Source organism: Pseudorasbora parva, chromosome 6 (genome assembly GCF_024679245.1).
Source record: "Pseudorasbora parva isolate DD20220531a chromosome 6, ASM2467924v1, whole genome shotgun sequence".
In the NCBI taxonomy this organism is placed as follows: Eukaryota; Metazoa; Chordata; class Actinopteri; order Cypriniformes; family Gobionidae; genus Pseudorasbora; species Pseudorasbora parva.
In genome coordinates, this window is record NC_090177.1 from 29,335,161 (window position 1) to 29,396,389 (window position 61,229).

A 61,229-nucleotide genomic window follows, 5' to 3' on the forward strand; every position below is an offset into this window, starting at 1 on the left:
CAGCAGGCGTCACTAGAATTTACATCACTCGCAAAGCAATTAGTTCAATGATTCAAAGTTTCAAAAAGCTAGTTTCTCTTATCCCCATCTCAACTATTTTACCCTCCATTTTCCTCATGTTCAAGGACACCGAAATAGCTATTTATTTTCTTAGTGAACAAATTAACAATTAATAGCCAATAGCTTTTAGTTTAAGTCGCAGCCTGACAACACGACTCCTGACAGCTTGTATAGAGGTCCCTTATTTTGCAACCAGTTAATGGTTAGGAAAGGAAATGAAGGATGAATGTTAGCACAATGAAACTCAAACGAAGACACAAACTACAAATGCTATACCACTCTCTAAAAAACACTTGCATCGCACCTGGCATCGCATTTCGCTGGGTGTATGAATTGCCCCAGAATGTAGACAGCCACAGCTGGTTTAATAAATATTGGCCATCTCAGACAAAGCACATATTCTCCCATTTAAACGTGGGACTGTGTATTTTACCTGATCACTCTGTGCAGGACCTTACAAGATAAGCAGTATCACTCTCTTCTTACTTGACCTACATAAGCTCCAGTGGCCACCTGCAGCCAAGCTACTGATTTCCATCTAATCAGGATGAGCTTACAGAGCATCTGACTCAGCATCAGAGCCAGTGAAGAGCTTCACTGTGCTATTGACGCGTTTGTGCAGGAATTAGAATCATCTTTAGTTTTCTATCAACCCTGATACATTCAAAATAGTGAAAGGCCAGGGTTTAAGATGAGAGCAGAATCTCTAATGGTGGCCTTATCAGATATCATTGCTCATTGAGAATTTCTATTAACATTTTCTCATAACAGAGTGGAACTTTTGAACTTGTTGAGGTCAATGTCACTCCCTTGAGATTGGCAGAAAAAAAATACTTTTTAATTATTAAAATTAAGAAGAATAATTTAAAGTCTACAAGTATGTTTGTGGCAACAACCGAGTCCCAATCTTAATGTTAAAAAAAGACAAAATTAAAATCTAACAAACATTTTTTTTAGGAGTTCAAGCACATTATGCTGAAACTCTATTGTAATCGTTACATTTTCCAAGGACCAGCATTCAGACCAAACAGTCGCAGAGATATAGTACTCACACCACCTACAACATCACCAAAACTCGCCTCGATCGGCCTGATGGGGGCACTACAGCAGTCAAAATACAATATGGCTAATAACTCCTAAACCAGTTAATATCACTATTTACCCAAAAAATAATAATAATTTGGAATGTCGATTCACGGTTGCTAATGTGAGCCAAAATGTGGGCGGGGCCACTTCTGCTAAAATAGCTATAGCTTGCTAACGGAATCAAATATTTTCATCAAACTCAGGACACGTGAGAAAAATTGCGACGATTGGCCACTTGGTGGCGCTATACAAGGGGGAAAAAAAAACATGAAAATGGCTATAACCACCCAACCGCTAGTCCGCTTCACTTTAAATTTTTATCCAAAGTGCCATGATAGTCTATGAAGACATTGGTTTATCTCAAAAAACATGGCCACCATCAGGAAATTAATTTTGAGCACCTATTAGACAAGGTTTCCGGAGGCCAATCGTAACGGAACTTGGTGAGTATGTTCGACTTGTGACTCTAGAGGTCTGTAAGAATATGAATATATGAATATGAATATTCTTTCGGCTAAGTTTTATGTCTCTGTAATCACATGGTACTTCACTGTAAATGGTCTTTTCCTTCTATGATTTAAGTGGTTTCATGCTTGCTAAATAAAACGTAATATATTTTTACGCATATGTTCTTAAAGGCCTTAAATCGCTTGAACCCCAATAATTGTTGCTCACAACTATATACTTAAACTATTGTTTTAAAGGAGCAAATGCCACAGCACAACCAGGTTAAACTCAAAAGTTTGACTGAATGTGTGATACTTTAATTTTTAATTTTAATAAAAATGATCATAACACTTTATTTCAATGGTCCACTTTAGACATTTTACTAACTATAAGCAACTTTGCAACAACTACCTCTCATTAGAGTATTAGTAGACTGTCTGCTTAATATCTGCTAACACTATATTGTGACAGTCTGCCAACAGATATTATACTAACTATAAGTAACTTTGCAATATCATAATCCTACTAACCCACACCCAAACATCAAACCCTAACCTAACAGTCAACTACATTAAACTAATTCTCTTGAAAGAAAAAGTCTAACCATAATAAGTTATGTATAATTTCATGTTTTGAATCAATAAAGTAATGGTGTGATGGAAAATGGCTAATATTAAATAAATAGCATTAAAAATAAAACTCTGTGAAAAAGGCAGGCAAAGGGCCAGATATTAATTCTAAAATGTAAAAATGAACACAAACACAATAACTCACTAGATTGTTGTACTGTGGATTTAGTCTACGAATTTGTATGGGCAACACAGGTCGCAAAGTACATGTCATGAGTCTGTGTTTGTTTATGCTCAGCGGAGAATGAAATGGAATTTATTACTGCATTGCATCTCAGCTTAAAAGGAAAAACCCTCATATGACATTCAGAGCCACAGCTTTTCCCTTATGGTTTCTTTTTCCTTTTTCTTCTCTGCCTCCTGCACCGAATCACACTGTGAATGTTAATGCCAGTGTCATCCCATCGCGACAGGAAATCGCTTTTTTTTGAATGATGCAACTGTTTGGTCACATCCTGTATCTCTCTCCGCACTCACATTCAAATGTAAACTAGATTGTTTTCAAAAAAAGGAAAATCTTGGCAGACAGGAAAAAGTTCCCTGAAGAAAATCACAGATGTTCTCAAGTGAATATGACACCACAAACAGGCAAAAACACTGGAAGTATCTTGAGTTTGACTTCCATGACCCTTTTGGCAGTGGTGTATATGTGTGTGTGGGGGGGGGAGATACGGAATCCAGCTGGACCGAGACTCACAGTCCACAGCTGGACATGAACCGTTACAACCTACTCCAAAGAGAGAAGACATCAGTAATTTCCTCCACAAGCGGTGTATCACCATGAACATTTATGCACATTAAGAGAATGTGCTGAGATTAAAGAGTCAAAAAAACATCACAAAAAATTATCTTAAAGTAGAAAATGTTATAGAATTTGTAATGGCATCTGGTGCAATTAATCTGTTCTAGAAAACAACTGCTCAATGTTAATTATTTTCTTCATAACGTTCAGTTTCACATTTCAGATAACATATGAGCAGTTGCTGGGGTTTTTTCAGCTGATGTTAATTTGTTAACTGTGACAAGTATAAAATAATATTTGCGTCAACAACTGTAGTGGCCGCCCAAATGTAAAAAAGGGTCAAACAAGAAATTTTCAGCACTTTTATTTTCAAAATGTTTCTATTTACACAAAATCTTCTCATGTTTTTAATTCATGTGAGGAAAGGTACAGAATTCAAGCTCAAAGTTGGCAGAGACATTCAAAATTTCCTACACGAGGATAGAAAGAGTAAAAATTGTGTATTTATTTACAGTATATTTGATTTCAAGTTAAAACATTTAGAAATGTTCCTCATTGTCCATCTGATGTCAACTTTTTCATTCAAAAGAGATTTCAAATGGAAACCAAAAAATATACACGCATTCTCTTTATAATAATTTAGCAATTGATATTGACAACGATAAGCGACAAGGTGTGTTATATATTGCTAGGCATTACAACAGGGTGACTTGAATGGAAAGACCAATTAGAGAGCTGCTCCCATCAAAACAGCTCTGTTAAATCTAAAACCACCAACCACATGAACTTTTAAACTTCTCTCAGTGCTTTAAAAAGAATAGCTATAAAAGTGTCTAATTGGCATCATTTACATTCTTCTGCTAAATTTGGGGAAATTTCAAACCATCAGCGAGGTTTGATGTAAGACTTCAGCATTTGATAAATGGACTGTGGGAGCACTAAAACAAAAAGCTCCTAAACTAAGGTCATTCCCCCCCTTTGTTTTTTCTTTCAGAGATCATGCGACCAAACTCAGAAGCATGAATACCAAGACTAAACGGCTAAGGGACACTTGAAGGGACAGTACACCGTTTGTCTGATATGTACAAGTGAGCAAAGCAATTTAGGAAACATTCAGACAGGTTAAAATGGCTTATAAAGGAAGGACGGACTGATTACATTTGCAGATTTCACTCAAACTGTATTTTGGCTTCTGTAATCAATTACGCTATACATTATAGATTGAATTTGCACTTCGTTTAACTTTATGAATACAGACTTAGTATTTTTGTCTTTTCAAGAAACAGAGGGGTTCAGTAGCTAACAGCAATCTTCTGAAAACATCCATTATTTCATTGCCATCAGTAGATGGTTCCTCAAAAACCTACTTCTAGCAGATATCTTGTTGCTTTAAGTTAAAAAAGGCACTCTTGTGACCTTCAAAAAGAAACATGAATGGGTTAAATGTAATACAAGATACAGGTTTGAGTTAAGAGGTAGCTGTGGGACATAATGACAAGGCTGTGACAGGTAAAAAGGAGACACTTTCCTGAATATAATAGGCTGGGTTTCTTTCTTTTTTTCTTTCTTCTTACTTTTTTTGGCCAGACCCTGAAATGTTTCACTAATTTCTGATTTATAAAGAGAGCTGAATAAACAAATCCTTATGGCTCGAGAAATGCATACAAAAATGTTTCCTCTATTCTGTCATCAAAGCTAAGAAAAGCACCAGCAAAAAGTTTCTGAACTTCAGTTTCTGCAGCACCACTCCAACTGGAGATTGGAGAAAAACATTGCAAAGCATAATTGACTCTGATACAGGGAGGCACACACGCATATTACAGTAACTGCATAGCTACATGGACAAACGGTCAGATTATGGATTACATTTTGGGATTATCTGATAAAATCTCACTAATCTCAATCTCACTATCGCCAATTAATTAGCATTCAGTGTTACAGCCTTAAACATGTCTGTTTATTAATGTGATATCTGCATAATTAGTATTTTGAGGCTTTCAAATGTGTTCTGTAAAATAGGATTATGGATTTTATTCAGGGTAGACGACATTCAATTTGGCATGAGTGAACTTGTGAGGGATTGATGTACATTCTTACTCTGTCCTAAGTGAAACACTACGGTGTATAGCAGGGATGGGCAACGACGGTCCTGTAATGCCACTCAATCAAGTGCCTAATCAAACACCTGAACAAGTCAATCAGTTTCTTCAGGATTACTGAAGGCTTCGTGCAGGTGAGTTTTTTACTAGGGGTGGAGCTAAACTCTGCAGGTCAGCCACACTCTAGGACAGACGTTGCCCATCCCTGGTGTATAAGATATCCCATTTGTCATTTTAGGTTTCTGAAGGATGCTCACAAGCACGCCCTTTAGACCAATATACACCTTTTTGCAGACTACTACGCAACAGTTTATGCAACATTAGCTAATCAACCTTTTGAATCAGAGGAGTACGTAGCCCCGCATATGACGTGCAAGGAAATAAAAAGTTAATTGTGCACACAATTTACTAATTAATTCCCTCGATAGATATATCATGTACACAATTTACTATTTTCTTACCTCGATTTGCTAAATAATGTGGACGATTTACTACTTTGTTCCCTCGATTTGCTAAACCGTCCATACGATTTACTAATAACTACAATGCACAATCTATAAATAGAGGGAACGAATTAGTAAATTGTGCACACAATTTGGCCTACTATTTTTTTTCTGCATGTGCATTTCTCCGTAGAGGATACCAGTAATGATATTTAGAACAAGGTCTCAGTTCAGTAGATTTTCTAGTCACATCTAATTTTCACAACTCACTAACACCCAATAGTACAACCCATTAAACTGTCTATACTTTTATTTCTTATAGGCTCATGTTCATTCGCATCAAATTAAAATTGGCATCTACCCTAACTAAGATCCAATAGGTTTATTTCAGCACAATGATGGAGGATGGCGAGGTAGACAGTGAAAATAAAGAAGAGGATGGCAGAAGATACACCCAGCAACATGTCTTCTGTGGAAGCAGGGGACAATAATAAAAATGACCATTACACTTTAAAATTCAAGAGGACATCCTAGCCAAGGAATGGAGATTTACATGTTAGTACTCTGTTCAAACACTTATACAGTACAAAGTACCAAAGCAAACAAAACTGCTATCCTCCTACTCTACCACTACCAACGTGCTCTTCATAGATATCTTCAGACAGCATAATAAGAATATTAAATAAGGACAGATTCATAATTCAATATCATCAATCATATCATTCAGTCCTTTTTTAGAGAATTCCAGGGGAAGATTCTGAGTTTCATATTTTGGCTGGTTTAAAAATGGAAGATGGTCCCAAGAGTTTATACAGTGGTAGAAACAAGCTTTGTTGTTTGACGATTGTCTGTGGAGAACATGAACATGAAACCAAATTGAGACCATGTTGGTTTTAGGTGGCAACACTTTCCAAGAAGAAACTTTCTTCTTAACCATCAAATGCAAAAGTGGTCCATTGTAGACTTTCGAAAAAAGTAAGTTGTACATGAACTCCATCTAGAATCCATTAATGACTGGTTAAGGGACAATTTTACAGCTACTCCAAACAATGCTATTTGTGGGCAAGAGTAAGGGCCACTGGGCAGTTGTGAGGAGAAGTTTTACTCTTACTGAAGGCCATGTTGAGGTTCTTGGTTTGTGTAGTTCAGCTGCATGCTCTATGTTTCCTTTATATCCACATGAATTCATTAAGACCTGGTGTAAACTTGGGTTTGGATTACTCAGGTTCTCCCATGGGGATCGAAAGGCTGGCTAAGCTGTCTTGTTGGCTGGATAAAGAACAGAGGAATTGCTGAGTTGGAATGTGGAATGGTGGAATTCAAAGTCAGGACTGGCTGGTTTACACCGTAACGAAGGACTTACAATGTGAAATCTTGACAGTGGAATGGTGGACCTAAAGGGGAGGTGTACTCTCTCCCCTTCCTTGGCATTAAAGTGTGCTGGTTACACTGAGGTCTGGTTTGGAGACACTCCAGATGCAGAAATTCTCCTAGGTCCCACTTTTGTAACCCTGAAGTCTTTTTATTTAAGATATGATGTGTGTATGTGTTTGTTTAAGGGCATGTCTGTGTGTATTGGCATGTGGCAGTTGATTTGTGTGGCAGTTGGTTTGGTGTGTGTGTTGACAGTTTGTTGACAGATAATTTTAAGAAGCATCAGAAGAGGCCACCCTCATCCTCACTCATTACTGGCATCGAATCGCTCTTCAGTTCCTATTGATGAATCTTGCACTCGATGATTGCACTGGCCATGGGTATGTCGTGTGGTGGAGCGGGAGTGGCGGGCAAAACAGGAAGTGACGGTTTGTGAGTTGCAGTCACAAACTGACTCCTACAAAGAAGAAAAAAAAACTCAAAAGTTAAGATAATTAATTGATTCAGGGTTTATGCTTTGGATGAAGAGGGAGTTTGTCTAACACAATAAGTTGTTTATAATAACTCACCTCCAAAGTACTAGAGCTTGAACTTATTGCATCTTTTCCATTGGCTACCACCTCGTCTCTTTGCGTTTTCATAAACCTCTTATTAACGATCTTTGTGATATTGTCTGTACCGATCAAGGTTCCGGGTAGGCATTCAGGCTTTGGTTCATCCATTGTGCCTGCTGGTGCAGTCCTGCCACAAACATTGCGAAGAAACTCCTGGACCATGCCATACTTCTGAGCTCCTGCTTCTCCCAGACCGATACCTATACTAGGACAGGAGGGTTTCCCAGCGGCTTGTCTCCCTGGGCACGGGTCTGCTTTCCATAATGATTCAACACTTCCGGAGTGTTCCACCACACTGAAGAGACTGGTCAAGCCATCATTTAGGCCGCTAAGCACTGGACTGTCACGTGTGGTGGTGGAACGTGCCCAGGCAGAACCAACCTGAGTTCCACTACGGTTATGCAGATTCCAAACACTGCGATCCCTCGAGGATGTTGAGGAGGTCTCCAGTTTGGAAGAGGAGGTGGAGACCCTGCGGGTGAGCTTAGGTGAGCCATATTTTGGTGAGCAACAAGGTCTATCTATGCGACTGTGCACTTTCTCCAGAGATGAAGAGATCTGTCTGGAGCGTACAGATGCAAGTGAGGTGGATGGACGAGGAGACCATGCTTTCCCTTGAAGAACTCTAGTTGTTGAAATGGGGCCATCAGTTTGTAGGCCAATGCTGACAAACTGTGCTGTCTGTGTTCCTGTACTAGAAACACCAACTGTCTGGCTCCCAGTATCTTTGCTGCACTTCCTCTCCAGGGAACTGGAACGAATGGCCTGTCGTACACAGTTTGTCATCTCCTTCATGTCATCGCTAAGGTTGCCTGAAATCTCCAGTCCATGGAATGGTACAGAACCTCCTGTTCGTCCTTCAAGCAACTCTCTGTGCTGCTGTGAAAGTGAGCTCAACCACTGCTCATAAGAGGACGAGGAAGTAGTAGATAAGGGTGGAGATATAGCAGTCTGACCTGATAGCTCTATCATGGCTGCATCCCTAGATGATAGTCCTTGCTGGGAATCCTGGTGGGCCTTTTCTTTGACTGGCCTCCTCTCCATTCTCCGCACTGTTGGAGGGCTGTAATAGATGCGAATACCCGTCTTATCTGGAGCGGTGTAGCTTCTCTGGATGTAATCCTTGCTCAGCTCTAGTCCTGGGAAGCTGCTGTTAGAGTTGGTGCTTGGGCAGTCCCATGTCTTAAACTGGTCACCCTTCTCCAATATTGCTGAATCGCTGGTCAGGTACTTCCAATTCTTCTTGTTGAGATCACTTAAGTCGGTGCGAGCCAGAATGGAGGTGGGAGCAGTAGATTGGTGCTGTGCAACATTGCACTCTTTTACTCCACTGACCATGTGACCAGGAAGGAACAGACTGGTGTCCAGCAGACTCTTAAATTCAGAGAGGGCAGAAACTGATTTGGTCCTGTTAGGAGAGAATGGAGATATAGTAAAACAATCACGTCTGATTAAAACTGTGATGTAATTTAGACCTTATGGAAGTAATTTTACCTTTGTAGTGCTGAACTGCTCGTGGCTACATCTGTTTCCTTCTCAGATGTTTTATCATGAGGAGACTGAAAAGGAAATTATCTATTTTAGTAAATTTTTACAGCATGACATAGCCTTCCCCGCCACAGTACTCCCATTCATTCATGTGGTATTACTGAGTCAGCCGATATTCTCTTTAGGAAATGAAGTCATTCAAAACAGCTAGTTTCGTCTGTGGGGGTAAAGATAGTGGTGTGGTTCATCATGTCTATTTAAATGACCCAATTTCTGTCAATGAGGCATGTTATTAGACTTTTCTCATACAGGATCTTATATGCAACAAAGAAATTTGAGCACAGAGCTTGATTGCCACAAAGAGGCAGAGAGTGAAAGAAAGAAGGGGAAAAAACTATATATAATTTCTTTTCCCAGCCTTACTTGCAGTGTGGTTAGTGCAGACACTGACCACGCTGTTTCAGGCTTTTTTCCAATTGGCCAACACAAGCTGTGCACAGCCACATGGATTCCCTCCGTTCTCTCATAACAGGACCAGCTTTGTCTATTTTATTTATTTGTATACATATGTGTCTTAATCACAAATATCTTTATATTTCATTTTACTATCTGTGTACTGTTGTTGTCTCTGTGTACTGGGCGCTTCTTCTGTCACCAAAACAAATTCCTTGTGTGTGAAAACATACTTGGCAAATTAAGCGCTCTTTGATTCGGATATGCAAAACCGAAAACAAAAAACAAAAGGGAGAAATTCAGAAAAATCTGCTGCTCTTAGGATTTCTAATTTTGTGTTTAATTGAAGAATGTTCCACTCTTCAACTTTTATTGAACACTTTTTGGTGTTTTGTGCTCCCTAAAACTTATTCTTGTCATGAAACTGTCACATTTCTCCTTTTGTGTTCCAAGGAAGAAAGTGTGTTTGCAATGAAGTGAAGGTGAAAACACAATGACAGAATTTAATGTTTTTAAAACAAATCCTTTAAACCTCACTACATCTGACCTGTGCGCCTTTGCTCTGGGAATCGCGTATATGTTGTTCCCATTGGCTTCTTTCCTGGTTGAAGTGCTCCAAAAGCTCTAGCCTCTCTCGGCTCCAGTTTTTCTCACTGATCTGCAGTTGTTTGGTGAGGTCCATCACGGCAGCGTAAGAGTCCGCCAATAAGTGTTGATGCTCCTCTCGCTCCTTCTTTAGCGCCCCCTTGAGGTCTGGAGAATCCTTTTCACCCCCAGTCACAGATGCCTTCCCCATCTTACCACCCTCCAGCTGATGACAAATATAAAGTACAAAATGAGAGACTGAGATAAATAGAAAACGCTTTATGTTTTAGAAGCAGAAGAGTAACCATAGAAACAGCCCAGTAATACACACCAAGCAGTCAGACAGCAGCACCATTCAGACATCATGATATTTTATATATATTATTTGCCCAATAGTATTAAATATTCAGATTAATGTGCAGTTAAATGCGCTTAATTGAAAAAAAAAACAATAATTACATTTACTATAAAGAATAATTGAAATAAACTAACTTTCATTAGCTCCAGGATGATTACAGTTGAGTTGCATCAACTCTATATATTTTATTGGCAGTTTTACAACAGTTTCAAACATGACTCATCCAATTAGATTGATATTTGGTTATATTTTGTATAATGTTTCCAGCAATAGTGATTATAAAGCTGGCACCCACTTATCCTCTTTTGAATTGCCTTTGCTCTCTCAGTTGGAGCAAATCTTTTAGAATTCATAAATTGCATGCAAGTCAGATTATTAAAACACAGCCTGCTGGGAACTCATCAGACAATCAGTGTCTAGCTTCTCACTGCAATAATGCCTAATGAGTTTTGCTTTGAATGGCAATAAGAGGTTAATGGGTTGATGTGGTTTATTAAAGAGGACGAAATATATTTGTTCCAGATACCTCCACATAAACCCCAATGATTATGAGAAATAAAAACGATCAGACTGTTGATGTGGCTTTGGAGACTGCTATTTATTTTATACACCTTAGACGCACATAATACATAAATAATTGTGCAGCATCTTAATAATACACAAAGTATACATTAATAAAATACAATGCACAGCATCAATAAAAGACTTCATAGAATTATAATAACGGCATTACTGATATCAATAACCTTTCTTGTTAATACAGTAATAAATCATTTTCTGTGACAGGTTGTTATTGGTGCCACAGAGGTCAAAGCTAATACTAGAGTGTCAAGTCCCACCCTTTTCCATTCCTCCCTTTATCGCTTAGCTTATTCTCTAAACCACAGTCTTAGAAAAACAAAGAAGGAAATGGTAGGGAGGAAAGGAGCTTTGTAATATCAATCAGAGCAGTAATGGTGAAAGGGGCAGTATCATTAGGTTCTCTGGAAAGCATATAGCTTTAGGTGCAATTTAATGGTGTGTAGGTTGAGTAGTTGAAAATGCATGTGCCCCTGTATTGTGTGTACAATGACAATTTACTCTTGTTATATTGGTATTACCTGCTCTTTAAATATATGCATTGTTATCTGTATTTTAAAATTGAAAGATTCCACACCATCAGCTTAAAAGGCACAATATGTAGTATTTTTGGATTCAAATATCCAAAATTTAGATATTTTGTTGACTTGTGTACTTACACTATCCTTACTGTTTCCAAGAATGTTTAAATCCAGAGAAATAATCTATTTTAACCAGGACACGGACCGTGGCCTCATTCCACTCCAACGTCTTTCAGCCCCACCATGCTTTATACTACATTATATTAATAAATATTTAATACATTAGCTCATCCGTTAACATGATTTCTGCCCAAGTCCTGTCGGATTCTTTTCCATCAGCTGTAGAGGTAAAGACTACAACTCTACAATTCTGCGAAATCAAGGCATCACCACCTTTATTTTGATTGTGTAAGTACTCTGTGTTAAGTACTCTGTGTATCCTTAACACCGTCAAAAATCGTTTACACTTTTTCTTCTAATGTTACTTATTCCAGCATGCATGCTAAAATGAGTGTTATTTTGTCATGGTTGCTGCTAAAATTCACATTCCTGGGTCTATATATCACATAATTAAGGTCACTTCGACCCGCGGACATGGAAAACAACAACAACTCCTGGGAAAACCGCAGACATGGCAACACAGTGCAGTTGAGTTCTGTTGACATTTGACAACTAATGTTATGCGTCACATGCTGTTGCTCTGATTGGTTGTAGGTGTATCTAATTGAGGTCTTTTCTGGTTCGGTTGAAACACTCCCTATAGTTAAAGTCCAATGGAGCAGTATCAGAGTCATATTCTAACTAGAATTGAGTATGGCCACGTCAGGCTAGCTATATGTCACCATTTCAGTGGTTTCGGTTGTTCAAAAAGATTTTTAAAAAAAAAATGTATTTCTGGTGCATCCCTACTTTATTTATTTTTTGTTTGTCATCTTTAGCTTCTGTGTTTATCAGAATGATCCACTAACTTTGTCTAAGCTCTGTTACTCCCGAGCCCATTAATTAAACCATTAAGAAGACCGCAGTCATGAATGCGTCTCAGAGCAGATATTAAACTCATCTTTCTCCATCATGCCCATCTACACGCCTGTAAGCACACACTCCCTCTCACCCCCCATTGAAATGCCACATTGCTGATGACACACTGCAGATGGCTCAGACAGCTCTCTTCACAGACTACTGGTGCATGTCCCAACCAACAGAAGATCAAATAACAAAATTACAGGTCATATCCAGCATCCTTCAGCCTGTTTGACAACCAAATGATCGTAAGAAACATATCTGGCTTCAGTATTCAGAATGAATCTCCCAAGAGGAATTACTATAATCTGTGTATGTTAAATCAATGACTATGCTGAGTGCAAGAGTAAAATTACATCCCACTGAGATCAATGCTTAAGTAATTACACATATAGTGCAAATTGCCTATAAAATAATTCACCTCTGTAGACTCTTTTAGATTTTATTGTGTTACAAGCCACAATGTATTTAACAGTATTTTCCCACGTGACAAATTACTCTATAATTCAGACATTTTATTACATTAATAAAAAGATAAGTTGAATAAAATTTCTGCACGCATAATTATTAATTTCACTACCATAAATCTTGAAAAGAAACACATCTAAAAGACAATATTACTACTTTAGTATAATTTACAAATACTATATGTATTGGGGCCTGTCTGAAGTTTGCTAGAGAGCATTTGGATAATCCAGAAGAGGACTGGGAGAATGTCAGATGAAACCAAAATAAAACTTTTGGTAAAAACTCAACTGGTCATGTTTGGAGGAGAAAGAATGCAGAGTTGCATCCAAAGAACGCCATATCTACTGGGAAGCATGGGGGTGGAAATATCATGCTTTGGGGCTGTTTTTCTGCAAAGGGACCAGGACGACTGATCCGTGTAAAGGAAAGAAAGAATGGGGCCATGTATTGTAAGATTTTAAGTAAAAACTTCCTTCCATCAGCAAGGACAATGAAGATGAATCGTGGCTGGGTCTTTCAGCATGACAATGATCCCAAACACATCGCACAGGCAATGAAGGAGTGGCTTCGTAAGAACCATTTCAAGGTCCTGGTGTGGCGTAGCCAGTCTCCAGATCTAAACCCCATAGAAAATTGTTGAAAATCCATGTTGCCCAGCAACAGCCCCAAAACATCACTGCTCTAGTGGAGATCTGCATGGACGAATGAGCCAAACTACCAGCAACAGTGTGTAACCTTGTAGCAACTTACAGAAAACGTTTGACATTCCCAACAAAGAGTATATAACAGTGTTGAGTCTCAAGTATTGAGATGAACTTTTGTTATTGACCAAATACTTATTTTCCACCATAATTTGCAAATAAATTATTTAAAAGTCAGTCAATGTTTTTTCGGGATTTCTTTTCTCATTCTGTCTCTCATAGTTGAAGTTTACCTATGATGAAAATTAAAGGCCTCATCTCTTTAAGTGGGAGAACTTGCACAACTGGTGGTTATATACTTTTTTGCCCCACTGTGTGTCTGTACACACAACTAAAGGACTATTAGGAACACCATACTAATAATGTGTTTGACCCCATTTTGCCTTCAGAACTGCCTCAATTCTACGTGGCACTGGTTCAACAAGGTGCTGAAAGCATTCTTTAGAAATGTTGGCCCATATTGATAGGATAGCATCTTGCAGTTGATGGAGATTTGTGGGATGCACATCCAGGGCACGAAGCTCTCATTCCACCACATCCCAAAGATGCTCTATTGGGTTGAGATCTGGTTACTGTCATTTTAGTACAGTGAACTCATTGTCATGTTCAAGAAACCGATTTGAAATTATTTGAGCTTTGTGACATGGTGCATTATCCTGCTTAAAGTAGCCTTCAGAGGACGGGTACATGGTGGTCATAAAGGGATGGACATGGTCAGAAACAATGCTCAGGTAGGTCGTGGCATTTAAACGATGCCCAATTGGCACTAAGGGCTAAAGTGTGCCAAGAAAACATCCCCCACACCATTACGCCACCACCACCAGCCTGCACAGTGGTAACAAGGCCTGATGGACCCATGTTCTCATTCTGTTTACGCCAAATACTGACTCTACCATCTGAATGTCTCAACAGAAATCGAGACTCATCAGACCAGGCAAAAAAAAATTCAGTCTTCAACTGTTCAATTTTGGTGAGCTTGTGCAAATTGTAGCCTCTTTTTCCTATTTGTAGTGGAGTGGTATTTTCCTCTGCCAATTCTTCTCTGACCTCTAGCATCAACAAGGCATTTTCGCCCACAGGACTGCCGCATTCTGGATGTTTTCCCTTCTTCGTAAACCCTAGAAATGGTTGTGCGAAAAAATCCCAGCAACTAAGTAGATTGTGAAATACTCAGACCGGCCTGTCAGGCACAACAACCATGCCACGTTCAAAATTGCTTAAATCCCCTTTCTTTCCCATTCTGACATTCAGTTTGGAGTTCAGGAGATTGTCTTGACCAGGACCACACGCCTAAATGCATTGACGCAACTGCCATGTGATTGGTTGATTAGATAATTGCATTAAGGAGAAATCGATATATATATTAGTTAGTTCTTCATACCATACATTTTCAACTTTTAAATTGGTAAGGGAAACCTCTAGCTGGGATACTTTTTTAAAAAATTGTCCACTATCCTGCAGACATAGATCTACACATGCCATTTACTCTTGGCTACAGGAATATATTGATTTAAAAGTCACTATAAGCTTTTATTACAAATTGAATTGAAGTTTCAAGCCATAAGGCAGCGAACAAACTTTTTTCACCCTCAGCTAGGATACTGAGATCTTTAGAAACGGCACATGAATTCTGATATTAGTATACAAATTCAGTCAAGTGTATGTGAGGTCCAACATTTGCTTAGTTTTTATTTAAATTGTCTCAATTACGAATGTGGCCCCCTTCTATCTGGACCGCACAGCTTGGACACAGCAGCTCACCTGAGTGATAATGCTCTTGAGTTGCATCCGTTCCACTTCCCATGATGCTTTGGCACGGGCAAACTGCTGTGTTAACTCCTGTGAACCCTGACGCTCCTCGCGCAGCTCGGCGCTCAGATCCTGTAGCGCCACCTTCAGGTCCGACAGAGTACTGCCGAATCCGCTAGGCTGCTGAGGGCAACAGGAGATGGAAATTAATTAGCCATGAAGACTGGATTATAAGGACATCCAAATCTAAAGCATGTTAGTGTCTTGCAGAATTAAGGTGTTCAGTCAATCTATGCTTTAACCCACCTGTGCGCAGCTCTTCTCTGCCAGGCTGTGCTCTTTATGTGTAGGGCTGAGTGGTTGCTCCTCGGCAGCAGACATCTTGTTGTCTCCATAGTGGGAAGAAAGCCCATCTTCCTCAAGCAGGATGCGGAGATCTTTAACACTGTTTACCTGGAAAAACATTTCAGCGTTTACTGCAATAATATTTACAAAGTACACTATTATTCAAAATGTCAGGGTCTGTAATATTATAAATCTTAAATGTTACAAAATAAGTCTCTTATGCTCAGCAATGCTGCATTTGATTACAAATGTTATTGTCACATGATCCTTCAGAAATCATTCGAATATGCTACTCAAGAAACAATCCTTATTATTAACAATGTCATTATGAAAATAATGCTATACTGCTTAATAATTTTATGGATACATATTTTAAAGAAAAGAAAAAAAACAGCATTTATTTATCTTGTAACATCATGAATGTCTTTTCTATCACTTTTTATATTCCAGTTTAACCCTGTTCCAAATATGAATGTTGTCATGCTTATTGCGTTCAGACTTTCCAAGCATGTTTGGATCGTTTCCTGATTTTTATTAAATTCCTTCAGTAAATCAGGTGCTAAAGCTATGCAAACATTGTGTGCAAATAAATCTGTTTTTGGCACAATTCATTTATAGTGAATTCCCCCTCAACTTCATACCTCTAGGATATCCTTGCTCTCAGTGTCTAGTTTCTTGCCGAGTCTCCACTGTTTGAGGAGCCAGCGCAGCTTGAGGCTAATAAGGAGCAGGCTCTCTTTGAGCTGCTGTGACTCCTGCACCAGCAGGTTTCTCTCCTGACTCCACAGCTTCTGCTGCAGACGCGTCTGGAGGCTCAGACTCTGCAGCTGGAAGTCTCTGCGAAGGAGGTCCTTCTGATGGTCTTCTTGAAGCTAGGAGACATTAAAATGAGTGACTTGAGGAGATGTCTCTCAAGGTGCAGGTCTCCAACCAATCAGATTTTAGGGTTAGAGTCCTGATTTATTTGGATTTTCAGTGTTTGAGAATGCACATATTAACATGTTTGCACCTGAGAGAGTTTATGTGTGTCGTTGTGGCGTGCCTGTCTCTCCTGTGACAACGCTTCCTGCGCTCCCTGAGCCTTCTCTCTTGCCTCAGACAACAGAGCATGCAGCTCGCCAACCTGCTCTATCAGCTGGAGAATAACATAAAAACAGAGAAGAAGAGAGATATTGAAGGTAATCAGTAAATGCAATAGCTGCACAGTAGTTGTAATACAAAAAGACTGGAACAAAAGCCTTGTAAATGTCACTTTTTTTTGCCAAAATAATAACTAGTCTTTATGACTACATCAATTTAGACAATAATCTGTCTGACTTCAGTGTGCAGAGAGCTGTATTAATTGTCTTTTTTCCCCAAAAATGTATTAAAAGTCCCTAGACTAGACAACTAGAACTTTTCTTATTATCATATCTTTTTTTGTATTGTTTTAATATATGGATCAGTGCTTTTGATGACATGACTGCACTCCAGCATTTCATCAGATTTTCTGTCCAATCAAATGCTCTTGAGAATCTGAAACATCCCCCCTTACATTATAAAAAGATGCTGAAGCTGCAGCTAAAATCACACATTTTAGCTTAAAATCACTATTTTAGTAAACGGTTCACACATTTATTATTTTCTACATGGTGAGTGACACATAGCACACTATATAATCAATAGGGGAACGATTCAGATATTTTAAATATGTGTTCCATTGGTGCAAATTAATTCTGGTTTCACGTTAATGTCAGCATGCGCACACAGTCTGCTCCAGTCCAAAGACACAATAGCACAAAGCTGATCATATGCGCGAGTTTGTGCATACCAGAAAATGTATCGTACCCATTTGAATTCTGCACAGAATGCTAAATTTTAAACCGATATGGAGGTGATTAGGGATAGAAACGGTTAGAGATTAGGAGGAAGCGGCTTTACCAAGCTAAACCGCCAATCTTTCTGTGCTAAAAATGAAATGTGATTGGCTATTTTTAAAAAGGGGAGAAGCTGAAGGATCTCTGTTTTCCTGTTTTAGTGGAAACTGCATTAACACGCTGAATAATGCTGCATGTTTCACGGCACTTCGGCATGTGAATGATTGACTTTTGTGACAATGCAGTACTGAGTGGATTTGGACTAGGGAAAATTTTTGATTGTAACAATTTGATTGATTGTAAACAACATGATTCTACATGCTGAATCGGCCAAAAGAAACCTGACAGTGTCCGACTAGAGCCAATGGTGCAGAAAACACCGAAAAAACTAAGTCGGCCGACGATCAAAAATCAGCTTGGTGTGTTCCTTGCTTTAGTAATACATTAGATCTGGTTGAGGTGAGGAAAAATATTTTGCATTTCTACTCTAGAAACAAAACACAAGACTAGAGCTTGATCACAAGATCTCAGTTGTTTTTTTTCTTTGTGAAAATCACATTTGCCAAGTTAGTGGAAATCCTGGGTGATGAATTGTTTGGGCGGATACTGTTGTTGGCTGGATGTTTCTCTGAAATACTGCAAGGGCGTTTGGCACAGCGTGAAGGACACCAAATCACATAATGCATGCTTTCATGATTTAAAGCTTGGCATAATGGACTATTTTTAATCATCTTGTCAATACTGTCTTCAGTTTAAAGAGTGCATATTTCTCAGGAGTTTGTATAAAGTCTTGTACAAAATTAAAAAGATCACTGGCCATCTAAACTGCACCAACTTAAACAGAGAAAAAATGAAATAGGCCTTTACTGGGGTAAATATAGTGTAATCTAAGAGCGTAGTGGGATTAAGGCAAAACTAAACTATGCTGGTGGCGAGAGCTATGTTTGGCCACATCTTTGCATGGGTGAACAAGTCTTGTTTTATTTATGGACGCAACAGTATTTTTATATTTTAACCACATTAACATTCTTTAGGGTTTATGAATGTCCCATTTAAATATAAAACAAAAGTCCGCACCACAAATATAATGATAATTGCACAAATTGTAGAACAAATATTGTTGTAATCAATTCCAGAACGATTATTTCCAGCTGATAAACCATAAAATCATTGTCAGCCAATTTGGACCCATCCTGTCCCCAAGAGCTTGGGTATTTAAAAAGGCAGACAACAAAACCGCAGCGCGTTTAGTATAAAAAGAACAATATCGCCCGCTGGTGTGGTACTAACATAGTTATCGTAAAAATAATCTTTATAGTTATCACTCTTTGTGTGAACGGGCCTTTATCCATGAAGGATGCACAACATGCTGTGTTTATCCAAAAGTGTTAGCTTATGCTTTGGAACTGATCCACTGTGTGTTTAATTATAAGACGGCAGAACTTAAATGTCTGTGTGTGTGTGTGTGTGTGTGTGTGCGTATGTTTTAGTGCCTCACCAGATCAGAGTTTGTTTCCTTTAAGTCAGATTCCTCTTCTTTGTTGCTGTCTTTGTGGCTGTAGCTCTCCTCCTCTGCCTTGCACAGGTGAACTTTGACCTCACAGTCTGGCTGATCTCTAGAGTCAGGCTGTTGCATGCATGCATGGGCAAGTTAATGAAGGAAAACAAAACAACAATAAAAGACGAGCATGATAAAAGACAGACAAGGTCAAGAAGAATATGATGAAGGAATAAAAAAGGTTATGTGTAGTGTGGGCATATAAGACAGTGATGCGAAGACAGAACAGACAAGTGAGAAATAAAACACAGGGGAAAAAAGAGAAAATGGCACAAGGATACCAATAAAACATCACCAGCAAATAAAAACTCACAAGACAATGAAAAGTATGTATAGGAAAAACAGTTTGGTCATTGTGGTATAAGACAAAATGGCAAAAAGAAACAAAACAACAAGGAGTGAAAGCATCATCTTTGGTTTGAGGAAACAGTAAATGGGGTAGAGGGAAACAAAAGAATTATAAAGAAAAAAAATGTAGCAGCGACCACAGTTCATGGTGCCCATGCAGTGAGGAAAAAGAGAGAGAGAAGGAGGAAGGGAAGAGTCTGGATTGGATCTCAAGAGTTGGGCCTCTAATGGAGCCTAAATAAATGGCTGTTAGATTAAACCTCAAATGAGTAAAAGAAAGAAATCTTGCTGTTTTTTGCCCAATACAACCGTTATATTGGGCTCCAGTGACTTTCATTGTATGGACAAAAACAGTTGAAATATTCTTCAAAATATGATTTTATGTTCTACAGAAGAAAGAAAGTCATACAGGTTTGGGACAACATGGGGGTGAATAAATGAAGAGGCTAAGCTATCATCGTTCATTGGAAATTACTATTAATATCAAATCATTATTTGACACTTTTTGCTAACATGAACAGATTAGCCAAACTTATTGTGAGTGCTTTATTCATGTGTCAAACTCCGCTCATGGAGGGCCACTGTTCAGCAGAGTTTGGCACCAACCAGCTTCAAAACACCGGCCTGGAAGTTTCTAGTAATCCTGAAGACCCTGATTAGTGTTTAATTGGGGTTGGTACTTAACTCTTCAGGGGTCAAATCTCTGTATGTTGCTAACTCAGTTAGGTGGATTTGATTGTTGATGATTTGGTTTGATCTTGGATTGTTTGGTTCTTCAACAGTCATCCTGGACTTGCTGTCATAGCAACAGATCCGTAAACTTAAGCCTGCTCTGGAGCAGCTTATTTCATGTAAACAGGATTAGAATCTTTTTAAGTGGTGTTGATACTTAAAATATGTCCCAGACACTGCTAGTTTATTACAAGTGTTCCTTACAGAACCAAGGGCATTCAATAATAATATAATTGTATTATTATATTTACACACATGCTGTGCAGTTATTCTGGGCGGTGCATTAATTTGAGTGGTGACAGGGGCTTGATGCAGCGCAAGAGATGCAGAGAACTTGATCTTGACCCTTAAGAAACTTTAAATAATTCTGTCACATAACAAATCTGCTTCAAATATAAAATTAAATAAATTGCTAATTACAACATTAAAATAAAAATGTTAAGGCTTGCACAAATACTAGAAATCCTGAATATAAAATAACTGGAAATCATGTTTTTCAAAAACTGTGCACAATTAATTTATCTACTATAACTTTTATGTTGTTTTGGTCACTTGGCTGTTTTCTTACAAAAGGTCCAGAAATTCGTTTTTTTAATTATAAGATGTCATAAAGTTGCTGTCTTGCCACCAGCCAATCGCTACATCGCTGATCATGGTTTTGAGTATCGATGCATCTGCCATCTTCAGGGAACACAAGAACGCGCAGTAATCTTCAGGGTCATGCACACTGTGCGATTTTTCTAAATCCTTTGCGAATGTTGCTTGTCAGACTGTACAAACATGATCCCCGATGTAATACATGCAACACTGTAAGATTGTCAGTTGTCATCAATGTCAGACTGTACGATAGTCAAGGCCTGCTAAAAACGGACACATGCAAGAAAACACATCCGGTGTTTTATATCATCCATCAATGACACTTTTAATGACAGTGAGATGCATTACAAGTGGGACTGAAATGGTGGATACAAAGAAATCTCTATCTCTCTGTTTGGTCTTTAAAAAACCGGATATATGATGATTGTCGTAGGAGAAGACACACTGCAGGATTGTGTGCCAAATCTTATGACACTGCCAGAATTTCGGCTGAGATAAAATTTTAGCACAGCGGTCATTAATCGGCTGCCAGTGGTCAAACTAACGGTTAAAGACTTCAGATTTTAGCCTAGGATCAGAGGAATCTTTTAGGATTTGCACAATTTGTCTCAGACGGCCAAATCATGGCCAAAATCGCACAGTGTGTACCCGGCTTTAGATAACTTAATCCAGATATTTTAAACCAATCCACAAATTTGTTTGAGGAACCAAATTAGCCAGAGATCAGTTATCACGGTTAGATGATCTGGGATCTGTCAAATCATCTCAGATGTATTAAACGAGACCAATGGTCACCAATGGTCTCCACGATCAATTTAGGCTTAAGATGCTTTTGGGAAACGCAAACCAGGACAGTGGCCCTCCAGGTTGACATCACTCGAAACAGTCAGGTCAAATATGTATTGGAAACAGCCAAGTCCAAATTCTATAATACATTATTATACTAGTAAACAAACAATCTTATAATATTGCATCTCATTTGAATCTAGACATCAAATACTTCGCCAGTGCCAAAAAAGCGTATTCATTAATTAAAAATTAAAACTTTCACAACAAAACAGTTCTCATCACAATAATGATAACTCCATTAGAGGCCTAAATTCTATCCACTATGAAGCCTTATAATGCATTATAAGCATGCATTGTTGTAGTCGGTAGAGCTGCACGATTTTTTCTGGATAAATTGAGAATGACAATTTATTTAGCTTCAAACAGAGATCACGATTCTCCCATGATTCTGAAAAGATAACTAAACAAAATAACATGTAATTTACTAGCGGTTCTGACAAAATGTTAATTGCTACACTCTAATTTAATTCATTAGAATTAATTGTTTTTAAAAAAAAGTTCGAATTACAATGATTAATAAATACTTTACTTGTTTCATTACTGGATGAATAAACTTTTTTTTTTTTTTACAATCTCGTGAATGAATGATTCAATGACAAATATTGTTTTTGTCACAATATATCGCCACATGTGACTTAACAAAAGTGATGCTCTATTTTAATTGCTTTGTAGACATCAGCACTTCTGTGATAATATGAATATTTGTAACACAGAAATAACGATACTGTGTGGTTAATAAGAGTGTTTGTGAAGCTGTTTCATACCTCTACCTGAAAACTGATTTCTCTTTGTTCAACGGCAGCGTTAACACAGATTTAAATGTTTCACAGATTTAAATGTTTGAATGATTTTGTCAAAGGTTTAATAGACATGGGCGAATCATTGTCATTTAGGAATGAGATTGCATGGGTGTTTAAATCGGGATCGCGGTTAATCCTGCAGCTCTAGAGGTCGACAAACCTTTCGAAGGGAAAGGGCAATGTAAATACAACTCAATCTAATCAAGCAAAGCAACAAAAAAAAGAAAAGAAAATTGCTGGGAAAAAAGACAAAACTTCAAGCAAAAAGGAAAGAATAAAGATGCAAGGGAGATTGGACGTGTACCTTCTGTTGGGCCATGTTCTGGTTGAACTGAGCATCTGCAGGGCGTGAGCAATTTGCTGCAGGGTCTTCCACCTCAGACATCAGGGGCATCAGGGACATCCCTTCCACGCGCTCCCTCTCTGGGGACTGTCCCAGGGCATCCACCCTTTCACTGAGGGTCTGTAGCTGAGCCTGTAGGGACTGCAGTCTGCCATACAAGGCCTCCACCAGGGGCAGTGTGGAGCTCTGAGTCTGGGTCTTCTCCAGCAGAACCGATTCCGCAGACTCATTTGTTGTAATCTTACGATAGACAGCATCTGGTGTGACACTGGAGGGGTCGGGTGATGTCAGAAGCTGAATGGCTGAGGTAATGAGTTGCGCCTGGTCGCGGATAGCGAGAAGGTCTTTTATGTTGAGGCCCTGAGCAGAAGGAGTGTGACTTGTTACTGAAACCTTTGGATTATTTTCCTCCACAATATCGTTCTGCTCATCCCCCACCGGACCTTCACGGTGCACCTGGCTGGGGACGCACTCAGCTGAGTCCCCTGCTTCAGCATCGGTTTCAAGAGCTGGACGTGCAGAACCCTGGTTGGAGGCCAAGTCACACCGTTGAAGGTTGGACAGAAGCACGCGGTTCTCATATTGGAGCTTCTTTACTTTGCCATTCAGCTCTGCGATCTGCAGCCTGGCAGCAAGCAGTTCTTTATGGGTGGCTTCGTTTAGACCAGATCCCTCATCTTCAGAAGCACCAGGAATGATTTTGGGTGGATTGATTGTTGTGGACGGCGACGGATCTATCTCTGTGACAGCGGAAAGATCGGATTTGTAATGGTTGATCTCGTTCATCAAGAGCTTGTTCTGTTCTTCCATTTCTATCAGAGATCGCTGCAGCAGATCCGCCTCTTCTTCCACAAACTGTAGATGCCGCTGTAGTTCCATCACATTCTCAGACGTGGAAAGCATCAGGTGACTCACGACTCCACCTGTGACGCTGACTCCACCCGGGGAATCCTGGATCTTCATGTCATCCATTTCGGCGCGAAGGCCACGGTTCTCCACCTCCAACTCTACGATCCGTCGACTTAGAAGGTTTGCCTCCTCTTCCACAAGTTTCAGGTGTACTTTGACCTCAGCCTCTCGGGTGTGAGGAGAGTCAGCGACCTCTTCGACAGTAAGTGAGGCATCAACCTCTCCGTACACAGAACGATACTTTGCCAATTCCTCCCTCATGGCCTCGTTGTCTTTAACCATCTTGGTGAGTTTCTTGCACATGAGAGCTGACTCCTCCTTGGCGAAGTGAAGCTGGCACTTCAGGTCTGAACTGTCCTCTGGAGGCTGGAGAGGAACATTTGCAGAGACCAAACAATTGTTAACTGCTAAAATATTGAACAATATGCTGTCCATTTATACCTATTTTACACTACAAAATTGTTGGTGCCGGAGCCAGTGGGCAACGTGGCCTTGTTCCACACAGTTCTCGATGAAAAATCTGCCTCTGCACCAGCTTGTTAAACCTGCTGATCTTGAACCAGGAGCCATCTAAGGCAATAGCTAAGGTGGGGAAATGTCCTCACCACATAGTTCAAAAAACAACACACATTTGTCCTTTTCCACAGTTACTTATTTTATTTATCCACCTGAATTCCGATGTTCAAACATTCTCAAAAAGTTGTTAACAAAGATGTTTTCGGAAGCAGGTTATGTTACAGTGGGAGAGATTATATGAGAGGTTTGTGGTCTATTATGATCCCTGCACCACTGCAGTGAAAATGTGTTATAATGGGAAATAAAATTCTACATTTACAAGAACAACTCAGTATCTCTGTTGTGATAAATGTTTTATGTGTGAAACAGTGCTATATTGATAACTAAACAAAGACCACTTTGTATGAGCTTGATCAAGAATGAAGACCAAGACCTTGATGGTCTTAAGAAATAATAGAACAATGAAAGCTTTAAATTCATAGCACCTGTACTAAACATACTGTTCGCTATCAATGCTGTACTTTACCAGTCCTCTTTCAGGTCATTGTAATATCACTTTAGAAACAAATTAAGTCATAAAATGTATTGTAGTATTAGTGTGTATTACCTGAGGCGATGCTTTTTTATCAGGTTTGTTGTTTGGTCTGGCACCTCTCTTCTTCACAGAGTTCTAAAGAGGAAAGAAGTGATACATTTAATTAAAATGTGTTACAGCATGAATAGCTCTTGTTATCCCACTCCCAAGCCACTATATATCCACACTATCGCACTATCACTTCTATCTCTGTGATATTTTTACTGATAAATCATAATTTGGCAGGAAACTAGCATTAAATTAAAATGATACACATCAGAATGTGAGGTATTGCATTGTTTCCACTGCAGGAAATGGCGATAGGAGGAGAAGAGAGAACTATCAGATACATTTTAAAAATGAATAGTTGAATCTTGGATGCTGATTGGTTAATACAGGTTTTCATCCATGACAAAATACACATTCATAACATAAAACAGATTTTTTGCATAACAAAATTCAAACAGAATCACTTCTAGTGTAATGTTCTCCAGAACCATGCAACTACACCCATGTTTGTCTTCATTAAAAAACACACAGGAATAGATACATCCAGACAAACTGCTGCGAAAAATCCAATTTTCACTTCTTGTTGTGTGTGGGCTGACAGAATGGCACAGGTTAATTGAAACGCAGCTTTTAATGGCGCTAAACTTCATTAAAATCAATAGTTTTCTGCTGAAAGAAAATGAAAGCAGTGACTTAGCAGTGTATCGACCTTCTTGTGCCACTGTTTTTTAATTTAATGCAGTATTGCTGAGTCTGTGGGAAAGAAGTCTAAACATAATGAGATTATAGCAACGTCATTAATCCCACTGCTCATTCACACTGGCCCCGTGCAAAGAAGCTGAACACCTCAAGGTTGTACAGTGTGTATACATGCTTTGTGACAGGTTTTTCTTCTATCATTGACTCCTCCAGCACAAACACACTCACACTCACTCGCAATCTGCTCTGGCACTCCAAAGTTAAAATCCCATCTACTCTGCAAGACTGATGCCGTTTTGCCTTTCTAATGCAATGGATGCGTGTCTCTTTCGCTTTGTCACTCATACTAGCACAATTCCATAATGGTAAGGAGAGTAAAAATTGGCATTTGCAAGGAAATTTGTATCAGTTGGCCAATAACTTTATTAGGAACTCATAATACATAGTTTAAATTGAATAATTGTCTGACACTCACTGTATAAAGAAAACATCTTTCATGACTCATGTTTCCTTTAACAGCTGATGATGTACCAACAGAAGTTTATCTAGGGTGTGCAAATGATGCATTCTTTTTTTGTTTGCTTCCAGAACTCATGTGGCAACATGAATGTGGAAAATTCCTTGCACTAAGCAACCAAAATGAAAATATGAGGAAAAAAATCACAATACGCACAGCTTAAAGACATGTAATGCAATGTTAAATTAGAAATGTAATGTAACGTTAAACACAATTTCATGCTTGGTAAGAAATATTTTCTGTAAACCCAGCACCAATAACAGGCTTCCCGAAATCATTCATTTTTTACCCTACCCACATGTTTTGGACAAATTTCAAAGAGTTTTTATTTATTTATTTTTGTTTATGGTGATAAGTTACCACAGATCTTTTCTTCTGTTATGATATATATTCAAGTGTAACGGATTAGGTCATTGGTTGTTGATTGTATTTTGAGATGTGAGTGTTGCAAAGTGGAGGCAGATGAACATGAGCTTCCAGGGTTTAAGTGGACTAAATGATCCAAAGTTCTGCATATGCCACCAGAGAGAGTCTCACTGGTTTTACTGGATGGTCAAGTCATTACACTTAGATTAAAAATGAAGGTGACAAAATAAAAATAAGAAAGAAATTTTATTTTATGAAACATGACAAAAGAGGTCTACTCATGTACATCATTGCATAATTTCACGCTGCCAGCACACGCTGAAACTTCCAACACAATCCAAGTTTGTCATCTGATCACTGAATTGCTTATCAGCTACCTGAATTTCAACACCATGAAATCTAATGCAGGTACAGAAATCTGAGAACCAGTACACACACACACACACACACACACACACACACAGGTCTATTCAGCTGTGCCGTGATCTTGTGCCTGCTTGACTTATTCTTATGAAACACACTCTTCCTCGGAACACAGGATGTAAGGAATAAGATAATGTCACGTTACATAAAGGGGGATAAAGAACGTGTCACTGTATTAAACAAACTCCATTTATTCCAAAGGATCAATGGAGTATCTTTTGTTTCACTGGCTCATTTGACTGAATTATAAAGACTTGAGTTAACGGAGTGTGTCAAACTGAGAGGGTCTGTAAGTCATGCTCCACTTCACAAACGTTGTCCCTCAAAATCATCGTCAGTGATGAGCATGGCCTGTTGCATAAGAGAGACTCTAAGATATATTTTCTTTAAAATAGTTTTATTTGTCGGTTTACACAGGGAAGATTAGGATTTGAACTGTAATAGTTTGAAAGTCCAGATTATAGCTAACACCTGCAATACAACATGATCTCTCTCTCCTGCCAGGTAAAAAGACAATGTGGACAATAAAAAAGACAATATCGGGAGCATGTGTGTAAAGAACTGTGAGTTGTGAGGAACATTTAGGGAACTGTGAGGTACATTTAGGTCCGTTAAGTTCATGTGACCGTAGGGTGTCCCATTTGTCATTTTAGGATTCCCTTTGCAGTCAATATACGCCCTCGATGCGTACTTTTGCTGGGCCATCCAGGAGTATATATATATTATATAGACAGTAGACACACATACACTCATTATTGTATATAAGGATTATTGAGAACACCAAACTACTATTGTGTTTGACCCCCTTTTGCCTTCAGAACTGCCTTAATTCTACCAGCAGCCATATCACCCTGCAGCCCAAGACTGGTTTCCCACTGAAGCTAAGCAGGGCGGAGCCAGGTCAGTACCTGGATGGGAGACCAACTGGGAAAACTAGGTTGCTGCTGGTAGAGGTGTTAGTGAGGCCAGCAGGGGGTCCTAACACCCCAGTATAGTGATGGGGACACTGTACTGTCAAAGAGCACCGTCTTTCGGATGAGACGTTAAACCGAGATCCCGACTCTCTGTGGTCATTAAAAACCCCAGGATGTTCTTCAATAAAGAGTAGGAGTGTAACCCCGGCATCCTGGCCAAATTTGCCCATTGGCCCCTGTTCATCATGGCCTCCTAATCTTCCCCCTATCCTGATTGGTTTAATCACTTTGTCTCCTCTCCACCATAAGCTGGTGTGTGGTGAGCGTTCTGGCGCAATATGGCTGCCTTCCAGGTGGATGCTGCACATTGGTGGTGGTTGAGGAGATTGCCCCTTCTATATTTAAATTGCTCTAAGTGCCTAGAAAAGCGCTATATAAATGTAACAAATTATTATTATTATTATTATTATTATTATTATTATTAATTCTATATGGTATTGATTTAACAAGGTGCTGAAAGCATTCTTTAGAAATGTTGTCCACTATTGATAGGATAGCATCTTGCAATTGTTGGAGATTTGTGGGATGCACATTCAGGGCACGAAGCTCTCATTCCACCACATCCCAAAGATGCTCTATTGGGTAGAGTTTTGGTGACTGTGGGGGCCATTTTAGTACAGTGAACTCATTGTCATGTTCAAGAAACCAATTTGAAATGATTCAATCTTTGTGACATGGTGCATTGTTTGTGTTTGTAGGTTGTGGCATTTAAACGATGCCCAATCTGGCACTAAGGGGCCTAAAGTGTGCCAAGAAAACATCCCCCACACCATTACACCACCACCACCAGCCTGCACAGTGGTATCAAGGCATGATGGATCCATGTTCTCATTCTGTTAACCCAAATTCTGACTCTACCAACTAAGTGTCTCAACAGAAATCTAGACTCATCAGACCAGGCAACATTTTTCCAGTCTTCAACTGTCCAATTTTGGTAAGCTTGTGCAAATTGTAGCCTCTTTTTCCTATTTGAAGATGAGTGGTACCCGCTGGGGTCTTCTGCTGTTGTTATCCATCCGCCTCAAGGTTGTGTGTGTTGTGGCTTCACAAATGCTTTTCTGCATACCTCGGTTGTAACGAGTGGTTATTTCAGTCAAAGTTGCTCTTCTATCAGCTTGAATCAGTCGGCCCATTCTCCTCTGACCTCTAGCATCAACAAGGCATTTTGGCCCACAGGACTGCCTATACTGGATGTTTTTCCTTTTTCACACCATTCTTTGTAAACCCTAGAAATGGTTGTGTGTGAATATCCCAGTAACTGAGCAGATTGTGAAATACTCACTCAGACCGACCCGTCTGGCCCCAACAACCATGCCACGCTCAAAATTGCTTAAATCACCTTTCTTTCCCATTCTGACATTCAGTTTGGAGTTCAGGAGATTGTCTTGACCAGGACCACACCCCTAAATGCATTGAAGCATTTGCCATGTGATTGGTTGATCAGATAATTGCATTAATGTGAAATTGAACAGGTGTTCCTAATAATCCTTTAGGTGAGTATGTATATACTATATATACTCCACTATTTTCCCTTTACTTAGATCGCACAAAATAGTGATTAGTGATATAACATTTTTTTTTTCTCAGAACAAATACAATTACTTTTTTCAATTGCTTGGATTCTATACAAAGATTAACAGAACCCACAATGCAATTCATTAAAAGAGGAAACACATTTTCCAGTGTGACAAAATTTAAGTAATATTAGCAACAATTTCTCAACTTACTTTAACAGACTATCAAATTCAGATATTTTCACGAAATTGGGTTAAAAATGCAAAATAATTTAAATTAAATTAAACTAAATACCACTTGCAGAGTAAAACAAACAAAATGTCATGTGACAACAATGCATTGCCGCATGCGATACAAATTGTTATACTAGTGTGTAAAATGTTTATAATATCAAATGCGTTCTATTTCACGTACTACTTCAAAAGTAGGTGGCATGCAGTTTATACTGTGCAGGGCTCCATAAGCTAGACATAACCAGAGAGAAAAGCTGTGGTAAATCCATTGCCTTTCTGCAATTCCCAGACCGCAGAGACATGAGTCCCCGACCGCTCCAGACTATAATGGGTTCCCATGACAACGGCTTTTGTGAGCAGTTCCCCTGTAGAGTTCAATGGAACAAATTGATGAATAAATGGGGGGAGGAAGTTAGGAGAGGGGAAACAGGAAATCACAACCTTTCAAATCCATTTGACATGAGCAGGCCCCTCTCCTCCTGCACAAACAGGCAAAACAACTGCAGAAAAACACCACTTTCCCCTCCTTTCTCCCTTACTAATTGCACTAAAAAGCAAGGAAGCTAAAAGCCGGATCATTAGCATAGCATTTTTCATAAAGCAACTGAGAGCCTGCAGGTGCTGTGTGTTTCCCACACACATTTCATCCTTCTGTATGTGATTAGGAAATGAGATATTCTGTCTCTTTGATCCATGGCAACAGAATGTTTATTAGTTTACAATAGCAGGATGGCAGTGATAAACATCATGCATTTAAACAAGTCTACAGCTCCCTCCAAAACCTCTATCCAAACAAATTAAATCCATATTGGACTGTTTGTCCTGTCTAACTGTCTAAGACAACTCATCATGACTTATATTTTAAAGACCATTTGCAATCTACCTGTGATGAATAAACCTGAAACAGGTTGTTTTTTGGTTCTGTGTCCTCAAGCGCATGGAGTAAAGTGAATGGGCATCTGCATGCTGTATCCAGTGTAGACAGCAGTGATTACAATTGATTCTATTTGCTTTTGACACAATGCAACCCAACGCTTCTGGTGTCAAGTGTCAGACTGAATGTCAGTGGGCGGGGCCTATGGTGCCATGATGTAAAACTATTCGTCAATGGAGGCAATCAAATGCAAATGCATTTGCCTGTGTAACGGTGCAAATCCCCCAGTAGCCAGAAGAGGTGTTTTTGGAGCCTGATTAAATAAATGCTTTGTGAGGAGGACCTTTAAGCTCTGAAACTTACAGGATGTTTTAATGGTGCAAAGACCTCTTTTTAGTTAAAAAGATCAAGGCAAATTTGATTACTCATATCATGACCATAGACTGTAAAAAAGAGGGACGATGCCCCTTCACTACCTTCCATTGAAGAAAAGTGAAGCCACCAATGTCCGAATAGGGCGCTGACATCTTGCGCTGATTTGGGACCACCGTCTGAGCAGGAAGTAGAGCCGTGATATCAAAACCTTGCCCACACTTCCACAGTATCTGTTAGTACAGTTTACTGCAGAACAACTCCTTATGTCCGTGTGAAATAAAAAGTTATAGGAATTTAGAAATTAAAGCTAAAGCTCCAATCTCCTCCTGAAAAAAGTCAGTTGGTGCCTCAGTGACGACTTCGCTCAGAGAAACTGTCAATCATGGCGTCACACCCACGTTTTTATAGCATCAAATAACTAACTAAAGCACTATTAGCACGGGATTATCTAGGGACCTCTGGTGATTTGTAATAATTGCAGAGAATGTCTGTGATCTTAATCCAGTGCAAATCGGCCATATCTGTAATTTGCAAAGTAAACATTTCTCCGCAAATTACCTACCATATTTTGCTGAACCTGTGATAATAGTAGTCCCGTGCGAATAGGCATCTCTGTGATTTGGCCAGGATTAGGCAGATCGTATATCCTTTTTGAAAGGTTTTTGTTTCCTGTGCAACGTTATGAATTCACGCACGGATTATACTTTCACTTTATAATGAGTAGGCTACCAATTTGGGAGCAAATTGCTTGAATGGTGAGTTTAATATTAATATCAATACTATTCTTAATGAAAAACATAACAAGAGAACAGTACAATGACAAGCTGGGCGCTTTTACATTTAGCTTTGAAACTGAATCTTCCGCCGTAGTAGTAATCAGCTTCTCACTCGTGATAAATGAAATCTGACTCCTGCCGCTAGTCTGTGCTCAGTTCAGTTATTAATTGTAGCGTCTGTTCTCTAACTGAACAAAATTATTTGTATTACTATAAAAAGATATCGATACATATGACTGTTTATGATTTCATAGATGTATCTATAATGAAAAAACATTTACTTATTTCATATCCGGGAGATAAGTCAGTAAATTTGAGTAAAATCACAGGCTTTGGTTATCCCGTGTGAATGTGCCATGCAAAACTCAGATGTGGGGGAGTAATTTCTAAATCACAGAGGTCCCTAGATAATACTAATCCCGTACGAATAGGGTATAAAACAACATATTTAAAGAAAGAGCACTTGAACTTACATCAACGTGATAAAAACTAGCAAAAAAGATTTGAAGTGTAGATTGTTTAGTTTGTCTTGCGTCCTATTCGAATGCATGGAGGGGATGGGGTTTACGACCTATACTGGGGGCGGTTGAAGCGATCGGCTTCACTTTTCAGGACGCGTGCGGCACACTTGATCATGGCCCTTTTAAGACCTCTACATGTAAATGACCTCTGTTATGATTGGTGAACCTCTACGTGCATCGATAGAGCACATCAGTGTACACATCAACCACTTTATTTTAAAAGCGCAAAGACAATCCTATTCTCTATGATATGTCTCTTTTAACAGAGTCCTATTGGTACTTGCACACATACATACACACACAGGTGCATGCAGCTTCTCTGCCTGCCAGGTAATGTTGCTTGCACCTGTCAACAAATCACTGTTGCTGTTTTACCAATGCGAACACAATGTATCACATATTGTGCTCATCCTGTGCTTGGATTACTTATCCAGGGTAAAGTTTGGCATATAGCAGCAATTGCCTCTAGCTTTCTCACACTCAAGAAGAGTGACATATGCTTCTGTCCACCCGTGAGCGGGACAGTTCTTTTACATGCTTATCGGGCGTGAGTGTTAATTAGAGCTGGGAATCACTTTTATAATTACACATGAAGCCCATGAGGGAAAGGCAGATATGAGTATGATCCAGAATAGAGAAGTAACAGATGGAAAAAAGAAAGTGAGAATGTGAATAACAGAATCATCTTAATTAGATGACTTTAGATTGACAAATTGACTCACTGGCAGACATAATAGTCGTGTTTGACTTGAAGTGGCACTGCACAGACCGTTCGTTATATTACAAAGTACCACGAGAGCGTTTCGGAAGCATCTGGAGCCGTCTGCTCTGTAATTGCTGTCATTTGTCATACATCAACCACATCAAGTCGAAAACACTTATAAATATTAAGTTCAGTCAAAAGACAGAGGCTGATAGGTCCTTTACATGCAATCTGCAATCACATCATTATTGCATTGCACAAGCTGATTGGCCTATGCTGATCCTGCAGCCAATGAGATTGCTCGCTCAACATTTAAATAGTCTGGTTCATTGTTTGCTGTAAATTAGTATTAATCAGAATTCATCTGAAACCTTCCACCTCCCCAGTTCCACCTGCCTATAGATCTGCTGCGATGCTTACAACTGCATTTCTGTGTATATATAGTAGCAAGTCCATATTTGCTCTTCAGCAGCAATAATCAAATAAAAATTAATTTTATTCCAATGATGAAAAAGCTGAATTTTCAGCATCATTACTCCAGTCTTTAGTGTCACATGATCCTTCAGAAATCATTCTAAAATGCTGAAAAAATGACTCTTTGGTGAATATAAAAGGTCAAAAGGCATTCATTTGAAATCTAAGTCTTTTGTAACATTGTCTTTACCGTCACTTTTGATTAATTAATGCATCTTTTCTGAGTAAAACTATTCCTCATTCAGCACTTGCTTGAGATGCATTGTAAAACAAAGGCATAAAGGTAATTTGGGTTGAGGAACAGTTATTTCATCTCGTTCTGTTACACCTTCTTTACACAAGCTGTGTCATATGAAAGGTTTGTTCAGCCTCTTTATTTTCTGCCTGTGTGAGTTTAATAAGCTTCTGTTGTGTGCAAACCCTTCACAAAAAGCCTTGGCGCCACCACAACAGAGGGCACCTGCCTCTCTTTTATCCCTCCATATATCGAAATATCCACATTTTCAACATTCAAATGGTAATAATCATTAATTAAAACACTGCTGACCTGATCAGTCATCTCATAAATATAACAGGGTGTAGACATGTGCATTCATGTCAACAGTCTGCAATCTCTTAAAACGGTGTGTTTTGTTCCATTTGGTGAAGTTCAAAAGATTAATGATGGAGAAACGGAGAAGGAAGAGGTGGCGAATCACACCTGTACTGAGCATGGGCTAATTGTTCCCAGGTGTGGGCCAATCAAATCTAACTATAGCAGCCTGTTTCTCATTAACACCACTGACACAGCAATCAAAAGCAGTCACGGCATGTCTTACACTGGGAAACAGAAAATCTGTAGCATATATCTGCAGCCTAAGAGAAAAATGTACACATATCACATTAAAAGTTATTTTAAAACATTCACAAAAATTATGATTTCTTGCATGAAAATACATGATAATCTCAGACTGACCTCATGAAATGGTGTATGTATAATACGCCGATTCGTATGCCATTTTCGCGTGCTATCAAGACGCAAAAACATTATCAACGCAGTTTCATTCTATCCCCCTACCCCTAAACCTATCCATCACACACACACACCCTGCCCTGCCCATCACAAGAAACAATCTGCATTTTTACATTTTCAACATAATTTAGTATGTTTATAAATCCATTTACCTTGTGGACACACACACACATGTAGTGTTTCCATGTTTTATGGGGACTTTGCATAGGCATAATGGATTTCATACTGTACAAACCGTATTGTCTATCCCCCTACACTGCCCCTGCTTCTAAACCTACCATCACAGGAAACATTCTGCATTTTTACTTTCTCAAAAAAAAACTCCTTCTGTATGATTTAAAAGATGTTTTCCTCATGGGGACCTAAAAATGTCCCCACAAGGACAAGGATTTCGGATTTTGCCATGCATCTTTGTGGGGACATTTTGTCCCCATAACGTAGGGATTACCGGCCCACAGAGACACACACACACACACACACACACACATAATGGTTCGTTTCAGCTTAGACATTCACGCGGAATCACATGGCGTAGACATACGTGTACGCAGAGATGATGGTTCGTTTCGCCGTTGACATACACGCAGAATCACACAGTGTACACGCGGATAGCTCAAAATGCCTACAGATAACACACCACTTGGCTTTCGAAAGGTATTTTTATGCAAAGTCATGATGTCATGTTGATAATCTTGACCATTTTCAATATTTAAATTTAATGATAACTGATTATAAACCTCTTTGTTTTCTCCATGGAAGATAGTACAGAAGACATCCAGCTCCCTACCGCCGCATAAACTGCTCTTTGTCTTTGTATCTGGTCCTCCTCTTTCAAAGGAATTCAATCAGGGAGCCCATGCGCTCGTTAGAGAGAATAGCAAGCACTTGACGTTCATTAGCGTGTCAGATTGCCAGCCGCATGCGCTCTGGCACATGAAAATGCTCCAAACATTCCTGTCATTGCACATTTTATTCTCTCTTTTGTATTAAAAACGACATTTGGCGTTCAGAGAGGGAGGCTGAAGCTGGAGGAGGATTTTGGAATCTGTGGAAAAGACTGAAATAGGTCAAATTCCTCAGTTTACATCCATAACTAAGAATGAAAATATATGGGAAACATTTGCAGGTTTGTAGACATCTGAATGGTCTATTCTTCACTTTTGCATTTTCAGACAGTCTGTCCTAGTCCTGAACTAGAATACATCACAGACTCAATTCAATTTTCTTTTCAATTTGCAGCAAAATATATCAAGAGAACCTCTCAAATCCTCAGAGGCTATACACCAAATCTGAGAGAGAAAGACTGAGCAGGAGAAAATATGATGGACAAGTAACACACAAAAGCACTCTATCATGAGAGAGAGGTCTATAATACCAAGAGAAAGCTATTTATAAGCATGTCCGTTCATCTCAATGGCAGTTGTTTGGCTGAAGCAAGATCTTCCTGGAAGCAACCGATTTGAAATCGGCTATCTTTGTTCATGAGCGCTCAATTTCGCAGCCAGGCTGTTTTGAGCAAGCAGCAACCTCCCCCAGTTTCTGTTGAAGCCCATATGGAAGTAACATTAACTGCAATTCCTCAACTGGCCACTAGAGACAAGCTCCAGAAGGGAGCAGAATCTCATTGAGCCACATGTAAAATGGCCAACTTTACAGCAGAAAAAACTGTAAAGCCTGGTACAAATTGTGGTTTTGGTCTATACGGCTAATTACGTGCATCGCTAATATATATTTGAAGAGTCATCAATGGAGAAAGATGCTATATGTGGTCAGATGGTGTACTTATTGTATCTTCCAAGGGGCAAATAAGGCCATAGTAACAAAACCCTTCTGGAGATGCCTTATATTTCGTTTTTCTGTGGTTCACTAACAAGCACAAAAATAGATCATTGGCGCAGAAAAGTCATTGACCATTAGATACACATTGAGATGGTCACAGAGTCAGCGATGGGTGCAGAAGATAACGCTCAGAAGGAAATAGATAATATACTAGCAAGCTATTGAAAATCATTATTAGATTATTGTAATGGTCAGTCATTTAGATGGTCATTATGGAGCAAAAGTCACTAATCTAGAGTGCATCTGTTTCAATAAGCAACAGACAAAAAACAGACTATTTGTCCAAGAGCTGTATAATTACGTTGTGAGCCATTTAATGGCTTGTTAATCAATCCCTTCTCTGTTGATAAAGATAATGGTCTGTAGTGCATAAACACATTTCACCTCAATTGGTATTGAATGGATTTGTTGCCAAATACAAATAGAATGAATTCAGTATTATAGAATGATGATGCATTAGTATGCCTGCTGTATAAGGAGTTGTATGGTATGGTAAAATGGCATGCAGTATGTGTAGGTGTGCACTAGCAAAGAACACTCTGAATCCCACAATGCAATGCACAATGCTTTTCTCTTAATAATCTAAAAAATATATATATGTTTTAATCCAAGTAATAATTTGGTTTTATTAAGACAAAAAAAGTATAATCTAATTTTACTTAATATTAACACATACAAACCAGTCTCATTTAATTAGGATGCCAATTAAGTTCATTATAAGGGTTGGATCAAACCGAAATTATTTCTTAAATTAACTACTGCACAGACCCGCTTTATACATTGTGTAAAATGAATGAATTTAATTTAACATATACAGATAAATTCTCAATCTAAGTAAATCTGACTTTCAGATACGAAATTAAATATATTTAACATATTTTTATATGATTTCTATTTCTACTGTCTAGGTTAAAATGCATATTTTTTCCAAAGATTTTGAATTCCAGGAGCATTTTTGTCACTTTCACCCCCGGTTTCACAGACAAGGATTAAGCTAGTCTCAGACTAAAATGCTTGATCTGAAAGCACACCATTTAACTGGCATATCTTATTATGTCAATGCTATTGTTTTGTCTCAAGATGCAAGCACCAGTAATGTTTGTTCTAAGGCACATTTATAATAGCTACTTAAATGTCCTGATTGAACTAAATCCTTAACCTGGTTTAATCTAATCCCTGTGTGTGAAACCAGATCTGTTTTTTCTTTTTTTTCAAGCCCCTATTCATTTCTGAATGTACCCTGTACAGTATGTGCACAGTAGTGCTTCTACAATAGTACTCTATTCTAAATAGAGCTGTACTTTTGCTGGCCTTATCACCTCAGGTTATTGGTCTAGACAGATTACATCAATAAGGTGGGCAGGTCACTGGCCTGTAGTAATAAAACCATTTTGCTAAAGAGAATTGCTGAAAGTGTAATTCTGATTCTGATTAAGTGATCAATCTCAATCCCAGCTCACTTCTCAAGCTATTATATCTAAAACAGAAGATCCTAATACAATCATACTTCACGCGCTTCTTCTAAAGCAATTTAGGACTTTGTCTGTAATGAACCCGTCATATTTTAAGATGAATTATAAATCTATATTTCAACCAAGGTATTTCCAAATAAGTGTCTGCAGCCTCCAACAAGCCATAGTGAATAACCCTTTAACTGATCAGTGAGGTGTATAGACAGTCAGATACAGATGAATATTGATAGTTAGTCTTATACAAAGGCAACGAAGCGATTCAAGCGAAGACTGTTATCCATGCTCTATATAAAATCAATGCACCAGAGTGCATGCGCACGCTTATATAGCACTCAGTGTGTGTGTCACGTAAGTAGAAGATTGATGGTTGACCCAAATGAAGTTCACGGAACGTAGAATTCCCAAGATCCTGGATGTGAGGAGACAGCTCTTATATAAGATCTGTCTCATACACAAAATCAAAGCAATAGCTTACTGATCTGATTAGGAAGAAAGCGGAAGAGCTGAGATCTAACCAATTAGCTTCACCTAAGAGACCTGAGAATTCGAGGCAGAAAGTGCTAGTTGGGTTGTGTAATGATTTAAAGGCCTTGTATGTGTGTAAATCTGTTCAACAGGAGTAAGAACTCATATTCTGCACAAACAAAAACGTCTTTTTAATATTTCTCACTCACAATATAAGCAATACAAATATTTTATTGGGCTCAAACGTGCTGTATATACATGCATCCAATTTGATAACCTTGCTATGAATGATTTGATTCAGTAATATGGATTTTTTTTAGGATAATCAATTGCAATGCAAATACATTTCATTTTACCTCACTCCTGGGAAACACCAGTGGATGGGAGCTATAAATAAAACAATTGAAATAGCACTGTGGATCAAAGCTTTCTGTGAGAAAAACCCACTCTCAAATTGTTAGAAATATCTGTGCCGCAAACACTCAATTGATTATAAATCTTGTAAAGCTGCTATTTGTGGTCATAAGATACTAAAAAGGGCCCTATGATTACTGAAATGCAGAAAACAGATGGAATCCAGTCCTAAAATTGAAATTTACTGTATAACTCGGAATGTAATGTAATTTTGGCAAAATTTGGATGAATATATAAAAGGCATGGCTCCACTTAATCAAATCGTGATATGGACTAGTGAAGGAGTTGGCAACAGATGTATACATTTGAACTATATTGCATTTGAATTTATTCTGTCAAAGCTAGTGCACAAAAGGATAATCTGAAAATAGCTAAAGGTGTATGTATTTCATTTAAATAAAATCCCTCTAACTTGCATGTAGACGTACATTTTAAGGTAATCATTCCTCGTAGCCACACAGCCTGTTGTACGATGTGGCGCAGGACAGGAAAATGATTCAGGCTGAAACCAGCAAAACACACTTGCGTCGTGTATGGCCGCATTGCTCCGGGTGTATGATAGGGCCCGAATTCTACATGTTTTATATGTGTCTGACTGTTTGTGTAAATGAGCAGCACAATTTTGTCTACTACACATTCTTAAACATAGACAACACAGAAACTCAAAGGTCTTCACTACAACACGCCACAAAAATTACCTTAAAATTATGAGTGAAATCTACTATTGTACAATGCACTTCTCAAAGTAATAACAATAATAATTAGTTTATTAAAACATTTTTTTAAGGAATGTAACAATCTCACACAGCAAAATATTCTATCAAACAATAATAAATATAAATCAAATAAAAATAAAGTATTCAAACAAGTTAGTATGTACTTGTGTAGATTATGTTTCAGGCCTACAAACAGACTGACACAGCAGGGAACAAGCGTTGTCCATAAACCTGACAGATCTAATCTTGTCCGACATGCTAAACTTCTTTCAAACAGCTGATCTAAGCTGGTTTCCACGGTCACAATCTTAATACATGACATGGTGCTCCCCTAATGCAGTTTGTGTGGAGATGTATCCAAGAGACAACACTATTAGACGCCAATTATAAGCAGAAATAGAACAGCCACTTGCTTTACACAAGGTGTGTGCATGTGTGTTTTGTGCGTGTACATGGGTTTTATAAATGACCTACATGCACTGCAGTATTGTCACTTTCAAATTTAATAACCTCCAGCCTCAGTGCTCAAAAGCATTATATATATATGTGTGTGTGTGTGTGTGTGTGTGTGTGTGTGTGTGTGTGTGTGTGTGTGTGTGTGTGTGTGTGTGTGTGTGTGTGTGTGTGTGTGTGTGTGTGTGTGTTTTTATCCAGACATCAATCAAACACACATTTCCCTTTCTGTGCTTTCTTTGTCTGTCAGTTCTGCATAGCGCTGAGCTCAATAAAAAAAGAGCTTGCCGCAAACTTGCTCCCAACCAACATCCTCTTATTGTTTGTTTTGCCTGAGCCATTTGTTCAGTCGTGTAATTCTCAAGTGGAAGCAGTTGGAGATCACAAGCTCTCTGTCTGGAGTGTAAAAACATCCACACACATACAGAGCTAACAGCTTTTTGTAGGACATTTGAGTCTTGGTTTAAGACATAATGGCCTCTCATTTAAAAGTGCACACCGAATCTCACTCCAGTGACAGAGATGTCAAATCAAGCAAGCACTGACATCCTAAACCCTTTTAGAAATCCCCCTTTTCCCCTGACCAACATGTTCTGCTGGGTCTGGTGACATGACATTTAAAAATAGCTCTTGTCCATTAAATGGCTCAAAAAGAAAAAAAGAGGAAGATATGATGAATGACAAACAACAACAGTCAAAAGTGTGTGTCATAATGCCTTCACATGATATCGGACTTATTGTAAATACTAGTTTCCTAGTTAAAAAATGCACATGACCGTCCTGTCAAGTCAAATTTGTATGGGATGAGCTCGTAATCAGCACTTTTAGGAATTTTCCGATAGCATGTGAAGGCGGCATTACACCAGTCAATCCATTGAGTCCTGTGTGTGTGAACATGAGAAGCACAGAAAGATATCAAACACACATCTGCTCCTGCATTTAGTTGGCATAGAGCTGTAGAAGTTTGTATGACAACTGAATGAAACTGTTTTTTTTAGATGGCGCAGGTTAGGCCAGTGTGCATGAATGTGTGTGTTCATTAGTACTGAGTCTTGCATGTCTTTTGTTGTATGTTTCATTTTTTTCATGCAGACTTTTACTAGAGCATGAAATCCCCTCCTGTTTCCTGAAGAGAGAACATGTATGTGTATCTGGATGTATTTCAGATTAAACCAGGAGTTGGTTGGACTTAAAGGTAACTGGAACAGTTACTGGAACAGTAAAGGTAAAAAAGTTTTATTGGTGTTTACTAAGGCGATCATCAATATTACTTTTGCTCATATATACTAATTTATTAGGAATTTGGACAAACCACTAACTTTAAGGGTGCTTCTCAATCCATGTCTTTAGGACCTTGCTTTGTGCACTAGTGTGCAGTCATGTTGGAACAGGAAGGGGCCGTCCCCAAACTTACCATGAAATTGTCCAAAATGTCTTGGTATGCTGAAGCAATAAGAGTTTCTTTCACTGGAACTAACGAGTCAAGTCCAAACCCCTGAAAAACAACCCCACTACACACCATCCCCCCTCCACCAAACTTTTCACTTGGCACAACACAGTCAGGCAAGTACCGTTCTACTGACAACCGCCAAACCTAGACTCGTTCATCGGATTGCCAAAAAGATAAGCATGATTCATCACTCCAGGGAACACATGTGTTATGTATAGTGTACATTGCTAGACAGCTAATGAACATAATCTAGCTAACATCATTTATTTACAGCTGAAGTGTTGCACATATGTAACAAACAATGTATGTATTAATATATACTTTAAATAAAACACAAAACAATTTCAGAAAGATATCAACTCTGCTGTTGTTCATAAATACCAGTGATGTTGTACAATGAGGAAATTGCCATTTTGCCGGAAATAGAGTCATCAGTATTAATGTGTAGTGAGCCAGTGTCCTTACTGTCCTTACCAGTGCCTGAATTCATGAACACGATAAACTGATTCACGACCTAGGAAGCTAGGGAGCTGATGTAGACTAAGTAGTAAAATCTGTGTTAAGGACCTGAATGATACACCATGTGAAAAAGATGTCCACTTAATTTTACTGAATGTGCACTTGTAGTATACTTTAAATATTAAAAGTATATTTTTTAAAAACTTTACTTTTAATAATATTTTGTTGTCACATATCAATGTGACTAACATACTAAAGCACACAAAAAGTACATGTTTATAATTTTAACTGTAGTGTGCTATTCGATTTAACATTTAAAGTTAATATATATCTAAAATGCATTAAACTGCCACTTTATCATTTGGTGAAAGGATTTAGCTCTGCCATACTACACAGTTTGACATACCCCCTTAACACATCGTTTACCATAATAGTCAGCACATTCGGCAGAACAGTAGAAATAATTATGAAAGTACATATAAAGATGCATCTAAGTCCCAAGTTCAGATAATTGCACTTAATATAAATTTAAACTAATGCATTCTAATTTATTTACAATTGCAATTACGTGTCCGAAAACATTTCATTCAGTTTGCACTTAAGTATATTTTTATAAAGTGTATTATTCCCATAGTAAGTACTCTTTTCACTTGGTTTTTGAGATATCCAGGCCACATGCGTGCATGAGTGTATATGTTTGTGCTTCTTACTTGCTTTTATTCTCTTTTGTTTCCATCATGTTTCAAATCTAGTCAAAACCTCTAATGCCATGAGCTTTGATGGTGCTGTAGAGGTCAGACCGTACAATAGAAACAAACACAGCTGGCAGACAGGCTCAAGATATCACAAACCAGAAGCTATTGTGCCTCAGTTTAACTCGCCTTCTTTGTGTTATTTAGAGCAATGTAAATATCGGATAATATGATAACTGACTATTGTAAATATATTTATCCTCATTGAACATTCACTTTATTTTGACTGTGTGTATTGCGAGTTCTGATTCGCTGCATTGTATAATGGAGAGAACAGGGCAGTTGGAAATACAACATATGACCACACTAAACAAGCCCTATAATGGTACATATATATTGGACCATTTATGTACCATAATATTCTTCAAAGTACCTTGAAAATTCCATTGTACATGAGTGATTATTCACACTACCGGCACATTGCTTTAAATAAATTGATTTGTCTTGAAATGACAAGGCTCATCTATCTAGAAATGGGTTCTTTTTAAAGCTCACAGCGTTGTGTTTACAGGCCTATGACTGTACTCGTAATTGTTAAATACCCCATGAGTCAGCAGGTCAGCATTTTATTACACTAGTTCTGAAAGAACAGAATTACATAGCCACTTGCTGAATCCCACATCATCCCGCCAACTTTCAGGAAGTTCTTGGAAAACTAAATTTTTTTTTCAATGCTCAGAAATTCTCAAAATATTCCCATGCTTTTCCCTACACAGCAAGCAAAGGTTTTAAAGTTTAAATAGCCCTGACGCATGGCACCGTTCATCTCTAATATAGTGTTCCTCATCTAGTGTTTGTTTCCATCAGAACAGCTCCAGTGACCTAGCACTTCCTTCCTTTCTCAGGGTTTCCCCCTCTGAGCAAAACAAAGATACAAGTTTCCTGAAAAATATAAATAAATATCCAGTCAACCTCCCATGTATATATACAGTGTTGAGACACACCGGGCTCTGTATGATAAACTAGCACATGGGTATGAATACATATTTGGAGAACGAAAAAACCTGTAAAAGACTTTTACAAACCTCTTTTTATTGTACTGAAGCCTGCTAAACACTTGTAAAACAGCCCCTCCACATAGAGGCCACCCTCAGAAGGCCATAAACACACACAAACACACCCTCTTACACTCCCAACATCAGGAGACATGTGAACCTAATCACCCGTGAGACTTGACGGCAGCTGCAGTGCCGATCGATACTCGTTCTGTGTTAAATGAAGTATTGAGAGAGAATTTGAGAAAGAGGGATGGAGAGCGTGAAAGCAAAATGAAAAGTGTATTTGGGAAAGGACAAATAGGATTTTTGGGGGGTGGGGTTTTATCTAGGTTAAAAAGCCCTAAATCAGCTTTTTTGTTTGAGCGTTTGTTTTTGTGTCAGGAAGGAGGTCTTTGATGGCGATCAGCGTGGCTCCCATGAAAACTTGCCTTTCTCACATAAAAGGCCCAAAAGTCACTTCAATAGCAAAATGATTGGTGATTATGGCTAAAATAGAAATTAAACATTTTCACAAGTTTCTTTACTGTCCAATAATCCTTGAATTTTATGGTATTTCACCATTTTCATTTGTTTAGTTTAATAATAAGCTTTGTTTGTGATCAGACATAGCTTTAAATTTACAGTAAACAAAAGAAACTTGAAATACAGTACCTACTTCAGTCTACTTCTACTTGAACCATAGCAAAATTTGCTTTTTACCTTAAATGTACTAAGTAGCCTGTCCATAAAACATGGTGTTACAACAGAAAATGTAACACAAAACAGCCTAAAAAACAGCAAAATAAGTTGAGTTGATCCATGGAGCACAAGAGCAGATTAAATATGTCCAAAGAAATAAAAGATACTGTATAGTCAATAATTATCAGGACCTTGATGCAATTATTTAAAAGTAACGGAGACATAATACTAGCACATCTTTTTGGGAAATCTGTCCATTATACAGCTTAGCCGTCAGACTCATTAAACAAAAACATTTGCAAAGTCCCCAATTGACCAATCAGAATCAAGTATTCCAGAGAGCTGTCCAATCAATCTTAATACATCTCTTTCATCCCAGTACTGTTAACTGATATCATGTTCAGCAAGATCATCAGATCATCTTCTTCTACATGCGATGATCCATCGTTTTTTTCCTGTTCTTTGTGTGATCTGTTGTCTGAAAGGCTTTACTAGCTATTCTCTAGAAGTTCAGTTAAGTATGAACTCTCGCTGTGTACCATAAGTGCCCATCCCGCTAGCCAAGAATTCAGGCCTCAACAACAGAGAGTGGCACGCATCCTGCCCTGGGCTTTAAGCCAATAAGAACGCAGAACAGATCTGTGGGCCGACCCATAGTGGTGCAGCCGAGCAAATCAGAGCACTGGCACTGACTATCACAGCGGTATACATCACCCCGTAAAATGATTCTCAAAGAAAAGAGTGAACCGACCAATAATGACCGTTGCTTCAAAACAATAATGCTTTCATCACTTTCCATCATGCAGCAGACATAACTAATAGAGCACAGACCAACCATTGAGCCAATGTAGGCCATCCAACCAACCATCTATTACTCAGAAGACAAAGAATCAATTATTACTAAAAGAATGCAGGCCAAAATTGAGAATTAACCAAACACAAGGAGCATGCTTTATGTTCCTCGTTAAACTGTCAGTAGAGAAAATCTAATGCTAAATTCATGTGCTCCCCTTACACCCTCAATCCCACCCACCCGAGCTGACATTTACACAGAGAAAGTCAACAGATCAGTACGCTCAGCTCCTGTCGTAACACACATAGAGCTTTGACTACAGTGGAGCGCTGCGCCTCAAGTTAAATGAAAGTGTCAACATTAAGAGTTCTGCCCCAAGCCAAATCAAGTTCAACATAAACACTTTTCCTTTCAAAAAGCTTCCCATGAGCTCCTAATGAAGCTTTTTCTGAGAATCTGAAACTAATTAATGATCCCATTTTCCCCAATTACTGGCAATTTCATACAGAACTCACACTTATTTCACTAAAACTGAAGTTAAAATGGACAAAAACGGATAGTTCCAACTCCAAATGGTCGCCAACTGTTGCCTCACAAATGTGATTTGTGATCTTACATTACTTTGCAGAAAAATGGTTTATTATTGTTGTTATTATTATTAGTTGTTCCAAGGTATGCATCATTGTTTTTATGATGAAGGAAACCTCTTGCTGTTTCCTGTTCTATGTCAACTAACTTACAGATTTTGCCTGGTGTCAATGAAACAAGCTAACATGGGAAAACCCAAATAACTTCCGGCAAATTTAGATTTGCTGGCAAGTAGTCTGGCAAAGAGCCCATTCAAACCCATTTCTAATCCATCGAAATCGCGGCAGCAATCAGAAATGTGGGGGCGGGCTTTACACGATGACGACAGCGCAGCGACGGTGAACATTACAGTACATTACAAAGATGGATGCCGCCGTGGAACAGCACTCATTCGAATCACTTATCGCGTCTGGTTTAAGCAATTTAAACTTTTCCTTTTCGTCAAAACCCGAGCAAAGAACAACACTCGGCTACCAGATGTGAATTAACGTTACACCGGCTACTTTGATGAGGAGGATGGGGAGTGTGATCACGTGCTAACACCACACATCAGCTCTGGATCTGGCCTTTCTGTGCTTATTTCCTCACACTAGATCTGGTAGTCATGTGCAAATTGTAAATCATTGTAAATAAATAACTAGCGTAACTATGTTCAAGTCTGAAAATGTTCTAACACATCTGAAATTACATCAAGATTGTTTTATTTTCAAAATATTGCAAATCGTGTTCTAATCACAATTCAAATTCCTTACAACTGGGGCAAATGCGTTTAGAGCTTGATGTTTTCTGTTCGATCGTCAATCCGAGATGTTTAAGTCGGTCTGAAATGCTATTAGGTTTTACAAATTTTGCAAAATGTTGACGGAATGGCGGTGGACACCAGCTATTATCATATTTATTTTACAACGGCAAAAGTCGTCAGAAGCCATTGCAACATCTTCCTCGAAATCACAAACTGAGAATTGCTGTCTCAGATGTTTCTCCATCACTCTGCTACGTCATTGTCCAATGGTGACACCCCTTTTGAAATGATTTGTCCTTGAGGCTTTGCCAGACCGTAACTAAGTTACTACTGAGAACGGTCTGGTTTTAACCAGGCTAGAAACAAGCATGAACACACACATTGATGGAGTCATAACTTGCAACCGGAATATTTTAGAGATTTAGAAATGGAACCCATCTAGAATACCCTAGCAACCTCCTAGCAATGAAGCTACCACAAAGCAATGCCCTGACAACCACCAAGACCACCCTGGCCGTATCTTTCATTGGTTCCATATTGCATTATTTACAACACTTGTTTTCCTGTGGTAAAATGCACAGCCACTCACAGCCACATTGCATTTTCCATAGATTTGAGATTTGCTATACTTTCATAGCTACAGTTCATGTTAAACACCCTAGAATGATCAGCTGTCTCTAACCTCTCTGGCCTTCTCCATCTCAGCTTGCAGGACCTGCTTGGCCACCTCCAGATCCTGCAGTTTGACCCTCAGCTCCTCGTTCTCCTGCTCCAGACGAGATCTCTTCTTCTCCACAGTGTCCAGCTCATTGTGCAGACGGATGGACACGTCCTTCGCCACCTAAAACAATGACAACAGTTTTTAAATATTTTTTCATGTTTTTCAAAAAAGGTACTTTGCAGAAAAATTATTTTATACGGCTAAATACAGTATCTCTCCTTTCCCCTTTCAGCTTTAAAATTCAAACCCATATATACACACATACATCATTTTAGCTACACAAGCCCATTTTTCATTACTGACAATCTTTGTATGTTGAACACATATAAAGGAATGATGTAGGTTTGTGTGCGAGGAATGAAGAAAAGAGAGGTCAGTGAAAGGGGTAAATTGGGACTATGAGGGGGTAGGAGGAAGAATACAGTCCCGTTTGTGAGTTGTGCTTCGTGAAAGAGGGTTGTCCTCACTCTGTGTGTGCCTGAATCACAGCCAGGGTGCAGCTGGGTACCCACAATGCTCCTCTGTACCAACACCATGCTCTAATTCATATCAGATCCCTCTCATTCTCTCATTCTTTCCATTTATTTATGTAACCAACAGCCTCTCTGCCTTGTTCCATCAATCTTTCCTTTAATTTCAATCCTTTGGAGCAACTATCTAAACGTATAGCTAGTTCAGCAGTTTTACATTTAATGCAGCTTTTTCAGTACCATCTTTTTTTCCAAAGTGTTGTGTTGTAGAGTGAGAAAATTGTACAGTGCTGTTTTGTTGTTGCATTATATTAATAATGCTATATTAATCTTTTGGTTTTACAGTAACAATTCAAATATACCTATCAGAATAACTTGCTTTTATTGTGGTATAACTACATTTTTAAATAGCAATACAATGTTTGATTGCAAAGTATATCAAAGATGCATACAGTTATTGACTGTAAAATATACAGTTATTAAAAAACATCATATTTTAATGCCTGAAACATTTAATTTATTTATTTATTTATTTAAATAACGTTCAGGCAACCAAGCTAACAAGAATTTTTATACAGTATCAGTATTTCTAATAACAAACAGCCAAGCAGGAAATACATCTATGTGACGATTCATGACAGAGTAGAGTATGTTTCTAAACCCTAGGCCCAGGGTTTTATTATAATTGGGTGTCTGTATTGTCATACAAATGCTTTAATTATCAAAGCTCCAATAGTGTCTGTTGGTCTCAGATTATTTGCATTCACTCCTCCCTCCATTCTGTCTGGACGCCAAACACCTGCTTTTGACTGACAATGTCACAGCCTGTTGTTGTTTTTTTACATGCAAAAAAAAGACGGACACCTATTGACCAACAGGGAAAGGGGATAGTGAAGCACAGCAATGTCATCTTTGTGTGTGTGTGTGTGTGTGTGTGTGTGTGTGTGTGTGTGTGTGTGTGTGTGTGTGTGTGTGTGTGTGTGTGTGTGTGTGTGTGTGTGTGTGTGTGTGTGTGTGTGTGTGTGTGTGTGTGTGTGTGTGTGTGTGTGTGTGTGTGTGTGCGTGTGTTAGGTGCCTTGTTGTCCACCCCTCTCACCACAGCCCCTCTCATGAACAGCAAACTGCCATATCTGCTGCACCATTTGACCAAACACTGAAATCAAAGGAGTGTAATAACCCATCAAAGAATATTTGCATACGTCCCTGACTGTTCGTCGGCGGTATGTGGAATTTGTTTGTCTTTGGGTTTTATTATGTGTGTGTGTGTGTGTGTGTGTGTGTGTGTGTGTGTGTGTGTGTGTTGCTCCTCTCTGATCCTGCTTTTCAGGATTGTTACGCCTCTCTGCTGTGAAAACGGGCGTTTTAAATGACTCCCCTCCAGATCTGTATCTGGTTGCATCTGCGGGACAGATGCCCGGGCACATTCACACTATAACCTCAACCTTACCCTGCTTAGAAAAAAAAAACAAGCTGTCCTTCAGTTAACCTTTATAAGCACACATGCAACTCATATGAGCCATATGAAGACAGTCCAAGGGCACCAAATACTGCCGTGTTGAAGGAAACCCATTAACACAGTTGCTACTATATTTTTAAATGAGTTGACTTTAAACGCATCTGCCAGTCCATTTCTGCTTCCACCCATATGTCACTCTCAAATTAATTTGACCAGTTCTGCCTTTGCAACTCAAAAGCGAGTCATAGAGTCAGCATAAAAGGCCATTTGCAAGCCATTTTACCTACATAATGTGATGCATTTCTGAGTGAAACAGGATATTCGGTGAGATAAAATGTAGGGCATGTAAATGGAGACTTAGTCTCTTGCTTCTCAGTTTTTATTCTAGAAAAAAAATTCAAGATATCTCAAATGCGCCTCCTCTAGAGTTTCTTTTCAGCTTAGGGTGGGCTTTAAGTGGGGCTTTGTCTTGCTCCATGGCTGTTTGAGTTGACTTTGACGTGTGAATGCAGCACATGGATGATTATGCATGTGCACTCCTCACATGGATGATAATGAAGGGGAGAAGGCAGGCAGAGAGGTTTCAGAGTCAGTTTTCCTGGAATCCCTAGAGTGGTTTGACCGTGGGGGGACCAATCTGGCTACACAATAAGATGTTCATTAGTATGTGCCTCTTTCTCTCTTCTTATCTCCAGCATGCTGCTACTAAACTGATATCTAAACAGGCGAAGGCCAATCTGACCAAACAGTATTTTTTTTTCTTGTTTTTTTTTTTTTGCTTATCATCATCTGTCACCCTCACTTGCTCTTTATTATTCTCATTGTGTGCAGTGGGTCATTTTATTGCTCAGAGGTTGCTATTTTACAGCTCAAGACACAGCATGTCTCATCAAGCTAAAATTATACTTCAATTTTTGCACAGGGTTCCTCAAACTCAGTCCTGGAGGGCCACTGTCGTGCAGAGTTTAGCTCCAGCCCTGATCAAACTCACCTACCTGTGATTTTCTAGTGATCCTGAATACATTATTACATGATTAGCTTGCTCAGGTGTGTTTGATCAGGGCTGGAGCTAAACTCTGCAGGACAGTGGCCGTCCAGGACCGAGTTTGAGGGACCCTTCGCTAGGATATACGTGCAGTGCATTGAGGCATACATTTCATCATCAGAATACAAATTTGACGATATTTGGACATTTTGCTCTACAATGTATTTTACACAAACCCATATCAAAAAAGCATATTTATATTCATTTTAAAAAAGTATGTTTGTAATAAGTAACTAGATAAGTGAGTTTGTGTCTAAGTATTGTTATGTACTAGTCTTATTTTACTTATAAATTGGAAAAACGGCATCATAAAAACCCATAGGAAAATCTCGAGGGAACCACTAGTATTCACCCAGCAAGCCAAAGCTGCCATTTCACGGTCTCAGTTAACTATAGACCCATAGTCCGGCTATGAGTAACCTACTTCTAGCCAGAATAACCTTGAATTTGGTTACATGTCGTTTTTGCCAAAAAAACTTGTGAGATGTATGTTTTTTATCGACATTTAAGAAATATTGCAAAAGTTTTTCGCAAATCTGTAATGGAAACGCAGCTAGTGATTACAAGGTGTTTGGTTTCATTACTTTCACACGTTCATGTTGTAGATGACTAGTCTTTTCTTGGGCTATGCTTAGACATCTATTTAATTTTCACTGAAAGACCAATTTATGCCTTGTTTTAGCTTAGACGTCAGGGATGTGTTTGGACGGCAATTAGACATCTTTCAAACACAAAATTTCTTGCTGGGTAAGGGTGTGGTTCGGTTTGCTTGGTTTGTTTGTTTGGTCAGGACCAAAAAAAAAAAAAAAAAAAACATTTAGTCCTGGTCCGCTTACCATTTACATTGGCATTATAAAACTGAAACTAAAGATACTGAACCTAAAGGCAAAGCGATATGCTCACAACCTGATTGGTCGGCTTTTATTACATTTATTCTGTGACGGAACTTATCGCACATCCAAAACAGTGCTGTGTGCTGGGTTAAATGCACATATGTGCGTAGCCTACATATGATGGTATTATGACCAGCTGAGAACTCATAAAGAGCTTTCATGACAGGTTTGCTTGAGCATTCTGTCCTTTTTATGGTCTCATTTTGTGACATTGTCCCATTTTTGGTCCATTTGCATGTCTTCGGTCTATGTATCCGCTATATTCACGAGCCCTTTTGAAAGGATATTGGTTTACTTATGGCCTTTTTGTGCACTTGAGTGTAACTGAGGCTTGAGTGTCTGTAGACATTTAAGAGGCTGGTGTGTCAACCTTGATTTATTGCAATATTGAGGTGTTGTTTTATTTTGATTTTAGAAAATAAACATGATTTCTCATCTTACAAATAAATAGTTTCTTATTTTCATTGGTCTCCCAGGTGTCGAGGACTAGTGCATCGTTAAACCTACCTTAAGTATGAGTAAAATACTTAAGCACTGTTCAAATCAGATACTTTAATACTTTTACTCAAGTTGTTTTGGATTTGGTGACTTGTAACTTATAATGGAGTTATTTTCACTGTAAAGAATCTGTACTTTTACTCTAGTATGGTTGTCAGGTACTCTTTACACCTCTGTCTATTACAGTCGGAAAAAAAGAAATGCAACAACAATAGATGGCCAAGTTGACAAGTCCTTGTGTGAGGAGGTAGAAGAGGTAGAAAATAAAGACATTTTTAATGCTCATAATTGGAGTCTACTTTAAAAGACTATTCGTTTTTCTATACTTTGGAATTGAGCTTTCACTTAAGTATTAAATTTGTCTCAGATGTTTAATCTAGTAAATCTGTAATCTGTAAATGAGCGTATCAGACCGTTTTTGAGATGTAAATTAAACTAGTAGAGCTCAGATGATTTGGTCTGGAATATATCTGACTTTATGGAGGAGCCTTACACAAACATCCTCGATTAGGACTGAGCGTGCAAATAAACATTTTAATGATTTTTTGTTTTGTTTATTTTTTTTTGCCAGAAACTATACAAACTGAATAACATGGACACTGCAAATCATTGATCATAATGATTTATTATCTGAATTTAAGGAATAAAAGAGATCTCATTCATGAGTTTTCTGTCCTACTGCTGTAATCGTTGTCTCTGTTCTTCAGATGTTGTTTTGCATGAACACACGGCTGGAGAAGCTCAGATGGCTAACAGAGGGAAAGAGGAAGCTACAGTGTTTCTCCAAACCCTGTTTAATAAAGCCAGAGCAGCTGATGAGAAGGTGTGGGGCTGTTTTCCATCCTTCCCCTGACAGATCTGGGAGACGTTGCTCTCATTGGATGAGAAATGAGGCCAGTGCTTCAGAGAGCAGGAAATGGTGCAGGGATCTTACAAACATTCAAATCCTCCATCAACCCTTTTCACCCCTACCCCCTCCTGACCATGACATCATCCCCTCCCCCTCGGTCTCGAGAGACCAGAGCAAAATGGGGAAAATCGGAACATGGGAAACTCTTTTATGACAGAGTAAGTCCAAGGGGAATAAAAACATTTGTTTTGCAGAGCCTCTTGGTCAGAAGATCACTGACCTCTGAATGAGGTTTATTCATTTGGAAAGTACCGAGTGGGTCATGTGCATTAACATCTAAAGTATCACAAAAATCAAGGGTTTTACTTAACATATTTAATAATGTATTGACAGTCTTGTCAATGGATAAAGACTGTCATTTGTCAATTAATAAATGTTGTGTGAAAGAATTTCATTTCTTTCAACACAAGTACTTATATATTTGTTAAGTAAGCCGGATAATAGGCAGGATAATGGAAAGTACTGGTTGTAGCACTAGTTGTCTTCATAAGCCTGCAAGGGTACAAGAAAACCTGAGTTAGCAGTTAGCGCTTAGATCTACACAGTGCTTTGTTGCTGTGCTGCGCTGAACTTAAAGAAACAATGTTCTTCCTCCTCAAAGCATCGTGTGTCTGTCACAGTGGAGGCAATGGTGGATTTCAACCAGTTGAATGCACAAGTGCTGTGAAGATCAGTGTAATTTGACCTGGCTGTGCCGGTAGCGTGGGGAGACAATTGACCCTGTGTTAGGAGACTCATGTCAGCAGTTAAAGAATTCAGCAGAGGCTGAGATGTTTTCCTGCAGACAGCCCCTCCTCTCGCCTTGCCTCATCGATTGTGTGTTACAGCTTCTGATCCTTACCAGCTGTGTGCTGAGTGGTAAAACTTAAGTATGTGACAATGTCACTTGTTAAAGACTGCTATAGTCATTCTCAGTAGCATAAAGAGCTACAGCATTTGCTTGGTAGAGGAAATCACTCTCCCTCCTTTTCCTTCCCTCTGTTACTGTATACAAATCAGCCATGTAAAAGACGAATACAGACAGCGAGGCAAGGCCGATGGGAATGACATCATGGATATTTCTCTTTCCTCTGACAGACCAGAGAAAGGAAGTATTGTGTCCACAGCCATGAGACAGTTGCCTTCTTGGTGCATGACATGTAGGCTAAAGCATGATCTGAAGATGTTTTCATCATTGGATTTTTTTTTAAGATTCACTTTTGGGATTCACGGGTCTCTTGTGGAAAAAAAAAATACTTTAAAAGAAAATGCTTAAGTGCAAACTGTGACTGTAATGATTCCAAACACTTCTTTTAACAAATAAATAAAAGTGTACTAAAGTTCAAATTTATATTAAAAGCAATAAGTTGAATTTAAGTAATTTCATAATTACTTATTTTGTCCTTGAAATGATGCTACCAAATGTACAAACATATAAGGTGAACTAAAATCTACTTTAATGTCGCTTTTATTGAAACTTGTATGTCATGTATTTAAATATATTTGTAATTACACATTTGTAGTGATGAGGTTGCAATTTAGTACATTTTAAATATATCAACTTCAAAATATATTACCTTTTTGTATTAAAAACTGTATTCTGTTTGAATAACACTACAAAAGAAAATACAATCAAGTACTTTAAAGGCCCCCTGAATTGCCTTAAACATGCAGCATTATTCAGTGTGTTGATGTAGTTCCACTGAAACAGGAAGACAGGGTGGGATATCCCATATCCTCTATATAGTGCACTATGTGCCATTCACCATGTAGAAATGGTGAACAAGTGGCTATTCTAGCTACAGCTTCAGCATCTATTTATAATATACAGGGTGGGATGCTTCAGATTCAAGAGCATTTGATCAGACAATAAATATGATGAAACTCTGCAGAGTGCAGAATGACGTCATCAAAATCATTGATCCAAATTAGCAGAAGAGATATTGCTCATATCAAATGCATTTTTTTTTGTCATTGTTTTAGAACAAACTCGCTTATAGATAACAACAAGGCTAACATTTTTATACTAAAAGCCAAAAAACTTTCATTTTGATTTCATGGGGACTTTAAATGTGCTTTAGTATGTTAATCAATGCATCAAATTAAGTGTACTATAAAGCATGACAAAAGATTATTAAAACAGTTACAACAAAATAGTACAAATTTTAATTTGATGTTATTATAAAATGCACTTTTTAAAATGTGAATGTGGACTCTCTTTAAAGGGGTTCTATAATGCCCCCTTTTACAAGATGTAAAATAAGTTTTAACTCAAAATACCCCACATATATTTTTTATAGGATGTAAAAATTATCCCTTTTTTTGGGTGAGCAAAAAATGCAACATTTTTGTGTGTCCCTTTAAATGCAAATGAGCTGCTGCTCCGGCCCCCTTTAAAGAAGAGGGCGGAGCTTAAAGAGCTCATGTTAGCACCTCAGTGTACCTCATGCAGACATACTGAAAACAGTTCAGCCTTTTATGTTCAAACCAAGCGGCAACCTCCCCCAGTTTCTCTAGAAAGCCAATACGGAAGTAACTTAAACTGCAATTCCTTGACTGGCCACTAGGGTCACTGGCTCTAGAAGAGAGCAGAATCTTATTGAGCCCCATGTTAAAATGCCCAACTTTACGGAAGAAAAAAACATGTTTACAGCCTGGTACAAATTGTGGTTTTGGCCTATACGGCTAATTTTGCCCTTCATGACAACTGTGAGGGGGTGAATTTTTTTATAACTCATTTGTTTACATTATATAAAGCCTTAAAGCTCTGCATAATTAAGGGTGTGGCCACTTTGATTGACAGGTGGATAGCCATTTATCCGCTGTCTGTTAGACATTGCGTCACCTCAGCACCGCCCACGTTCTGCCTCTTTGCCCATTTTCTTGTTATCCGGGCGTGGCCAACGATGACGCGTTGCCAAGATGTCAACGGCCAGCTCGTCTCTACTTTACTCTTCAAAACTGCACTTCAGAATCCTATGGGTGACGTCATGGACACTACATCCATATTTTTTTACAGTCTATGGTTCAAACCATAGTTGGACAATGATGGAGAGACTCAAGAAGATGTGACAACATGTAGAGGGCAACAGGACGTTTCTGAATGGTTAGTTGATGAATTTATGTAGATGATGTGGAGTTAACTATCTTCGAGTCATTGATTAGCATATTCTGTCATTAAGAATCTGACAACTGTTCTGTTGTGCACAGAACCAAAGAATAGTAAATACTTTATAAAGATAAAATAGTTTAGTTTAATTACAGTTATAACTTGTGTTGTCATCTTGCTTTTATGACATTCTGTTTCATTTGTGTTACATACTGCATTGTGCAGTAAATACAATTAAACACACTTCTTTTTTAAAAGTGGTAGTTCAAACGCAAACGCATCCAAGAACAAGCAATCACTATCAATGATCCAAAAGAATATGTTTGGCAGGTAATAAATAACGTAAGCAATCTTCACACCATTTTAAGTACGTCACACAGTGTTGCTCTAACCTTGACATCTTGCTCCAGTGTGCGGATAAGTTCCCCGTCCACTTGTCCGGTCTGGGCCACGCGGATACTGCGTCTCTCTGCCTTCTTGAGGCGGTACTGCAGGATCCGGCAGGTCTTGTTTGCCTGATCCAGCTGCTGTCTGAGCTCCTGGAGCTGATAAACATCCTCCTCCATGTACATGTCCCTCATCTCCAGCATCTCAGAGCGAAGCTCCTCCATTTCATCCTGATACACATATAAACAAACAATGTATTATTTTAGAAATGAATGACTATGCATTTTGCAAACTAACTATAAAAACGTAGGCTACTATTCATTTTAGGTTTAGATAATATATCTACCTATTTAAGCCTGGTAAACCCTTTAAAAATGCACATGATGCCCCTGACCTAGGATCAAGAGTGGTGTGAAAACCAATACGAATGAATTTTGCTGCATTGTGATTTTCCTCGAGACCATATAGTTGCATATTAGCGTGATGTTTCAAAGTGCATGGCTCTAAACCCAAATAAACTATTTATACTTTAAACGGTTGATAGATGCGGTGGGCCACCGCGTGCTGTCACACATTTCCAGTGAATATGGGTCAACTACTGCAGCGCGCGTCACGTGCTCGGCGCGCGGATAAACAATGGAGTGAAAAGTGGGCGCGGGCGCAGTGGCTGCTGCAGCATCTGTACAAACATCTGCATTATTCAAACAACACGAGTGCAAGAGCAAATAACCACTATCATTTTTTATGTTGTTATATTAGGCAATGCCAAATGAAATAGATATGATTTCGTCATGGTCTTCAGATGGTTTATGAAAACCGAGCTTACAAAGGAATCACTGTTTCGCTCATACCATAATGATTCGTAGTAGTCTACTTCTGTAAAAAAGACAACCCCATCTAATAGTGCACAGCGATCTTAAATACATGTCTTGCAACAATAATTAATCGAGCATTTCCAGTTTTAGGGGGAACAACACTGGCATATCTGGCTTAACCTATCATTGTCTAAATGTATAGTTCCTGTGGCAGTTATAGCCAACTGGTGACCTTACAAAAATGTGCCATTGCAATAGTTTCCACCAAAATATTGCAGTTACTATAGGCCTATACATTTATTGTGACAACTTACACATTTTCATCATTATATAAAAGCATCTAGGTTTCCAGCCATTTATCATCTCACAACAATTTCTGCAATTTCTCAGTTTAACACATTTCTGAATTTGATTTTCTTAATTCAGCATTCAGTTCTAAGGTGCCTAGTGAGGCCTATTCATTTACCACTTTTATATTATTATTATATATTATTATATGTTGTATATTATTATTATTTTTAAATTAACACAGAGATTTAACATTTTCATTACAGTGTCATAATCACAAGAATAAAACATAGTGTAGCCTATAAGTCGCTTATTGCTTTAAAGTTTCACTGTTTGTAAGAACTATAGGCTACACTTTTGGAAATTTGGAAATTCTTCAAAGGTTAAGAAAAAATTGAACCAATTTTGGTTCTAACGGTTTATTTGGTTTTGATGTTCCATTATGTTCTTAAGATCAGTGTTTTGGTTTTTGGCACCAGCACAGTCGTTTTTTAAAGGTGTAAACTTTAACATGAGTGTAAACTTTGACATTTTGATGGAAACAGTGGATGGTCCCATATGACTACAAATACTAGACTACTGCTTTGATGTTTGATTTTACAATACTAAAATAATATAGCCTAATCATTATCTTACCTTTAAATAATCATTCTCAGACCTGAGTTCCTCTATTTCCCTGATTAATTCCTCATGCATCCCGTCCATTAACTCCTCAGTCAGGTCCGAAAACGCTAGGGATGTGCTGGCGAGCATCCTGCTGTCGAACGAGGTGAGGGAGCGCTCGTCGCCGGGAGAGACGCTCCCCTCTGCGGTCTCCAATCCCAGCGAGAGTCGGTCTTTCTCCACGCTGGTCTTGGGTTGACCACTCTTGTCCAATAGTCCATGTTCTGCTACCGATTTATCGCCATCGATCCCCCCTCGGCTGCTGGTCTCGGTGTCACTGCTGAGCGCGTCTGTGGAGATCTTATTCTCCTCGGAGGCGCAGTCGGAGAGCTCGGAACTGCTGTCTGTGGGCGAGAGTTTCCCCGGAGCGCACCCGGAGTCCTTGCTTAAATCATCCGATCCGATGCTGGCGTCCGAAACTTTTCTTCGTCCGCTTTTATTGGACTTCGCGCTGCTCTTCTGAGCACCGGCCGCGGATTGAGCGGGCTTGCCGGTCGGTTTACTCTTCTCTGTTTTCGTTTCTTTCCCGTTAACCGGGCTACGTCTGGACACGCGGCCGCCTAAATATATGGCTCCCGGTTTAACGCTCAGCGTCGGAGTGCCGATACCTCCGCGGATTTTAGTAAGGGACCACCCGGGCACATCTTTGGGTCTTGCTGGAGACGGTGCCCGGTGTATTTTCTTTTTCTCGTTAACTTGTAGCGGCTGCGCAGGCGACTGTTCCTGTTCGCCGGTGCTGCTCTCCATTTTCTGCTTTTGCCTCTTCTCCTTCGACGAGACAAAATGCGTCGGGGAACCGGTGTCAACCTTTGTCTTGGTCATTCATTCCGTTTACAAGACACGAAAGAAGCTGAAATGTACCTCCACTCCCCCCAAAAAACTGAAGTTGGAACTGGTAAATGCTTCACACCCGATCAGCCGACATGAAAACCACTGGAAATATAGGCTACAAAAGAAAATGTGATTGATTGAATTGAGATGCTTCAGTTGTCTTTTATATACCACGTCTGCAAGATATTCTCCCTTGCGCGTCCTCAGTTTTGAACCACGACTGCTCTTCTGCTGAGTGTTAGTGAGGTTTCTTTCTCTCTCCCCGCCCATAAGATAGCGGCTCTGAACCGTGACGAACGGATCACGGAGAGCCTCGCGTGCAGAGCAGAGCACTACTGCCACCACGACACGGCACATGAACTTCATTTCCCGATTCGAACTCGAAACACCGCATAGCTATATAATAGCCTAATGTTGTGAAGAATTAAGAAATAGTAGATTCTGCAGCGCAAAACACAAACCGACCAATGAATAACTCGAATAACTCTTATGAGTCGACTCTTTTAGGTGAATCATTAAGATACGAGGCGGATTCCTGCTTTTATGAGTCGATTCTCTTTAGTGAATCTTGAATTGACAGCGCGACTATATTCCCAAACAAACTACTGTTATGAGACAACTACTTCTTCTTCTTCTTCTTCTTCTTCTTCTTCTTCTTCTTCTTCTTCTTCTTCTTCTTCTTCTTCTTCTTCTTCTTAAGATTTAATTCGTTTTTGTTTTTTTTGTTGTTGTTTTTTTTTTGGGGGGGGGGTATGTTTTCACTCTAAAAATAAAAGGCTAGTATTGAGTTAAGTTTTATAGAACTTTAGTTGTAGCCTATGGGTTCTTTTATTAATCTTTATTGTCTCATTTTTATGTAGTTTCAGCTATTTATAGCCTGGCTGATTCAGGACAGACAAGGATTAGCCGTCATATTTTTGACACCAGTGAAAATTTCTCTTATAGGTTGATTTTCCAGTCTTTACTACAAAAAAAAGATCATTTCCATCATTACTAGAAAAAAAAGATAATTAACAGCATGTTTAATATCATCACATTGACCTCTTGACCCCTGTATACTATGAATTACCACTTTTTTGAAATATGAAATACAGTTGGAAAAAAATCCACTAGGCTACATAGCCTACTGTTTTGCAATAATGTAGTAATGTTGGCTCTTAATTTGATTATTTCTAATGTGGTTTTATTGCATTTAATAAGTGTTTCAACATTTTTTTTTAACTCAAAATATTATATTTACTGAAATACAGCCCTTGTGATCTACCCTATATATCTTTTCTTCTGTGCTGAATACTACTTGTCTAGTGGAATGGGAGGCTGGATGATGAGGCAGGAATGTGAGCACAGGTCACATGCATCCTAATTAGTCTGTAATGATTGCTTTATTCAGAGACTGGGCTTCTGGCTAAATACTGGAGCCTTATTAAGGGCCCCTTCTGGGACCCTCACACAGGTGGCGCTCCCCAAACTTCACATAAGCACATAGTTAATGAGTTTACCCACAAGAACGCCCTGCTGGAGACAGGACAGAGGAGCTGGTTGGGATCTGTGCTAACTGAGGCGTTCTCTGTGCCACATGAAAGAAGGGGATTTGTCCCAATCCTCAAGAGTCTTTGAGACCGAGAGGCTTCACTTAAATCTTTTTATTGATTGATTGACTCGTTCATTCATTACGCTCCTGTGTACATGCAGTGTTTGCTTTTTATGCAAGGTATTGTGCTTTTGTAGTTTTAGTTACCAAGCAAATTACATCTTACATGGTCAAATCTGTTGGGAGAAATCCTGCAAGAAGAACAAAACAAAGCACATCAATGCTCATGATGGCATTATTTGCTGCTGTAAAACACATTTGTAGTGATAAATAAGACTTTCTCGGATAATGGAAAATAGAATGCATTTATTTCCTGTAAGACAGCAATAATCTGTGCAGTGTTGAGACGTTTAGGGATTTTGTTACTGTTATGACTGTAATGGCTGTCAGCCGTCTTGCCACACTAGACTGAGGAATGCAAAACCCACAGGGAGACACAGAAAATAATCCCCAGTGCTGCTGCTGAATGTCACATATTCTATTTCATGGTGGGCTTAATTAATGTAAAACAGTATTTTAGTCCCCTGTCCTATATACTTGCCCTAAATATCTGTGATAATGATACTAACAGGATTCCCTGCTGTTGTTGCTTGGTCTCTGAGGAGGGAGAGTGTGTGAGGACTGGGACCCCGCAGTCCTCTCGTCTCCATGTAATGGTTGTGGTGGCGACAATGACGAAAGTGGATTCATAAATCCTCATTGCATGGTTTTGTCTGATGAGAAATGCCTCGTGTGGACTCTTAGTACACTTAGTTTTATTTAAAGCTACTCTGTGTAACTTTTTTTGTTTATTCTTAGCTAAAAACACTTAGTTCTTTCAAAAATATATGTGCTCATTAATATATATTTACTTCTTTCAAGTAATAAAGTATTCTCGTAAGTTTATAATATGCCATTGAAAATACATACGGGTGAGGGGTTCGAATGCCGGTCGCCATGTTGCCCCTCCATCTCGAAAGTACATTAGCCAAAGAGGGACATACCCGTAAATTCAAGCTTCGCCTTTTGCGTTTTAACACTCAATGGCACCATGTCGAATGTGAAGAGGGGGATTGCCATGTTAATCTTGGACTAAATCGGCCACCGTAGGAGTTAAAACTAAATCAGAATTGAGAGGAACAGAAACTAATATTCACTGGATGGTCATATACATTTACACCGCTAGATGGGGGAAAATATCACACAGTGTAGCTTTAAAGAATCATTTTGTTTCTTAAAGTATTTCTTAAAGCTACACTGTGTGATATTTTCCCCCAATTCTCATTTCGTTTTAACTCCTACGGTGGCCGATTTAGTCCAAGATTAACATGGCAATCCCCTTCTTCATATTTGACACGGTGCCATCGAGTGTTACACAGTGTAGCTTTAAAATAATCAAAATAATTTTTTAATTATTTTTATTTTAATTTAATCATTATTTTAACAAAAAAAAAATAACTA

General features: G+C 38.8%; 1 protein-coding gene across 2 annotated transcripts; it reads right to left on the reverse strand.

Annotated features, from left to right (window-relative positions):
• Positions 1-3,312: 3,312 nt before the first annotated feature.
• Positions 3,313-58,455, reverse strand: mtcl2 (microtubule crosslinking factor 2). 2 transcript variants are annotated; one of them, XM_067446594.1, is made up of 14 exons: positions 57,341-58,455; positions 55,607-55,831; positions 46,816-46,974; positions 24,877-24,939; positions 22,806-24,119; positions 19,116-19,244; positions 16,771-16,896; positions 16,403-16,633; positions 15,723-15,869; positions 15,429-15,596; positions 9,983-10,246; positions 8,989-9,053; positions 7,450-8,902; positions 3,313-7,337 (listed from the first exon to the last, which is right to left on the reverse strand). In XM_067446594.1, exons 1-14 carry the CDS (start codon positions 58,187-58,189, stop codon positions 7,185-7,187), a joined length of 5,346 nt encoding a protein of 1,781 aa, XP_067302695.1. In that variant the 5' UTR covers positions 58,190-58,455; the 3' UTR covers positions 3,313-7,184. The 2 variants fall into 2 exon arrangements, with proteins under 2 accessions (XP_067302695.1, XP_067302694.1); XM_067446593.1 differs by having other exon boundaries at positions 15,429-15,599; positions 57,341-58,453.
• Positions 58,456-61,229: the final 2,774 nt, after the last annotated feature.

Excerpts from the sequence above, each read along its gene's own strand:
- mtcl2 (XM_067446593.1), bottom strand. The coding sequence starts at position 58,189 with ATGACCAAGACAAAGGTTGACACCGGTTCCCCGACGCATTTTGTCTCG. Across the intron at positions 24,120-24,876 it reads ATAAAAAAGCATCGCCTCAG|CCTCCAGAGGACAGTTCAGA; the intron begins GTAATACACACT and ends GTTCCTCTCCAG. Across the intron at positions 15,870-16,402 it reads AGAGCAAGGATATCCTAGAG|GTAAACAGTGTTAAAGATCT; the intron begins GTATGAAGTTGA and ends ATGTTTTTCCAG.